Raw genomic sequence first — 60,948 nt, 5'->3', positions numbered from 1 at the left:
GTGTTGTCACCACTGATCATTGGTGTTCTAGTAGTTGCTTCTCCTAATTCAGAAGAACCCAGCCCAAGTAAGGCTGTCAAATTAGTATTCATCATATCCTTAGAGCCTCCTGAATTATTTTCAAAATCTTGGGAGAGATAGTGAGATGCGATATCATATGTGATACGAGAAGACATACTAAACCCAACTGCTCTTTCTCTTATATTCTCCACACAAGCAGTTGCAGCTAATTGATGGCTATTTTCACAAAATTAGCTGTCACTTGAAGATTGACGTTGTTGCATGGATACTCGTATCTATCGATGCCAACTAAACTCTCCATGTCTTTGATCTTAATCTCTTCACTCTCCAGTTTTATAAATGCTTCACGAATTCAGCATCTTGTTTTTATAACTTTTTCGCCTCCCACCAAAATGTTCCAAGTTGTTCAATAGGCAATTTTTCTAGAACCACTGTAGCATCAACATATGATAGCTTTTGAATCTTTTGTGAACGTAGTTATTGTAGTAAATCTTCACGAGTATCTACTACACGTCGAAAGCCCGTCTCGACTTGCGTTTCAAAATGAGTTCTTCTTCTTGGAGGACGAGAACCAGACTTTGTTTGAGTTGATGTTGTTTCAGGTACTTGACTAGTAGTAGCACCCAAATTAGTGACATCTAAAGATGGTTCTATACTTTGATCCTCTTGTATTTCTGATATTACTTCGACATTCGTGTTTAGTAAAGCAGATTGTGCCTTTTGGAGATGTACGCTAAAAATTAAATGGAGAGTAACGTTCATCTTGATCAACACCATAAATCTGATCCAACAAATCTTTGAATGACAAAGGCTTTTTCTTCAAAACCCGTACAAATTTTCCTTTATTACTTCCAAATCCCCTATATAGTAAAAGAGAAGCACACTCTTACATGGATTGATGGGTCGGGTCAAAATTAAAAATTAACCTGAAATAAAACAATTGGATACTTCAAAAATCGGATATTTTTTATGATGATTATATTATTTCCATATCTAGATTTTCGATTTCCTATTATTTCTATAACTTATTTAAATTAATAAATTTAAAAAATCATTATTCTCCTTTCACATTTATTTGATCTTATTTTAATTTATTATATTAAAATATAGAATAAAAATATAGAATAAAAATTCATATATTTTTTAATATGTTGTAATTTGAATTTTTCAAAGCAGATATATATTACTCAATTGATAAATAAAATATTATTATAAACTTAAAATCTTATTAAAATAAAGTTTGGATATCTAAATCAGGTTAGTTAAATATATTGGTTAAATCTAAGCGGGTTGGTTAAATATTTTCATGAAATTTTATATTATACTCAACTGATAGAAAAATGAGTAAGACATACCACTTCGGTTAAATATTTTAGAAAATGGTTTTAAATCATTATAAACATGACCAATATGTATCTAACTATGAATGAGCATGACATTTAACTTATCAAGCTTTCAATTTTAAAAGTTTTGTTTGGATTAGTAACGTTATTTATTTGAGCATATAAATTTCTTTAAAGTTTTAAAAAATTATAATTTTGAAATGTATTAAAAGTTTAAAATATTTTAATATTGAAACCTTTAAAATATACAAATATAAAAAATCATAGAATACTTAAAATATTAGAAGCGGGTCAGAATACTTTTGCAACGGGTCAGAACATGATACACACCACTTAAGTTCTACAGTTAAATACTTTATAATACCAAAAATAAATTATATGCAAAATTGTATATTTTTACGGGTCTTAATGAAAATAACTAAGCCAATCTTAACAATGGTACATACAAAATCTTACTAAAAAAATATCTATACTATTAATATATATAATTTCTCCATTTGTTTGCTATTTACCAGTAATATATATTACAAATTTTGACACATGGACCCCCACGCTATTCTTATTCTGGTAAGAGCATCCGCAATGGCTTAACCAAGAAGATGCATCTGAGTGTAATTTTAATATATTAATAATATAATAGTGTATTTTAAGAACCAAATAAAATTAGGTAGTTATTGGTTGAACCCTTAGGTTCTTACATTTATAATAATATAATAATGTAAAACTTATTAATAATTTTATTAATTAATTTTAAAATTTTAAAAATGAAAAATTATATAAACTTATAAATTAGAATAATAAAGATAGAAACATATAATTATAAACAAAACAAAAACAAACTTTATAAACCTTTTTAAACAAAACACAAACAAACTTTATAAAACAAAATATTAACAAATAATAAAAAAATAAAAAACAATAAAGATAAAAATTAGAAACATAAAAGATAGAAACATATAAATTAAAAACATAAACTTAAAAAGATACAAACATAAAAATGAAAGCACAAAACATATTATTAAATGAATAAAAAGTTTATAAACCTTTTTAATCATTTGGAAGATGTCCAAATTTAGTCCATATATTCTCAATCAAATCCTCTTTCAATTGGTGATGTGCTTGTTTATCACGTATTCTTCTTCGACGATCACCTATACCGTCGAGATTTGTAGCCATATTGTTCGAAAATGTAAGATCCGGGGCACCTTCTTGGAATTCTTGTTCGTCAAAGAGAGTGTATGAATGTCGTTCATCTTCAACAATCATATTATGAAGTATGAGACATGCTCTCATAATATAAGCGATTTTTCCTTTTTCCCATAGAAGACATGGATGCTTAACCATGGCGAATCTTGCTTGAACCAAATGCACGCTCAACATCTTTCCGTGCAGATTCTTGACGTTTTGCAAACAAAGAATGTTTTGGGCTTTTTGGTAGTCGGATGGATTGATTAAATGTCGCCTAGTCGGGGTAAGTACCATCCGAAAGATAGTAAGTCATGTTATATTCCCTTATGTTGACATAGTAGTTCGTTTGGGGGGGAGGGCTTGACCTTGTATAATGTCATTAAAAACCGGTGATTGATCAAGAACATTTAAATCGTTGCAAGTACCTGGTGCTCCAAAAAACGCGTGCCATATCCGGAGATCTTGTGAAGCAACCACCTCCAAAATAATAGTTGGCTTTCTGGTACTTCGAGAATACATACCTTTCCATGCGGTTGGACAATTTTTCCACCCCCTATGCATTCAATCGATGCTCCCAACCATCCTTGGAAAACCCCGTTGTTCTCCAATATAAAGTAGCCTTTGGAGATCCTCTTCTGTAGGCCACCTTAGGTATTCATCGCCAAACAAGTCAACAATTCCAACGACAAATTGTTCCAAACACTTACGAGCCGTAGTTTCACCAAGACGTATATATTCGTCAACCGTGTCTGTCCTACCCCCGTATGCTAAAAGTCAAATTGCTGCAGTACACTTTTGAAGCGGTGATATACCATTTCGAAATGTTGCATCTTTTTTTGGTTGAAAATATCTAACTTCTGCTTAGAGACGACTGACAATACGGAGGAACAATGGTTTATTCATTCAAAAGCGTCTTCGAAATAGCCTCTCCGGATAAGTAGGATTATCACTAAAATAATCATTCCACAAACGGTCGTGGCCTTCTTCCCGATTTCTTTCGATATATGCACGCTTTTTTCTTTCCGGCAGTATATCTTCTAATGTCGCATCTACTTGATTATCAAATAGGTCTTGATAATATTTGTCAAAATCATCATCATTATTAGAGTTATAATGATAATGAAAATTGTTTGACGAGGAAGCCATAATAAAAATGATAGAAGAAGTTTATAAAAAAGGATAAAAATAAAGAAGTTTATAAAGAGGATAAAAATGAAATACGAAGTTTATAAAGAGGATAAAAATGAACTTGTGTATAGGTTATGTTTGTGAGTGATTTTATTTCAAGGAAATGAGAGTGTGTAGAAAGAAAATGAAAGTGAGTGATTTTCTTGCAAAGAAAGAGGTTGTGAGTGGAAAGAAATTGAGAGAGAGTAGAGATTTAGATATTCGAATGAAAAGCACTAGGACATATTATATACAAAGTGCTAAAACAAACACGTGATTGATAAGCACTAGTAAATCATGTGAACAAGAAAACAACAGTAGAAACAGTCACATGAAGAGGCAATACTATTAAACTCACATAAGATTACAAAGTTACTTGTCATTCTTCAAAGAAAATTACAAACTCATGTGACACCTAACCAAAAGTACAATTATAGAAAAAACAACCAGATTCTACTTACCATCTATATTACAAGGGAGCATCAAACAAGTCTCACTAGTACTCAAATGTCATACTGCGAATACAATTCACATCCTACTTAACACAACTATTGACATCAACAGGGCCAAAACACTAAAGCTAAAACCAACAACCATTCGTCATGTTACTCTACTCCTCTGCAACTCATCACCAAACTTCTCAACTAGCTTCTCAAGCTTAACAACCTTTTCTTCACTTGTACTCTCTTCTTCTCTGATCTCTTTAAGGTCCACTGCTACAATTCTAGCCCTTTCTCTCATCTCTCTCATCTCTCTCATCTCTTCCATCACAGCCACATCCCACCACTAGTGGAGATGCATTTGTCCATCATTCACATTCTCGCAAGTGAAGTACCTGGGAAACATAAACCAGAAACTTATTGGAATGCCTCAGAAGTAAGAGGTAATTACATACATAATTTAGAAAGATGGACTTACTTTCTCCCCGGATCATTTCGGGTGTAAGATGTCTGAAGAAGAGGCTGCCCCCCACAATAACATATGTTGGAGAAGCCAACCTCAATCTCATGTTCAGTCCTGCGAGCACTCTGAGCTTCATCCATCAAGATGTATGCATTTGTCTCCCTTTCTATATTGTCCTTTGTGTAGTGATCACTGGATGTATCCTGTGAGTAGCTATAGTCATGCCCAATTATGGCCTGCCCTGAAAACAAACAAACATAAATAGACAAGAATCAGAAACATTCAAGAATCACAAACATTCAACCAGATTAAACAAAATTGACACAAATACCACACACATTAATCAATAACAGAACAGACAAGAATCACCATACACATAGACAAGAATCACTATACATCATTAACAGACATAGAGAAGAATCACTTTCATCAATAGCAGACTAGACAAGAATCACCATACACATAGACAAGAATCACCATACATCATTAACAGACATAGAGAAGAATCACTTTCATCAATAACAGACTAGACAAGAATCACCATACACATAGACAAGAATCACCATACACATAGACAAGAATCACCATACATCATTAACAGACATAGAGAAGAATCATTTTCATCAATAACAGACTAGACAAGAATCACCATACAAAAAAAAACACAAGTAGCACAGACATTCATCAATTACATAAGAATGAGACACGGACCACATACTATCATTATTAAAGGAAAAATGACACAAGTATTAGAAACTAGCACCATTCATCATTAAACCGGATTCATGCATTGGGACAAACTTTGAACATTGTCACAAACTTTGCGCATAAAACAGAAATGACAACTTCATAGTTAATAGAACACACAGAAATGACACCACTTAGTCCTGTTAAACAGACATGATTCATTACAAGTTAATAAGCTACTTAGAAAAGTTGAGCCATGAGCTTCTTCTTAAGGGCTTGTTCATCTTCATCAAGAGGAACTGTCTTGGCAATGAGGGTGTCTAGAAGGCTCATCATTTGGAGTTATTTCTTGGCAACATTGTCCTTCTGTTTGTTTTCCCAAAGCTTCGGATACTGTCCAGTGGGTGGCCCCTTATCTTTTCTTTTCAACCTTCTGGCTTTCATAGCCTTCACACCTGGTGGCCTGGGCTCTTGTTCATTACCAACTGAGGGTGGAGAAGGTGCAGCTACATCAGCCTTTCTTTTCTTGCTTGATGAGTTGCTTGTAGGATTCATTAACCCTAAAGAGCACCATTTCTGTTCATTCCTGAGCTCAACCCAAGCATGCTCAAGTGTAAATTTCTTCCCATAAAGAGTCTTATAAATTTGATGTGCATTCTTTAGAATGTCAACATCATTCTGTCCAGAAGCTTTCTCACCCTCTGCAGAAGCATATGCTCCACAGAAATGGTTCACCTCTTTACTGATTCTTACCCACCTTTGCTTGCAATGGTCAGGCAGCCTAGCTTCTCCTCCATTAACCACATGATCACTAGTACCATAGTACTCTGAAATTCTTTTCCAGAAGGTTCCTGACCTTTGGTCGTTGCCAACTATCACATCCTTACTTGTGTTTAACCACCCACTTATCAACACAAGATCATCAATGCTGTTCCATTGCCTTCTCTCCCTAGTACAAGTTGGTGTGCCTTGAGATTGACTTGAAGGTTCACTCTTATGCTGGCTAAAAGAAGGGTTATGGTTGCCTTGAGATGGTCCTCCATGACTCTGTTGCTGGCTCATACAAGGGATGTGGCTGCCTTGAGAGGGTGGAGCTTGATGTTGCTGGTTAGGGTTTTTGCTGCTTTGTGGAGACCAAAAGTTAAGATTTTGAGAAAAGCTATCATAAGGAAAGTTATTAAGGCTAAAGTAACCGAGAGAACTACCATATGGATTATTATTTGAATCCATATGATGCTAGAAGAGAGATGCTAAGACAGAGATGGTAGAAGAGATATGCTACAAGAGCCAGAACATAAGGGAAAAAGATACTAGAAGAGAAAGAGAAAGAACAGAAGGGAAAAATATGCTACAAGAGAGATGATAGAAGGGAAAGAAGAGAGATGATCAAATCGCAAAGGGAAAAAGGGAGTTGAAAGATGATAAGTGAAAACAGCACATAAAGAGACTTTGGGATGAAGTTAAAAGAGTTATTACAAAGCTAACACTTACCTACCTCAATCAAATCACAATCAAGAATCACAAACAGAATAGTAATCTTATTAAGTATACTTTGTTTCTAGTTCTCAAAATAAGCTAAACATGTTATTACATTTACAAGAAAATGTAAATACTAATCTTGTTGTAACAAGATCAGAGATTAAAAGCATTAAGAAAGGACTAACACAATAAAGGCAAACGGATTCATTTATAGCCATGTATGTACAATTCAGATTGTAGAATAACATTATTATAAGCTACTTGATAGTGCATGAACTTAATGTTTTTTACATACAACAATTCAATTTCAAACACAAGGTAATTAACAGACACTACAAGACTTTTATACACAATGACAGGTTCAATACACAATGACAGGTTCAATACACAAAGACAAGTTCAATACACAATGAATGGTTCAATACACAATGACTAACTAATACACAATAACTAAAACAATACACAATGACTAACCAATTTGACATGACTAACCAATACACCAACAAACTCGCATTCAATAACATTATAAGCTACTAGACAGAGCATGAACTTAATGTTTTTTTACATACAGCAATTCAATTTCAAGCACAAGGTAATTAACAGACAGTACAAGACCTTTATGAACAATGACTGGTTCAATACACAATTACAGGTTCAATACACAATTACAGGTTCAATACACAATGACAGGTTCAACAAACTCGCATGATATAACATATATTGCATAAAGTATTAAGACATGTACTAACCTCTAAATTTGGAGATCCTTTTGCTGTAGATTACCCGAATGCGATTACCAACCTCACTCAGCTTCAATCCTCAAGAAAAAGATGAAAAACAGGAGTTAAGTTCATCATCTTTACAGTATAATGAAAACACACTAAGGTCCAACCCTACTTATAAATCAAATGCAGCAGATCGGACTCCCAAACAAAAATTCAAACCGATAACACATAGAAATTCTCTTTCAAAACACTAAAACCATCAGACCTGAAGCCTAGAACAGATCAGTTGTAATTCCATCCCTAAAAATTTAACAGTCCTACACAATATCGCCTCAGAAGAACACATATGAACTAATGACTCCACTTTAGACAAATAACGAAAGGAAAAAACCCAATTCATTACACGAACTCGAGAAACCTAATTATCCTTCGCCATCAAACCAAACAGATAACCAACTTCACAAATAATAAGAAGGAAAAGAAGAGACTTCCATGTACCTTATCTTTGACTCGATTTGGGGAAGGAGATCTTCCAGGGACGACACGCTGAAGGAGGGTTTGATTCCGATCCAGAATCTGGTGAGCAGTAGACGGAGGGGACGGAGAAGACGCTCACACCATAGGGAGAACCCACTAAGACGAGAAGGAGAACAAGACGAGATCGATTTCTCCCAACTCGAAATCGCAGCGGAACTAGGGTTCCAAGATATCAGAATTAGATTTTGACTTTTCGCTGCGACTTCGACAACACCGTGACCACGAGACAGAGGGGAAGAAGAAGACGCTCAGACTTGACGGCGATCACGGTTACAGTCTCTTCGGGGAAGAAGAAGAGATGAAAGGGTGAAGGTGTGAAATCGCTTTCTAGGGTTCGTCTTCGAGAGAGAGAGGTTGCGATTTGGGGATTTTTGGGAATTTTCTTTTTTTGACAAAATTTAAAAGGTTTTCTTTACAAAAAATTAAACCAATCTAGTGTTCCCACATGGCGTAAGACACGGCTTCGAAAGGGTCTTGCCCAGCATTCGAATGCCCCTTATAATCGGACTGTTTCCATTATTAGGCCATATTCTAATGCCCAAAGGCCCGTTGGGTTGCACCGTTAAAGTTGGCCTAAGTCCATCTTTATCGGCAAAAGCTGTTGGCTCTTAGAGCATTAAACAAAACTCAAAATAATAAAACAGTGAAAAGGTAAAAGGTATTCGGGTTTAAGCAAAGATGTTTTTGAAGGAGTGGCTTATGCCACGTGTTTCATGGGAATTGGTTAGAAAATTTTAAAAAAGAAAACATTTTCATTTATTATTTTCTCCCCCAAATCGATTTGTCTTCTCCTCCTCTCTCACACCGTCGTTTTTGTCAAAATAGAAAAATCCAACTTCACAGATCTTCCATTCTTGTGGTCATTTTTTCATCCTAATCATGTAAGAAAATTATTTATTCTTACCCATGTATGTGGTGTTATAGTTAATTGGTCTCTTATTTGAGATTGTTATATTTTGATAAAATTTTGGTAACCAATAAAATTGGTTATTAAGGAGTTAATTCCTAAATAAATTTAAAGAACAATAAGAGGACACGTGTTTAAAGGAAAGACAAGTGTTAAGTATCATGTCATGTTTTGGTTCATAAATGAACAAGTGTTAAAACACATGTCACTCTTATGTTAAGAGAACCATGCAAAAGAACATTTGTCCTCACACTTGTCACCATTGCCTTAATCTCTACTTTGATGGATAGTTGAGATTAAATTGGAAGGCAAAACCCTAATGAGGAATGAGGTCCTCGCCCCACCTATAAATAGATGACTTGCTCCATCAAAAATCATCATGAACAAAAATAACACTTAAAGGAAAGGGTTTATAGGAGAGGGGAGAGAAACTTTATTTTCCATTTAAAAGATTTAAGAGTTTCTTTTCAAGACTACAAGCCATTAATCAAGAAAGCTTCAAATGAAAACTAAAGAAGGCTTCAAGGAACCATTAAAGAAAGCATCATTTCTACAATGAGTGGAGGTATTACTTTAACCCTCTTTATGTTTCTATTATGTGATTAATATAGATGTTTATGATCTTAGGGTTCATGTTAAAGTATATTTAACATGTGGTATCAGAGCTTATAGTTATGAACATCTAATTAATCCATTAAGAATAATAGATCTATTGTTTACAGAACTGAAAATTAGAACCGCAAGTTATGATGTTTGTAGACTTGCATTAGTTTAACTTTCTTTTTTTCAAAAGAAATTTTTTAAAGTGATAAGAAATTGGTTTCTTTTAATGTGCATAATTAAGAAATTGATATCACCATAATAGGTTTTATCATATGATGATTTGCACATAAAAACCAAATATTTTAAAAGAAATTTTTATATGTTTATGTATTAATTAGCTACCCACAAGTAGGCTATTTTTCATAAAACATGATCAAAAATTTATTAGAATGTTTGTATGTGAGTTATCCACATATAGCTTAATTAATTTGATTTATCATTTAAGAAAAGTTTTCGAAAGCTATGACTTTATGAAATATTATAGTGACTACCCACATGAGCATTATAATTTATAGTCATATGTTTTCCATAATTTTCGTTAATGTGTTGTTTAACTTTGAACCTCAATTAAAGCTTGTTATATCTCTATATCGCAGCATCATTTTCTGCTAATTTGTCATCTATGGTCTCCACTGTTCCAATCCTCACTGGAACCAGCTTCTCAGAATGGAAAGAGAAAGTTGAGTTCACATTAGGAGTACTAGATATGGATCTGGCACTTCGTGAAGAAGAGCCAGATCCCTTAACTATAATTAGTACTGAGGAAGAAAAGGCACTCCATAAAGCTTGGGAGAAAGCGAACAGAATGAGCATGATGTTTTTAAGAATGACAATAGCTAGCAATGTTAAAACTTCCCTTTCTGATGTAGAAAAAGCTAAAGCTTATCTAGTAGCTATAGAAGAACGGTTTAAGACTGCAGACAAATCCCTTGCAGGGAAAATTATGGCAGATCTTACAACCATAAAGTATGATGGGACAAGGTCTATGTATGAACATTGCATTGAAATTACCAACCTTGCGGCCAAATTAAAAAATTTAGGAATGAGTGTGGACGATTCATTTCTTGTCCAATTTATCCTAAATTCACTACCTCCTCGGTATGGACCATTTCAGATCAATTATAATGCAATTGATGAAAAATGGACATCTAATGAATTGACTAATAAATTAGTCCAAGAGGAGGCTCGACTTGGTCGTGAAGGCATTAAAGTTGCCCATTATGTCCAAGGAGCTGGACTTAAAGTTGGGAAAAGGCATAAAAAGAGCCATCAAAGAGCATCACCCACAATGAACGATTACGATCAAGCTAATTCGAAGAAAAAGGCAAAGAAATATTATAGATGCAACTTTTGTAAAAAGGTTGGATACTTTCAGAAAGATTGCACTTAAAGAAGAGAATGGTTCGAAAAGAAAGGTAATCCTATGGGTTCCGTAAGCTTTTTCGAATCTAATCTTACTCATGTTTCGTCTAAAGCTTGGTGGATTGATAGCGGTGCTAATGTACATGTAACGAATTCTGTACAGGGATTCCTAACGATTCGGACCATAAATTCAAGTGAAAACTACTTACTGATGGGAAATCGAGACAAGGCACCAGTTGAAGCTATTGGCACCTATCGTCTCATTTTAGATGGTGGATTTTGTCTAGATTTATATCAGACTCTTTATGTTCCATCTATTTCCCGTAATTTAGTTTCTGTAAGCAAACTTGATTTGGCTGGTTTTAAATCTACTCAAGGAGATGGTTGTTATAATATATTCTTGAACTCTAATCGAATTGGTTCTAGAATATTAGTTGATGGTCTCTATATGTTAAAATGGCTGATCAACCTTATGAGACACATCTCTCCTTGCATACTGAAAGTAGACTTAAAAATAAAACATGTACTAATAACTCATATTTCTTGTGGCATAAAAGATTAGGACATATTTCCTATGAAAGAATTAAAAGATTGGTAAGAGATGGAGTCATTCCGAATCTTGACTTTACCAACATAAAAGAGTGTATAGATTGCATTAAGGGCAAGCAAACTAATCACACTAAGAAAGGAGCCACAAGAAGTACACAGCTTCTTGAAATCATACATACAGATATATGCGGACCATTTAATGTTCTAAATTTTGGAGGTGAAAAATATTTTATTACCTTTATCGATGATTATTCATGTTATTGTTATCTATATTTATTGCATGAAAAATCTCAATATGTGGATGTTGTACAAGCATTCATTACTGAAGTTGAGAGGCAATTAGATAGAAAAGTTAAAATTATAAGGTCGGATAGAGGTGGTGAATTTTATGGCAAATATAATGAAACAAGACAACATCCTGGACCATATGCCATACTTCTCCAAAAATTAGGAATCGTTGCGCAGTACACAACGCCTGGTTCTCCATGGCAGAATAGTGTAGCTGAAAGGCGTAATCGTACTTATATGAAAATGGTTAGATCCATGATGAGTCATGCTAACCTACCTATATCCTTGTGGATGAACGCATTATGTACCGATGTCTATATCTTAAACAGAGTTCCCAGCAAAGCAGTTCCTAAGACCCCTTTTGAATTGTGGAAAGGCTGGAAACCTAGTTTGTCACATCTCCAAGTTTGGGGATGTCCAGCTGAAGTAAGAATATACAATCCACATGAAAAGAATTTATATTTCAGAATGATCAGTGGTTTCTTTATAGGTTACCCTGAGAAGTCTAAAGGATATAGATTTTATTGTCCATCCCATAGTACGAGAATAGTAGAAACCAATAATGCCAGATTTTTTGAGAATGGTGATATTAGTGGGAGTGATAAAGTTCGTGATATAACCATTCAGGAAATTAGGGTTGATATTCCTTTACCCTTAGTTCCGAATGTTGGGGATCCGAACATTGTTGAACCGTTAAAAAATGAGGAAACCCCATTAAATGATCACACACTCCATGATGAAAATTTTGCTAATAATGATCATGAAGCACATGAACAATCATCATTACGAAGATCAACTCGTACGAGAAGATCTACAATTTCTGATGACTTTGTGCTTTATCAAGTAGAATCTGATAAAGGAAATATTAAAGATCCGGTTTCTTATTCACAAGCCATGAAAGATGTTAATTCTGATAAATGGATTGATGCTAGTAGAGATGAAATAGACTCGATGGTTAAGAATGAAGTTTGGGACATCGTTCCATTGCCTGATGGACACAAAGCAAGTCGGACATAAAGCCAGACTTGTAGCCAAAGGGTTTAATCAAAAAGAAGGCATCAATTATAGTGAGACTTTTTCACCTGTGTCAAGAAAATACTCTCTCAGAATTATCATGGCATTAGTAGCTCAGTATGATCTCGAGTTACATCAAATGGATGTGAAAACTGCCTTTCATAATGGAAACTTACAAGAAGAAGTCTATATGCGTCAACCTAAAGGCTTCATAATCGAAAGGTCAAGAAAAAATGGTTTGCAAATTGAAGAAATCAATATATGGACTGAAACAAGCTTCGAGGCAATGGTATCTAAAGTTTGATGAAACCATTACGAAATTCGGTTTCAAAGAAAACATTGTGGATCCATGTATATATCTCATGATCAGTGGGAGTAAGTTCATATTTTTGGTACTGTATGTTGATGACATCTTGTTAGCCACTAATGATCTTGGTCTATTACATGAGACTAAGAGTTATCTCTCTAAGAACTTTGATATGAAAAATATGGGTGAGGCATCCTATGTGATAGGAATTGAAATATTCCGTGATATCACTAGGAATTTTAGGACTGTCTCAGAAAGCATATATTGACAAAGTTCTTGAGAGATTTGGCATGATGATGTGTTCTTCTAATAATGTTCCTATGCAAAAGGGTGACAAGCTGAACCTTAAGCAATGTCCGCAGAATGAAATGGAACATAATGAAATGAAAAAGTACCCTTATGCATCTATTGTGGGAAGTTTAATGTATGCACAGGTCTACACTCGACCTGATATTACCCATGCAGTCGGAATGTTGGGTAGATTTCAAAGTAACCCAGGACTTGCTCATTGGAAAGCTGCAAAGAAAGTATTAAGATATCTTAATGGAACAAGAAACTACATGCTCACATATCGAAAATCAACACATCCACAGATGGTTGGATTTTCAGACTCAGATTTTGGTGGATGTCAAGATTCTAGGCGCTGTACTATCGGCTATGTGTATCTCCTTTCCGGAGGTACCATTTTATGGAAAAGCCAGAAGTCAGAACTAATTTATACATCCACTATGGAAGCTGAGTATGTAGCATGTTATGAGGATTAGCAGAGTCTGCACAGATGCAAATGTTGCAGATCCTTTAACCAAGGCTTTTCCACGACCTAAGCATGAAAGTCATACTACTGCAGTAGGCATTAGATATCTTAAGATGTGATCTTGATTCTAGTGGGAGAATTTTATTTTTCGGATATGATGTTTATGTTTACTTATATTTGATTTATTTTCAAATTAATGAAATTTGTTTCAGTATTATTTGGTTATTGAGTAATTAAATAATTGTCCCAAAATAATTTATTTCATTTTATAGGTCATCAAGTACGTGACTTGATCATGAAACCCTATAAGTGAATGATGATATAAATTATTAAGGTCCAGTCAAGGTTATTAAATGAGACATTAATAGCCATAAGTGACTAGTATGTGAGGTGACTTGATGACTAAGTTTCGTGGAGTCATTGATATGTAGTATCTAAGTCAATCACATTAATATGTGTTGGAGAACACAATATTGGACTGACCCGCAATGAGAACTCTACAGGAATATTATAGAGAGAATTACGTCTACACCTACTTCTGTGAACTTATCTTGCAAGCAGACACACTTTTCACTACTGCTATACTTTCCTGGTTTGTATAGTAAGGAGGTTGGATGTGTTAAGACCAAATTGTCCTCGGCTGAGTTATAAAGTTGTGTAATGTTTTTCTGTTTTTAATAAAGTATGAACCATTAGATCGTAACTACTAGTTATTATCGGACGGCTGATATTTTAGAGATGAACAAAAGTTACTATCTCGTTTCCACGATGAATTTAGTTAAAAAAACTAGGTTTTCTTTGGTCGAGTTACCCCATATAAAAAGATTTTAGCGTTTTCCATTGTAGTTTACTGTGGTCGAGCGATGAATATGGAGGTAAGCTTTTTGTGGATAAGGTTTTCCCAAAGATTTGGATAGACATTTATTGTGGATGGCCGGGTTATTAATTGGTGTTGTTTTCTTCACTGTTTTACAGGATGGACTACCTGGATTTTGTATCGTAGTGTCTGGAAAATGGGGATTCTCAGCCGACAACGTGGCAGAGTTCACGGTAGACAAGATTTTGTTGTCTAGGGCTGTCCCGCTGTCGGCGACGACAAGCCTATGTGAGCTTGAAGCAGCTGTTTTGAAAGAGTTTTGTTTGGTTAACAAGAAGGCAAGTCTGAGCTATTGTCTCCCAGTAAGCTTGCAAATGGAGAATGCGGTGAGGCCACCTCTTGTGATGGTAACCACCGACGTCGGCTCGAATATTATGTATAGATGCTTCGTCAAAATAGAGGTTTGAGTATGTTTGTGTCGTTTGAGGAAATTCGGAAGAGAGGACAGACGGAAGTCGAATTAGAGAGAGAAAAGCTAGAGAATTCCGGGGAAGGTGGGAGAAAGAGGAGTTGTGGCACATCTTGCGGATTGAGCATGAGTGATGGGGTAGAGGAAATTTTAGGCGAGGTGTCGACAGCTGGATCAAAGGCATTTGTAATTGATGTCACCCAGGAGGATGATGTTTTCCTAGCCCAAGTTGAAGAAACCGAGGTAAGATTGAAAGAAGAATGGAGCACTGAAAAACCAGAGAGTAGTTCCAAAGAGGCCGCAGATGTGTACGAAGATTATGCAGAGGATGAACCAATTGACGAGAGGGAGGTGTTTGTGACACCTACATCGTATGATAAAGAGTTCTGGGGCAATTTCATAGGTGATCAGTTTGGCCGGGTTAACGTTGTGGAGGTGATGTGTAGCACGAAACCTACATTGGACCAGACTGTTCCGTTGAAAGAAGAGAGTAAACCAAGTGGATTGATGAATGATTCTGTTCCTGTTGTGGATGGTTTGAGAATGGGTGGTCAGGAAAGGGTATCCAGCTGGTCGAGTCAATATGGATACGTCCCCAGTTCTAGTGTGTGTAATCGAAAGCTCGAGAATTTTGAGGACGAAGACTTCGACATACCTCCTTTGTTTGATGACACTGAATTCGAGGGTGAAGACATTCCAGATTTGGATTATGACGATGATGGACAAGGGATATACAAAGGGAAGGTTTTTGGCAGCAAAGAGGAATGCCAGATTGGAATAGCAATTTATGCTATAACGAATATGTTCCATTTCAAGCAAACTACAACAAAGAAACATTCGTTTGTGCTGGAATGTACTGGGGAAAGGTATGACTGGAGGATTCTAGCTTCTGAGTTGAAGGGCTGTGGATACTATGAGATTAGGAAAGCGAGTTTGGAGCACACATGTCCAATTGAAACAAGGCGAGATTATTTAAAAAAGGCAACGTCTAAGGTGATTGCAGCGGTATACAAATCCAAGTAGAGTGATCCTACCAAAGGGCCTGCGCGGATCTGCAGCAGATGCTACTTGAGGATGTGAGTGTATCTGCATCCTACAGTAAGTGCTGGAGAGCTAAGGGGAAGGCTGTGGATGATCTATTTGGCCCTGAAGATTGTTCTTATGATCAGCTGGCTGCGTACTTGTTTTCTTTGAAGCAAGCCAATCCCGGGACAATAACAGATATAAAAACTGAAGTTGAAGAAGATGGTAGTGAAAGGTTCTTGTATATGTTTCTGGCTTTCGGGGCATCCATCCAAGGTTTTAGAAATCTGCGGCGGTTGTTGTGGTTGATGGGACTCACTTGAATGGAAAGTACAAAGGGGTGTTGTTAACCGCAAGTGGGCAAGATGCAAATTTCCAGGTATTTCCACTTGCGTTTGCGGTTGTAGATAGTGAGAACGACGACGCATGGACATGGTTCTTTGAGAAGTTGGAGCGTATTATTGCTGACAGTAAAAGCCTGACTATAATCTCTGATCGTAATAATTCCATCTACACTGCTAAGAAGAGGGTCTTCCCATTGGCGCATCATGGAGCCTGCATTGTTCACGTAGCCCGAAATGTTAATGCTAGATTCCATAATAAGGGGCTTGCTAAACTAGTGACCAAAGCTGCATTTGCATATAAAGTTACTGCTTACAAGGAGATTTATGGGCAGATCAAAGCTCGGAATAGTAATTGTGCTGAGTATTTGGACAAAATTGGAGCAGCTCATTGGACTAGGGCATACTTCCAGGGAGATAGGTACAATTTAATGACTTCAAACGTTGCTGAATCGTTGAATAAGGTGTTGGGAAAAGGAAGAGGATCACCCATAATCGAGTTGTTGAAGTTCATCCGTGCTTTGTTAAGTCGTTGGTTTAGTGCTAGGAGGAAGAAGGCTGCCAATCATAATCGCCTGACGACTCCTGATGTTGATAAACAAATGACTAAGAATTTGTTGGATGTCAAAGGTAGCCAAATTGGTGTTATCTCAAGCTGGAGTTACGAAGTTAAAGGGGTTCTTAACGGAAAGCATCATGTTTTGCTAGATATGAAGCAGTGTTCATGTAAGGTGTATGATAGAGTTAAAATCCCTTGCGGTCATGCTTTGTTAGCAGCAAACAGTCAAGGGATACCATTTGGGACGTTGGTTGGCGATTACTACAAGACAGAAATGTGGAAAGCAACTTATGAACGATTTTTGAACCCAGAGTTGAGTGATATTGAAATTCCTTCAGAACTGACTGAACGGATTATGCACCCGCCAAAAGCACGCAGACCATCGGGCCGTCCTAAGGAGTTGAGGATTCCATCAATTGGAGAAATTGGAGTAAGTTAGTGGTTATGCAGTATGTTATGAGAATTTAATCTTAAATGTTGTTTGTCTTTTTATAATGCTTTTTGATATGTGCAGAAAACATCAAGTGGAAAAGTGAAAGTAAACAGGTGTGGACGATGCAAACAAACTGGGCGCAACAGAGTTAGCTGCTCTAACCCACTCCCGTGATTTGGCTAAACAATAGGAGAGTGGTGGCTGACGGGAGGTTTTTTGAAGAATCCACTTAGCACCTAGCGGTAGGATAGCATCCAAGAGACTATATATATGTGGATGCGGTTTAGTTTTTATGTTCCATCAATTTTTGTATCCATGTGGAGGAGAATTTTTTTGTGTATCCATGGATATGTTGTTTTTCGGATATGGAAACATTGTCGGGTATGTGGTTAACCTGTTAAGTAACTATGAGTTGAACAAAATACAATTTTTTCTAATATTTTTTGGATTATAAATGAATGTTTCGTTAAATATGGACAACAAGTATATTGCTCATTTCATAACATTGTTATCAACGTGAACATTGTACATCCACGTGGATTCCTTTTATACAATCTGGAGCTGTGGTTACTCGTTTATGGTTGTGGTTAGTCATTGTATGGACAATTGTGAGGGTAAGTATGAACTATATATCCAGGAACCATCAAATGGTCATACAACGACTAATCACAAACATGTGGATATGTTCTTGTTTCTTAAAATGTTCTAATCCATGTGGATATGTTGTTTTTTCTAGTAATGACTGTAGTATTCAATAGCGAGTAAACCTGTCCACGGTCTTGTATTAGGGTATAGGTTACAATCCACGTGGATGATGTTTTTTTTTATTCAAGCATCTTTTTTTAGGGTATGGGTCTTAAACTCGTTTCCCGTTCTTAATGTAATTTTTGGTATATTCTAGTTTCTTAAAGTAGAATTGTTTAGTTATTTCGACGTTCTTGATTCAGGGCATAGGCTTCCAATCCACGGTTTTGTGCAAACTTCATGTGTTTATGGACTGTGGCCAGGCAATCGTCCATACGAATGAAACCATTCATCACTCCACCAAAGGAACTCTCACACCCTAAAAGGAACTCTCCCATTCAATATCACAATACAATCAAAGCATGAATTGGTGATATTGAACTCTTCCATTCAATATCCTCTAACATTAAGCATCTGTTAACACGAAGCATATTATAACCTATTCACGTGTTCCAGACAACGTGGATACGACATTTTCATCAAAACGTATTTGCTTAGGGGTGTAGGTCTTTTTTATATCTAAACTGTGGAATCGCCCTAACTAACCATATACTATCCATCAATTGTTGGTTGAAGTAGTCTTTTCACCAACCCACTATTATGAGCTGTCGCACATCACGTAGAGTAGCTGCAAAGTATCAAATATATATGACGAACAACAAAAAAACTGTTGGATTTTTCTGCTCAGTGCACAAACGTACATCAACTTGATTTGGGACATTGTACTAGTATCCAACAGATATCCATGCTTTAGGCGCCATTTTTCCCACCTCATGATGTCCTGGATTACATGTGTAGTGTCAAAACATGTACACATGGATTCCAATTATCTAGGAGAATGTGTTCGGAATATATTTTAGGGTAAATCAAGACACCGTTCACGTGGATGCGAATATTAGCCGCGCCTATATATATGGTTAAGCTAACCAAAGTAAGAGACAGAGGAAGATGGTATTAATCACGGCTGCCGGGAGTGACACAAAATCTGTTAAGGTAAGGAAACTCATAATACAGTTTTACGCTACGTTTCGGTGCCAAAACTCATAATACAGTGTTAATCTCCTTTACTCACACATAATTTCTTCTTAGTTTCTTCCATTGCGTACTGAATTTCACATGCCGTCGTAGATGCTTGCAATGGTTGCTATGTATCTTGGACAAGATGGTGTCGATGCTTTGAAGAGTTTGCTGAAAGCTGGAAGAGAGGGCAGAGATGCTGTTTATTCTAAGGAATGTCTCTCTATTGTTCGCTTGGACAAATCAAAACATTACATATGGTGGTCCATACCACATTCGAATTATTACTCATTTTTTTGCAAATGCCTTCGACGACGTAATCCTCATGCTTTGTGGGCAAGGACCAATAGGGGACTAGCTTTTGCAAATTTGGTCGGTAAATGTTTTAGTCTAGGAAGCTGGTCCAACGCATACTTAGACGATGCTGCATATGAGGAAGACGAGAACGAGTATCAACGAAGGAGGAGTCTGGAGAGGCCACCACGTTGTCCACGTTGTGCCCGTTCGACTACATGGCACGATCCGCGTACCAATTTACCCCACTGTCCAGATGTTTTCCACAACTAAAATTGCTGTGGGATGTCAGTACGAACTACGAAGGCATTGATGTTTTATTTTTCTGTACCTTTAATATGTTTCTTTCAAATGAATTTTTCTGTACCTTTAATATGTACCTTAAATATTTTTCAAACGAATTTCACTATCCACATGGTCTTCGTTACCTCCCAACTACTACGTCTATCCATAAAATGTATAAGGGACTTGTCCCCTTTCCATCATTTTTAACATAGAAAGTTTGTGAGGCCTATCCACATGGCCTGTGGTTGTACACGCCTATCCACATGGACGGAGGTTATCCCACATTACTATATTACATAACAAAACTAGTCCAACAACTGTAATAGACACTAACATTTATCAAACACAAGATTCTAGGCAAATCAGGAATTGGTAGTAGCAAAACACAAGATTACAAGCTAACTGTTATCGATTAACCAAATACAATATAAACAAACGCTAACACAATCAATAAGCACAACCCAGCCAAGATCAGTTTTTGTCTCTGAATTACTTTTCCTGCATCTTCAACTTCCTTCACCAAATCATACTGTAGTTCCATAATTGTCATTCTCAATTCGCGAATCAATTTTTCCTTTTCTTCACTCTCAGCCACAACTTTTTCCAATTGGTATCGCGGACACCCATTTCCATCTTCGACATCTAGCCACCTAAAAAACTTGCAATAATATGTTCCCCCTTCCTACAAACGTTCACAAGGATTAGTTTTTGGCAAAGGTTTGAATACTCTTAACACATTAATCATACCTTGTATAATTGACACCCTAGGAACTTTCTGCCAGGATTCTTCTCGTTTTTCGAAGTGAAAACCCTTGCCGCCATACCACAATTACAGTTCTGCAAGCTTATCGAAGGCGAAGATGGGTATGATTCCATCTTTTAGATCTAACCACTTCTCAGCTGTATCCGTTCTCGCTTTCTGTGTATTTATCCCCACTTGCCTTTAAATAACCATTTTTCAGGTTTTATTATTTTAACATTTCAGTGTTTGACCATCTGATGCCGATCAAGTATCCAAGTATTCTCGTACTGATGGATAGTACACAGAGGTAGTGGGGGAATATAACTTAATCCATTTTTGGGCAAGTTACCACATTACATACATTTGATGGATATGTTGTCCCTGATCTCGATTTTTTTTGTGTTACTACAACTAAGATGGATATTCAATTGATATCTTACGTATACTTCGTGAGGCAATTCCAGCTAACATTAACCACATGTGTCGATATCTGGAAACATTTAAAAATTGATACTACCAACTTAAGCATCGACACATTTGCATACACAGAGGTAAAACGAATAACAGACAATAACTTCTGGATACATTTACAATTATTAGGAAAGCAGTAAAATATCTCTGGATAGATGGTAGTAAATGCAATAAAAACATCTTTCTCCGTTATTTTCACCCAGCGCATCGTGGTGCTCCCAACACACCGGGAAATCGGGAATATGCCAAGTATCCGAGTAGGTACCCCAACGTCGAGGACCAACATTGTAGATGTGGAACATCAGAGTGTTTGCGATGGTTGATATGGTTTGGTAACTATATTTACCCTTAAGATTCCAGTACTCTGACTTTTTTAGGCAACCTGCGCAGCTTTTTATCATGTAGTACGCCACATCGGCGACTTGGTAGACATTTTTGATGGTTCCGAGCACTTCGATGGCCTCCTTGATGTTACACACTTTAAATGCTAGACACAAGGCCCTAACATACACCGCATAAGGATTCCTTGCATGCAGACACATTCCGAAAAAGTTGAAATACACACTAGTAGGTCGGCACCACCGAACGAAATCCCAACTCTTGTCTAGCCTAACAGCGCACAAAGTCTCGGGTGACAGAACCGCTAATCTCCCTTCCTTCCCCGTCCTAAGCCAATTCCTCAAATCATCAACACCGTCTTGAGCGACATAGCTCACAATTTTTGCCAAGATAGGGCTAGGTATGTGGAGATTTAGGACGGGTGGACCCTGTTTAATTTATATAATTGTAAGCATAGTCGTAAGTGGAATCAAGATTTGACACATATATTTTTAGTTTGAGATATTACCAACGCTGGGGGTCTCGTATCTAGTCTACTAGGGCGGTAAAACCTGGTTTCAGCCGTTATCCGCCTTGGCTGTGACGAGCAATCCGGTTCTTCACTCGAGTATCCATCACTCTCGTATCCATCTACTGGATCCATTTGTTGCCTAACCGAGGAATTACTCACCCCTAATAAATATAGAGAAAAGAAAACAAAAGAACATTATTTTCTGGGAGGGAGAAAAATATCCCGCCATTGAGCAAAATATTCCGCCATTTGGACGCCCACTCATGTCCGCTGTGTAATATGAACATCCGTTAAAGGTCGCATTTTCTCGCTATTGAATACTACGGTCATTACAAGAAAGAAGAACATATCCACATGGATTAGAACATTACACGGAACAAGAACATATCCACTACAATCATTACAAGAAACAAGAACATCTCCACATGGTTGTGGTTAGTCATTGATTACCATTTGATGGTTCCTGGATATATAGTTCAGACTTACCCTCATAATGGTCCATACAACGACTAACCACAAGCAAAAACGAGTAACCACAGCTCCAAATTGTATAAAAGGAATCCACGTGGATGTAAAATGTGCACGTTGATAACAATGTAATGTAATGAGCAATATACTTGTTGTCCATATTTAACGAAATATTCATTTCTAATCCCAAAACTTTAGATTTATAGAATACCCTAAGCTTAATGAAATAAGAGATAACTAAACAAATCTACTTTTTGTATATTCTAAAAAACGTCATCCACCTGGATTTAAAAGCCTATACCTTGAATCAAAAAGGTGGACAGGTTTTTATTTGTGACATGGATAACTTTAGATCTATAGAATACCATAAGATTAATGAAATAACTAAACAAATCTACTTTAAGAACCTAGAATATACAAAAAAATTTATTAACAACGGGGAACAAGTTCGTATACCCATACCCTAAAAAAAGAAGCTTGAACAAAAAGCGACGTCAACGTGGATTGAAAACCTTTACCCTGAAACAATATCGTGGACGGGTTTTTATTTGTGACATGGATAGCTTTAGATGTATAGAACACCCTAAGCTTAATGAAATAACTAAACAAATCTACTTTAAGAACCTAGAATATAAAAATAATTACATTAAGAATGGGAAACAAGTTCCAAGACCCATACCCTAAAAAAGGATTTGTAACAACAAAAAAAAACATCATCCACGTGGATTGGAACCTATACCCTGAAACAAGACCGTGGACAGGTTTTTATTTGTGACATGGATAACTTTAGGGTTTAGGGTTTATAGAATACCCTAAGCTTCTTGTGTTTAGGGTATACCCTAACGCGAATTTGTATGATCCATGTGAATTGTTATTTAACCAATAACTTAAGAAATAGGGGAGATAGAAATACTTCTAATGATTAAGTCAAAATTAAACTTCAAAGTAGTGAAAATGTTTTAGTGAGAATGTTACAAACAATTACAGAAAAAAACATCCAGAGAAGTTTAAGATTAGGATAGGTTCGAAGGGACAGTAATATACAAACATGAAATCTTGAAAAAATACATGTAGATGGGGGCAATTAGATCTTTGTAGATATCCAACGCATATTGGGCTCAGAATTTATCAACTAGATCGTCAGTGATCATCGACATCGTCTCAGGGCCACCGGTGGCATAAAGTTCAAGGAACTTAATAGCAACAGGACCACAGTCGCCAGACCTACGGTTAACATAACAGTCATCTAACCTTCTCCATCTGAAGGGTTCCAAACCATGTGTCTGAGTAGCTGGGGGATCACATAATTTTTGAATGATGTAGGGCAGCATCTCTACGATGGGAGCTATGTATTTAGCAACTTCTACATCGTCATGCAAAGGTGTATTGGGGTCAAGGATCTCCAAACTCCAGTTGGGAAGAGAAATGGCTAATCCGACCCAATGAGTGCCACCCCAATTCATTGGGACATAAAGCAGGTCCCATAGTTCAAACCACTTTGATGGACTTCCGTTTATGGAACGCTTAAGTTGGTCATCCCAGCGAACTCTAGACTTCATTTTGGCAAGAGAGAAGGAATGGTACTTCCCTTGTAGGTAGTTTGCAAGCCATGGAGAGAGGAAAAGTGAACACTCAATGGTGAGGACGTGATTGTGCTTACGTTTCAAATAAGAAACTAAAACTTCCATGTGCTGACAGTAAAGAACCTTATTAGAATGCTAGTAAATAAGGATGTTGCCGAAAATAAGGAAAAATTGTATCGGGGAACATTACCAAAGTGCTGACCCAGTTCGTTGGCTTGATGAGCTGTAATAGAAATTTGTTGTCCAGTAGGAAATCACATTTGGTTAGGTGTTCCCTGAGAGCACAAGAAACAACAGTTAATTGGTAAGTATGAAACCAAAAGGAATATGATCAATTAAAGAACAAATGGGAACTTACGTGTTTGGGGATGATTTCAATGTTTTCTTGAATTGGGATAATAAATTTTTATCAACACGCGGCAAGAGGTCAGTTTTCTGACTTGGGGACCGTTGAGGCATGTTCAAAATCACAGTTAGAAGGTTGGCTTCTGGCTCAGTTAAGACACCTCTTTCTCTTGGTCTGGCAGGAGAAGAATCACTAACATCAACAGGGTTAGGGGAGGTTGACCCCTCCTCCTAGAAGTTCAGAAGTAGAAATGTTAATTAGCGAATTCGGGGAGTACTGCAAACAAAATGAAACCATAAAACGACCAGAACCAGGTCAGAATTTGATGATGATCCTCCATCTGACCCATTGCTATCATGAGAACCCCCCCCCCTAGGTCCTTCAAAAACAATCTTGGGTGCAGGCCTTAAGTCATCATTGTTGTCACCCTGCGTAGAAAAACGTATCCACGTGTACATGGTTACTGAAATCATCAACAAAAATGTATCCACACGTACGTGGTGACCTTGTACATCCAGCTGTTTAATGTGAAAAATACCTCACTGTCCTTGTCAGATTGACCCACATCGCTGGGGTCAGGAGTGTTAGGACTGTCTCGCTGCCACCAAGAGTTAAAAGTTGAGATTTAGTACTTGGCAATCTATCCATGTAGGTAGCTTTAAAAAGTACACGTGGACTTTTGTGTAATTCTGTAACTGAAATACCTCACTGTCGTCGCCAGAAATGGCAATACACAAGGGTTTAGGATTGGGAGGGTTGTTGAGTGCATGACTATTGTGCTTCTGAAAAAAACGAGATGTATCCGTGTGTACATGGGTTGTTGTAAGTAGGGGTAGCATACTATACAAATATTGAATCCATGTGGTTAATGAACATCAGGGCTGTCCAAAAAATATTCCATTACTTAAGGAATAAAGTTGCAATATTATTGGGAAACATACCTGACCTCCATCGGGTGCAACCGAGTCCTTCGCAGCAGAAGGGGAAATCTCTTGGTGGAGCTAAAATTATTGTGGCCAAGTTTGTGAGTTTAGAAGTTTAGAAGACAAAGAAACTCAGGGCTGTCCAAAAATGAAAAACAAAAACAATATACCTTTGTGCCATCCAATTCATTTCGAGGTTCATGATTGGTAAAAGTATTCAAGCTGTCAGCATTGTCTCCCTGTGTTATAGAAGAAAATAAAAATTAGATATTCGTTATAAGGAACAAAAAAAAATTTAAAATTGTTATTATTGGACAGGGGGTTGTAAGAAACAATTACATCTTTTAAATCATGGTTGTGAGTAGGGGTGACTATGGAGGTGGACATAAGTTCATGTAACAATGTGGTGAATGGGAGCATAGGACGTGTAGGTGATTGGCCTGTGGAGTTGTTCTTATCGGAGGAAATGGTTTCCTACAAAGAAGAAACCATATGTGTATGGTCAGTGTCAAGACCAAACATATACTATGTTGAAACATATGTTTTGGGGAGGATGTGAAATAATACTGGTCCATCCAACATATGACAAGGTTTTTGGACTGTGTCAAATAGAGGAGATTTTAAGGGTAACCCTGAATGCTGTGTATTTTAACATTAAGTAAACAAATGTTAGCATGTAGTGACCTATTTAAAAGAGTGACTACCGCAAAAAATGGAAGGGTGCATTACCTTGGTGTCGGTGTCGTATATTGGTTTGACAGAAGAACAATCGTGAGGACTGATGACTTGTTAAATAGAAGTCTCCTGCAAAAGGTAGATGGATGTAATATGAGTCATCAATTAAGTTGCTTGTCAGCATTCTAAGTGAGAGTCGAAGAACAAACCTTGTTCCTAACTTCAATGGGAGAATTATGCATGTATTGTTCCCAGTTGTGATCCCCTTTTAATAATAAATCACCAGGTGACCGGAGAGGGTTTGAAGGGGATTTGGTCTGAGCGGGTGATGGTGTGCGTACATTAACTTCAGCAGGCAATGAAGATGATGTAACAATCCCTTCATCTAATTTTACTTTATGATCAGAGGAGGATGCAGAGACAATACTAGGTTTCTTACGTAACCGAGAAGTGTGTCGAATATGATTACTCCGGAGTCTAAGGAATCTGTGAAATTTGAGCTGCTTTTCAAGTTTCTTGTTTTGATCTTCCAACTTCTTAAACTTGATATCATGCTCTCTTCTAATGGACTGGAACTCACCCTCAACATAAACTTTGAAAAAACTTCAAAAGCCTTCTCATTAGAATCAGAGGATAAACAAGGAGATTCTGCATTTGGGTTGGCGGGGTTTTGATTTACTCGAAGTTTGCCGGATACTTGTTTACGCATAGGCACAACATGTTTCATGTGAGTGACATTGTCCTTCTTCTCAGAAACAGACATGAGAGGAAGAGAAGTATCACCACCAGGCCATTCCGTTTTCGTGAAAATATGGCTCTGCTCAATCTGTGAGACCATATAACAAATTCTTTTATCTTTCACTTCATCATCCCATTCTCCCCAACCCTCTTCTTGACTTTCAATGTGGATGAAAGGGGAAACAGTTAACTGCAGAAAACCAGAAATGCTGCAAAAGTTAGTATCCACATGGTTAAGGACCAGAGTTAGTAGAGATACATGTAAGGGCGATTGCAAAAAACTTACCATAGGAGAGTTTTCTAGAACCAAAACGTCTGAAAGGGCCAAATTATTCTTTGGAATCCCAACAGAATGCCAATCCAAAAAAGTCCGGGGATCAGCTGACCCTGGTATCTTGTCGAGTAAGCCAGAAATGTTCCGGTATGCTAAAAGCTGAAGCGAAAGCGGGAAGCCTTGCAAACGAAAGGACTTCTGCTGCAATTGTAAAAGTCTGTAAAGGGGTAGTTACCTTACTTTGAAGTCTAGGTTTCTTAGCCAGAGGTTGGCTAAGGGTTTTGAGATCAGGCCTCATAGTTGATATAGTCTTCAAGAAGGATTCCCTGCCCCAAGGGAATGCTAGGAACGAATCGATGTCACGAAGCATCTCCACGTACTAGGACTTGAGGCAATGAGAACACCATCGACTATGAAGAGAAGAGCAAGCCGAAGCTTTTTGGTCGGATCGTTAGTCGAAGGATCCTCAAACATTCGGCTAACATCAGCCAAAGTCGTCTTGCGATCTGGACCAATTAATTCGTCCCAGAAACATTCGTCGCCGGAGTCGGGGGAAGGTTCATACTCAGGGTCGTAATCCTCTGGAAATTTGGCGCAGGACAAACCGGTGACGGCGCCAAACTCTACCAAAGAGAAGCGTAAGGGGTATCCACCAAACACCGTCCAAATCTCGTACTTCTTCTTGGACTGTAATTGTCTGTAGAGGAGAGCATGAACTAACTTACTAGACATATGACACTCGCTAATTCGAAACCTAAACAACGAACCTAAACTCGATTCCAAAATCTTCTTAAATTCTGGGTAGCGGTCCGTGGCAAAAATCCGAGGAGGTAGGCAACTGTCCCATTCTCCGGCGCCATCAGGAGGAGCGGAGGACGATGTTGCGTTGGTGGCTGCTTTGAAAAAGCGGGTTATGCGGGAGCGTGACATATGGAATCGTCTAGGTTTACGGGGGAGGATGAACTGGAAATAGCGGTATGAAGGAATAGTGAAATCACGGCCGGCAGTGATATCGAATGGATAGTTTGCCGGCGACGGATTTATGGATTGGAGTTTTTTTTTACTTATTTTTATTTTTATTTTTAAACTGAAAATGATGATACGAGAATAACGAGAGTAACGAGAGTAAAGGTAAGGAGAAGTTAGAAAGACTGGAGGATACTATAGTCTTTCTCTTAAGAAAAAGTATACACATAGTATAAAGTGGGTCTGTAGGTGAATACTTAAGTTTAAAGTAGGTCTGGGTGCTAAAATCTCAATATTATATGAGTGTCATAAGAGTTTCTCATTACAACTATAGAGTATAGTCCTTTGACCTGAGTTTGTCATGTTTTCTTATACATGGATTAGTCCGTTTTGACTCTGTCAAACGTCAGCCGTAACAGGTGATTATAAAGACAGTGATTGGGCGTATTATGAATTGTGTAAGGAACAGGGATGGAACAAGATGGGATTTGTCCCTCCTATATAACAGCAGATAAATGTCTTTGGGCCTATCGAAGATTTGATACTGAAAATGCATGGCCGTGCTCAAACGAGTTGAAAGTCAATCGTTTGTTTTAGCAGTATAAATCGGAGTTCGATAAATATGATCTAGCTAAATAAGGATGACACCGTTTCTCGCCTAATGCTAAAGATCGAGATATAGAGACGAAAAGATTACCGGAATAGATGATTCCAGTACAAGTGGGAGATTGTTGGGAATGTCCTAAAATCATTTGTACTTACACTAGTTCAAGTTGTATCGACGAGGTTCGAACGTCGAATAATATTAGATGGTTAAAATGTTTTGCTAGAAGCCTCTTATGATCAATGACTTTAGAAGTTCATTACTAATATTATTCGATCCTACATGGTCACACACCTTAGCAAACTAGATTAAGGATTGGGTTATATAATATATAACATATGTTATATGAGATATACATATGTTTATATTAGTGTGTTTATAATAAAGTGTTTATTATATATAAGATATATATATATATGTCATATAAGACACACATATATATATAATGGATGTGAGATTTATTGGGCTTAATGGCCCATTAATAAACTAGGTCAACGTTAATGACTATATATGTTATCAAGTGTAGTCACGTCCTAAGACACACGTTCTTGTAGCCGACCCTAATATAGACAAAAAGGTTTGTCACGTTCTTGAGCTGATCTCTTGAAGGCACTAGCATCCCGTGTGATCTAGTCTGTGTGCGTGTGGATACCAGTAGAGACACGACATTAGGAGTGCTTTACAATCTCGGTCTGTTCTAGTTCATCGTTTCCGTTACAAACTACCGAGGTAAACTCATAAACTGATGACATAGATTTAGTTTAAAAATTTACATGAATCCTGACAATTGAATTTGTAATTTGTTTTATAAATCGTTATAAACCGGTGAAAATTCCTTCGGTGGTATCAGAGCCTACATGTATAATTTTGAATTAAATCTAATTTACTGTTGATATTTGATATGCATGCAAAGTAAATATGTTTTGTTCGTTAATCCGATTAGCATATTTGTACAATTTTGAATTATCATATTTGTGTTAATCCGATATATGCATGTTTAATTTTGTTTACGCTTGCATGTATAATTCATAATAGTTATGAATTGATAATGAATGAAAAACAGCACACATTGTTTGACCTTTGAATAATAATATAATATATAGTAGATATATATTTTGGCAGAAGCGAACACATTTTCTGATGATGCATGTGTGTTTGATGTTTAAATTGTTTAAATATAATGGTTACACATGGCTTAGTGCATACATATTATATTTGATTAGTGAATGAATATAATATATGTAATATTTCATGTTCGTTGATAAAAATCCTTTTGGCTGAGTTTTAGCGTCACGGGGTTTAGTCAAATCATTTTATTTCATGTTCTAATATGATTAGATCTTATGAAATTTAATTAAATTTTTCTTGAATAATTAATGATTTTAATTGGATTATAATTATTTATAATTCAATTATTTAACATATATGATATGTATTAGTTATATATTATTTAAATAGTTTATATAAGATATAAATTTTAAATAAAATATATAAATTCAATTCCTCTATTAATATCAAGGATTTTGATGTCTTCCCAATTTTACCAACTGTCAAAACTTATTTCATTGTGTAACGGGTCTACCAAGTAGAGTATTCACAATTACATGAGTAAGGCAGATGGTAATGGTTACCATTTGAATTAACAAGATTGGTTTACTTGACTAAGCTATCAAAATGGTTTTGGGCTTAGAGACATATGTTAGATAAGATATAAGATGTCATCTAACAACCAAAAATTATATTGGATATAATTAGCAAAAATGTTGCTTACCTAAATAACTAATTATTCGGGCGATGAGCCAAAGCTCACTTGAATTTTAGTGAATAAGGATCTTGGATTACTATGCTCATTCTGAGGAAAATATTATTTTAGAGAAAATATTATTTTTGAGTATAGTATGAGTTTTCTTAATTGTTGAGATTTCTCGTATTTTATGAACTTCATATTAACATCTGCTATTCTTTTGATACAAAGATTTCAAACCCTCACAGTTCATTTTCACTTTGATCCGTCCTTGAGAAGGACAAGCTGAATGGATCGAATTTCCTCGAGTGGTATCGAAACTTGAGAATTGTTCTCAAGCAGGAGAAAAAGGAATATGTCCTTGAAAAGAATTTGCCGCTTGAGAAGCCTAAGGCAAATCTTCCACATGCAGAGAGAAATGCTTATGATAAGCATGTCAATGATAGGGTCGATGTGTGTTGTCTCATGTTGGCTACCATGAACTCAGACTTGCAAAAGCAATATGAGAACATGGAGTCTCCAGTTGAGATAATCACTAGCCTGAAAGGGATGTTTCAGGAGCAAGCAAGAACAGAGAGGTATAACACTGTTAAGGCTCTCTTTATTTGCAAGCTACCAAAAGACAGTCCAGTTAGCCCACATGTCATTAATATGATGGGTTATCTTGATAACCTGGCTAAACTGGATTCCCCTATCAGCCAAGAGTTGGCAACTGATATCATCTTGCAGTCTTTGCCGTCAAGCTATGATCAGTTCATTTTGAATTACAATATGAACGGCTTGACAAAGACTTTGACTGAGCTGCATGGAATGCTCAAAACTGCTGAACCAAACATCAGGAAGGACACTTCAAATGTCCTAATGGTGCAAGGGACCAAAAAGTTTAAGAAACATTTTAAGAACAAAGGAAAGGGTAAGATAACCGGGATTGAGAATCCTGGTAAATCTGATCCGTCTCCTAAGTTTAAGGCTGGTCCTTCTGGTGGTGACAAATGCCATTATTGTAATGGCTCTAGGCATTGGAAGAGAAACTGCGCGAAATAATTGGAAGATCTGAAGAAGAAGAAGACTTTTAAGACTTCTTCTCCAGGTATCTATGTTATAGAAGTAAATGTTGCTACTTCTAGTTCTACTTCTTGGGTATTGGATACCGGCTGTGGCGCTCATATATGTGTTAATATGCAGGGCCTAAGCAACAGTAGAGCTTTGGAGAAAGGACAAGTGGACCTACGAGTGGGGAATGGAGCAAGAGTTGCTGCATTGGCTGTAGGAACATTTAATTTGTCTTTACCTTCTGGCATGGTTTTAGAACTTAAGAATTGCTACTATGTAACTGCTATAAGCAGGAATATCATTTCTATTTCTTGTTTGGATTTGGAAGGATTTCATTTTTCGATTAAAGACAAGTGTTGTTCATTTGATCGTGGTGATATTTTTTATGGTAGCGGTCCATTAGAGAATGGGCTTTATGTTCTGAACCAAAGTGTGCCTATCTATAACATTGATACTAAAAGGTTCAAGTCTAACGACTCGAATCCTACTTTTCTTTGGCATTGTCGTTTGGGCCATATAAATGAGAAACGCATTCAAAAGCTTCATAGTGATGGACTTTTGAAATCATTTGATTATGAATCATATGAAAAATGTGAATCTTGTTTATTAGGTAAAATGACTAAGGCTCCTTTTACTGGACATAGTGAAAGAGCTAGTGACTTATTGGGCCTTGTACATACAGATGTATGTGGAGCAATGAGCTTAGGTGCTAGAGGAAACTATCAGTACTTCATTACATTTACTGATGACTTCAGTAGATATGGTTATGTTTATCTAATGAAACATAAATCTGAGTCCTTTGAAAAGTTCAAAGAATTTCAGAATAAAGTACAAAATCAACTTGGCAAAACAATTAAAGCTCTTCAATCAGATCGTGGAGGAGAATATTTGAGCCAAGTTTTTAGTGATCATCTTAGAGAATGTGGAATTTTATCACAACTCACTCCTCCAGGAACACCTCAATGGAATGGTGTGTCTGACGGACTTTATTAGATATGGTTCGGTCAATGATGAGTCACACAGATCTTTATTACAAGAAGACTAGTGGGAGCGCAGTTGCATTTCTGATATTGTATGTAGATGACATACTACTTATTGGAAATGACATCCCTTTGCTTAAGTCTGTTAAAACTTGGCTAGGGAGTTGCTTTTCAATGAAAGACATGGGAGAAGCCGCCTATATTCTTGGAATAAGGATCTATGGAGATAGACCAAACAGGATAATTGGACTAAGTCAAGATACTTATATAGATAAGGTCTTGCACAGATTCAATATGCACAATTCTAAGAAAGGCTTTATACCAATGTCTCATGGCATAACTCTTTGCAAGACTCAGTGTCCTTCAACACATGATGAGCGAGAGCGCATGAGTAGAATCCCATATGCTTCCGCTATAGGTTCTATCATGTATGCCATGCTCTGTACTCGTCCAGATGTGGCATGTGCCTTAAGCATGATGAGTAGATACCAATCTGATCCAGGTGAAAGTCACTGGACAGCAGTCAAGAATATCCTCAAGTATTTGAGAAAAACTAAGGATAAGTTCTTGGTCTATGGAGGAAGTGATGAGCTTGTTGTGAGTGGTTACTTTGATGCCAGCTTTCAGACAGACAAAGATGATTTTCGATCTCAATCTGGATTTATCTTTTGTCTGAATGGAGGAGCGGTGAGTTAGAAAAGCTCCAAACAGAGCACCGTGGCAGACTCTACAACTGAAGCTGAATATATTGCTGCTTTTGAAGCAGCAAAAGCAGGTGTTTGGATTAGGAAGTTCATTATTTAACTTGGTGCGGTTCCTAGCATTTCTGGCCCGGTGGATCTTTATTGTGATAACAATGGAGCTATCGCTCAGGCAAAGGAACCTAGATCTCACCAGAAGTCCAAACACAATCTAAGACGATATCATCTAATCTGTGATATAGTTGATAGAGGAGATGTGAAGATTAGCAGAGTCTGCACAGATGCAAATGTTGCAGATCCTTTACCCAAGGCTCTTCCACGACCTAAGCATGAAAGTCATACTACTGCAGTAGGCATTATATATCTTAAGATGTGATCTTGATTCTAGTGGGAGAATTTTATTTTTCTGATATGATGTTTATGTTTACTTATATTTGATTTATTTTCAAATTAATGAAATTTGTTTCAGTATTATTTGGTTATTGAGTAATTAAATAATTGTCCCAAAATAATTTATTTCATTTTATAGGTCATCAAGTACGTAACTTGATCATGAAACCCTATAAGTGAATGATGATATAAATTATTAAGGTCCCAAGTCAGGGTTATTAAATGGGACATTAATAGCCGTAAGTGACTAGTATGTGAGGTGACTTGATGACTAAGTTTCGTGGAGTCATTGATATGTAGTATCAAAGTCAATCACATTAATATGTGTTGGAGAACACAATATTAGACTGACCCGCAATGAGAACTCTACAGGAATGTTATATGAGTGTCATAAGAGTTTCTCATTACAACTATAGAGTATAGTCCTTTGACCTGACCCTAATATATACAAAAAGGTTTGTCACGTTCTTGAGCTGATCTCTTGACGGCACTAGCATCCCGTCTGATCTAGTATGTGTGCGTGTGGATACAAGTAGAGGCACGACATTAGGAGTGCTTTACAATCTCGGTCTGTTCTAGTTCATCGTTTCCGTTGCAAACTACCGAGGTAAACTCATAAACTGATGACATAGATTTAGTTTAATATTTACATGAATCCTGGCAATTGAATTTTTAATTTGTTTTATAAATCGTTATAAACCGGTACAAATTCCTTCAGAAAGTATGGGTTTGGAGGATAACACTTGATTATGTAGTTTGTTAATGTTTTAAATCTATGTTTGACATTTATAAGAGCTCTCTTATGGTTTTTACATCTTCTATATATTTTGTTTCCAACGTGGCATTATTGTTTGTTGGATTTATTAATAACAGAATACGTCTTTATATATAGACATAAAAGTGACCATTAAAGATAACTCCTACTTATGGAATAATGTTTATGGTTTAGCTATGAAAGTAGTCAATGCAGTAGTACATAGAAGGAATCATGTTGCAAAATGATGTGTGAGCGCCATGACTCTTATTGATTACTAGATTAGCCAAGACACTTATGAAAGACCAAACGAATAAATATAACATATTATGCCGGCCTTATGATTCCCAAATAAAACCATTAAGTCTAACGACCAAGTGGGAGAATGTAAGAAAATTATTTATTCTTACCCATGTATGTGGTCATATAGTTAATTGGTCTCTTATTTGGGATTGTTATATTTTGATAAAATTTTGGTAACCAATAAAATTGGTTATTAAGGAGTGAATTCCTAAATAAATTTAAAAAACAATAAGAGGACAAGTGTTTATAGGAGAGACAAGTGTTAAGTTGCATGTCATGTTTTGGTTCATAAATTGACAAGTGTTAAAACACATGTCACTCTTATGTTAAGAGAACCATGCAACAGAACACTTGTCCTCACACTTGTCACCATTGCCTTAATCTCTACTTTGATGGATGGTTGAGATTAAATTGGAAGGCAAAACCCTAATGAGGAATGAGGTCCTCTCCCCACCTATAAATAGATGACTTGCTCCATCAAAAATCATCGTGAACAAAAACAACACTTAAAGGAAAGGGTTTATAGGAGAGGGGAGAGAAACTTTATTTTCCACTTAAAAGATTTAAGAGTTTCTTTTCAAGACTACAAGCCATTAATCAAGAAAGCTTCAAATGAAAACTAAAGAAGGCTTCAAGGAACCATTAAAGAAAGCATCATTTCTACAATGAGTGGAGGTATTACTTTAACCCTCTTTATGTTTCTATTATCTGATTAATATAGATGTTTAAGATCTTAGGGTTCATGTTAAAGTATATTTAACAAATCAATCTAGGTCATTCGAGTTCTTTGTTATCTGAGTCGGTAAATTTTTAAAAATCTTTGCTTTGGTTTTTCAATTGAATATCCTAAAGGAGAATAGATTTGGGGGACAACAAGATCCTCGGCTAGTATAAATTGACTCTTACGTGTTTTTCAATCTTTCTTATTGGTATCTGCGAAACAGTTTTTTGTCGGAATCAGCAGCGGAAGAAGAGTGAATTGCTCATCCTTGTCTTGCCATGGTATGTATACACTATTTACATCTATATGTTTCTACTTTGTTGGTTCAGTTTGATGGGTTTGATCGTTCTTTGTACATTCGATCATTCTTTGCTTATATCGTACCTGGAAAGTGAAGATGTTTTTGCACTGCGAACATGTTATCCACTTTTTAATTCCAGCATCGTGATGACAAAACTAGATTTGGCCATGTTTGTTGTAGTATTGATTACTGTGTAAACTTGTTTGAAGGCCATGTATATTCGTGTGAAGCGCATGTAAACCACTTACTTTATCCAGTGTAATCCAACAGAGACTGCTTTGGATGTTAAGCAAAAATTGTTTGCCCTCATTGAGCAACCAGTTAGCAATCAGCTTCTGGTTTTAATGCCTACTGAACCAAAGTAGGCATTGGTGTTGTTGGTCGGCTAGAGAAAGGTGTGGTTGATTCTGAGGTTCTTCCATGTTTGATCTGTTTCTTTGCTGTGTGATGCCAACTCTTTAATGTTGTTGCTACTCTCTCGTTGAACACTGTTGGTTTCATCTTTGAACCCACCTTCACCAAAGATTTAGAAATTGCAAAGTTAGGATTTTTATGTGTCATCTTTGGAAAAAAATCAGATTTTGAAATTGAAAGTTGGAATCTTTATGTATGTTGTGAGTGTGTTTTACCTGATTGACTAGAGCGTAAAGAGGAAGAGTAACATAGCTGCAAAGTATCTGGACAATAAGTCTGCAATATCAAGAAAAAGCTTGGGACTTTGTTAGTTTGGGACAATAAGGTATGATTACTCAGTTTCTTTCTATGATTTGGTTTTGAAAGCTTATGTTTTTACTTACCTGATTGAGATTCTGATGATTACATCTACACTGCTTTCATAGAAACAGTTCTTTAGACCGAATTCATACTGAAGAGATAGCAAATAGTTTTTTCGATGAAATGATGAATGAGTTGGTATATTACTTGTTAAGTTGGTGGAGAATGCAGCCTTGCTTGCTTACCGTACTCCAGACAAAGAAAGCGAGTTGAAACGCGTTCTGAAAATGGCAGAAATGTATGGTTATGTTGAGTCATTTTTTCGCGTTGTGTTGTAGGGGGAAAATCAGAAAGTAAGATTGGTGCTTACCGTGAAGAGAACCAAGTGAATGAGGAAGAGAATGAAACGTGAGCGACCGAACCAGAAGAAATGATCACTGGGCTGAACAAGCGTTGTGCCTTTTACTACGTCGCCTTTCTCTTGGATTCGTAGTCCTAGTTTTGTTATTATCACTTGAAGTTTTGTCCCAACGATAAGAATCACCTGCAAGTTTGTTTATACATTCATTTTTGTTACTACTTTGTGGAAACCAAAACAAAACAAATAAGTTTCTTTTAAAGGTTTTGTATGTTCCTTACGACAAAAGGAATGAAAGGTAACCAGAGGTAAGAATTCAATCCTGTTGATAAGAGAAGCAGAGCAAAATATATTAGTTTTGGGTTGATGAACACATAAACAAGATTTCAATGCAGCAACGTTTTGAAAATGTATTTACAAATCAATTTTATGTTTATTTTTAATCTTTTCAATTTAAATATTTTTTTATAATTAATTTTTTTTAATATATTTTACATTATTAAATTATTAAAATTTTAAGATTTTAAAGGTTCAACCAATAATCAACTCTATAACTTTGATTCTTAATTTAACCTCTTACATTATTATAATAATTAAAATTTTCTAAACTACATCCTCCCACTGATCCCTTTAAAGATGCTCTAAGAATAGTGTCGGGTCCTTGTGTCAAAATTTGTAATATATATTACTGGTAAATGGTAAACAAATTGAAGAACAAGTTGGACCCTTAAACTTTAAATAAAAAAATTAGTATCTAGATATAACTGTATTTATATCCACCACTTAGTTATAACAAAAATAAAATTACATCTAAATATTACATTTTATTTGAAGTTTTAAATGTTCTTTTATTCGAGAGAGTTGAGAGAAACGTTAGAGAGATGTGAGAGAAAATGCTCCCAGGCTCAGAGTTCGATACTTTTTCAAAATCAGATCTAGATCTAAAATTTCAGAATTTTGTTTGAAGATCCAGCAAATGTTTTTTTCTAGTGTTTTCACCATTTTCATGGAAGAAAGGTTTTCTTAAAGATTGCTTGAAGAAACATGAGATTCTTTTTGGCGAGGATTTCAACTTCTTGTTCCGATTTTCAATCTACTCGTTTTCCACTATTTTTAATGGTGAGTTCTTTCTCTCCTTATTTTGTCCAGTCATGGAGATGGTGGAGCCGCATCCGACATCGTCAAGTTACGTCACCACCATCCAAAATGGACGTTTGTCAGACCTTTGTTGCTGTAGCTGTTTCGTGGGATTCAGCAGAAAACTTTTCTTGGTGGACCTCTGTTACAACGTCGGCTTCGTATAATCTTGCTAGCCAACCACACCTCATGGCCTCACAACCTAACCACATATTATATGGCTGCACTAGTTTCCTCTTTTAAAGAGAGTTTCTTTAAACATTCTTCCTTTAGGGAAAGGGGAATCATGTACGTGTTCTGCTTAGTTTTGTTGGTGTTATGTTGTTCACTAATATTCTCTTTTTACGTGAGAAAGTGGACACTGAAATGCCAAATCAACAACTCGTTTTTTATGTTACCAAGAATAATTAAAATTTCAGTATTTTCCCTTGTAAAAAGGAGTATCTTTTCTTACATATTAGTGTTGTTTCACGAGAGATTCAATTTGTTAGGGGTGGTTCTCCCCTCACTCTTCTCTCGAGCAAATCTCGAGTCTCAAAAGCTAAGGGATCGAGAAAATTTGGTTTTGTCCCCCGTAATGGGGTAGTTCCGGTGATCAGTCACCAAATTTTAAGGCATGATATCGATTTGGTGGGGCCTTCTAACCCCCACGGAATCAACCCATGAGGATTTTAGCTTGGAACTGTCAAGGGGCGAGAGCAAAACTTACTAAACACCGACTAGAGGAGATGTGCCGTATGTTTTCTCTAGGTTTTCTTTTTCTGTCAGAGACAAAAAAATGATCTTTTGTATCTTCAAGAACTTCAAACTACTTTACGGTTTGATTGCCTAAAAACGATTGATCCGTCGGGTACAAGTGGAGGTCTTGCACTTATGTATTCTAGTGACTATCCGGTGCAATTTTTGTATCTTAGTGATCGTTTAATAGATATTAAAACTATTATTGATGGAAACCGTGTTTTTGTTACTTTTGTTTATGGTGATCCGGTTGTTCAAAACCGAGAAGAAGTTTGGGAATGCCTTACCCGGATAGGGATTAATCGCTCCGAACATTGGTTCATGATTGGAGATTTTAACGAGATTACTGGAAATCATGAAAAGAAAGGGGGGGGGAAAAGAGATCGGAATCCTCTTTTCTTCCCTTTCGAGCTATGATAGAAAATTGTGGTATGCTTGAATTCCCATTTACAGGGAACTCCCTTTACTGGGCAGGACGTCGCAAGTGTGGCTTAATTCGTTCTCGTCTTGACAGGGCCCTGGGAAATGAGGAATGGCACCATATCTTTTCCACACAACTGTGGAGTATCTTTAAATGTGGGAATCAGACCACAGACACATGTTAGCTTCTGTTCGAAATAAACCCCAGAGACTGGTCAAACGTTTTATGTTCGACAAGAGGTGGATCGGTAAACCTGGTCTAAGAGAAGCAATTAAAGCCGGATGGCTGGCCCCCAGACGGGGCCGAGGTGGTTTTATTCCCGAAAGATTAAGAACTGTCGGGTGTCTATGTCGAATTGGAGAAATCTAACATTACCAATTCCGAAAAGCTTATTCTAAGTCTCCAATCTCAGATTGATGCAGCTCAAGACAATCCAGAGATATCCTCTGAAGATTTGTTAGAACTAAAATGGAAACTTTGTGATGCCTACAGAGAGGAAGAGCTGTATTGGCAGACAAGAAGTCGCGAAACCTGGCTAAAGCATGGTGATAAGAATACCAAATTCTTCCATGCTACCACTAAACAACGACGGGCTAAGAATAGGATTATTGGCCTCCTAGACCAGGATAACAAATGGATAGATAATGAAGATGAGATTGAGGCCTTAGTGGTCTCATATTTTAGCAACTTATTTACAGTATCCAACCCTCAGGATTTGGAATCGGTTCTCCGGAACGTTCCATTGAAGATCACTGAGGAAATAAACCAGCAACTTACCAAAGACATCTCTCCTGACGAGGTTAAACGTGCCATTTTTCTCTCAATCCAGAAAAGACTCCCCCAATGGATTGACGGTGTTGTTTCATCAACGATTCTGGGATATAGTTGGCAATGACCTTGTCAAACTAGCCCAAGCTTTCCATTCCACGGGTACTTTTGATGAATCCCTGAATGAGACAAATATTTGCCTTATCCCAAAAACTGATAGACCTTGCTCGATGACGGAATTCAGGCCAATAAGCTTATGTAACGTTAGTTATAAGGTACTATCGAAGATCCTCAGTCTTCGTCTGAAAAGATTTCTTGCGAATCTGATTTCTGAGACTCAGTCCGCATTCGTGTCCGGACGCCTTATTACGGATAATATCTTGATTGCTCAGGAAAACTTCCATGCTCTCCGCACAAATTCAAATTGTCGGAAGAATTTTATGGCCATTAAAACAGATATGAGTAAGGCATATGATAGAGTGGAATGGCCTTTCCTCCGTGCTCTGATGCTGAAAATGGGTTTCGCCCCCAAATTTGTTGAGATGATAATGTTTTGCATTTCCTCTGTGTCGTACCAAGTCTTAATTAATGGTACTCCGAGAGGACATATAAAACCGTCCCGGGGTATCCGGCAGGGGGACCCAATTTCCCCTTTTCTTTTTATCCTTTGCACTGAAGCCCTTGTGGCTCAACTTAATGAGGCGGAATGGCAAGGAAAAATCCAAGGTCTGCAAATAGCTAGGGCTAGCCCTGCAACTTCTCACCTAGTATTTGCGGATGATAGCCTTTTCTTTTGTAGAGCGACCCCTGAGCAAGGGGAGGAAGTTCTCAATGTTATTCGTCGCTATGGCGAGGCTTCAGGACAACAACTTATTGAAGTAAAATCCTCGGTGATGTTTGGACACGAGGTGGCAACAGAAGTCCGTAGCAATATCAAGACTATCCTAAAAATCCAACTGAAGGTGGTATGGGCACTTATCTAGGCTTACCAGAGAAGATTCACGGATCAAAAACCCAAGTTTTTTCCTTTGTTCGCGATCGAATCCAAAGACGTATTAGTACATGGTCCGTAAAATTCCTTTCCAAAGGGGGGAAAGAAGATCTTATTAAGGCGGTAGCTGAAGCTCTTCCGACATATGTTATGTCGTGTTTCCTACTTCCCAAGGCTATCCTTACTAAGTTAAGTAGTGCCATTGCTAACTTCTGGTGGAAAACCAGGACGGAGAGTAATGGTATTCATTGGAAAGCCTGGGATAAATTATGTACCCAACTTTTTAAAGGAGGGCTTGGGTTTCGAACTTTGGGTGAATTTAATCAGGCGCTCCTTGCCAAACAATTTTGGAGACTCCTTCGCTTCCCAAATTCACTGTTAAGTAGAGTTTTGAGGGGTAGATACTATAGATATAGCGACCCTCTACAAATAGTTAAGGCCAACCGTCCCTCCTATGGATGGAGGAGTATTTTTTCTGCCAAGCCTCTAATTGTTTCAGGTCTTCGCAGAACTATTGGTTCGGGAATGCTTACTCGGGTATGCATTGACACGTGGCTTCCCACTATCCCACCTCGACCTGCTAAAAGTGTTCTCGCTTTTCAGGATCCACATCTGTAATTAATGATTTACTGGATAGGGATACTCAGGAATGGAAACTTGACCAATTGAATGCTTTAGTGGACCTACCGGATATCCCTCTTATTCTGGGTATTCGCCCTAGTCGGACATACCTGAGTGATGGGTATAGCTACGTTCATACAAAATCTGGAAATTATACTGTGAAGTCAGGGTATTGAGCCGCGAGAATTCTTTCCCGCCTTCCTTGTGACCTCCCTTTTCAGGGACCGGATGTTTCGGCACTCCAGGCACAAGTATGGAAAAACTAAAACCCAAGAAAGCTGAAGCATTTCATGTGGCAATGTCTCTCGGGTTGCTTACCAACCTGTCAAAGACTTTTTCTCGACATATTGGTAGGGAGAAAGATTGTCTCCGTTGTGGTCATGAAGAGGAAACGATTAATCATCTCCTCTTTGAGTGTCCTCCGGCTAGACAAGTCTGGGTTCTATCCTCTATACCTTCTTTAGGGACGGTGTTCCCTCGTCAATCTCTATGTTACAATTTTGACTTTCTCTTTTGGAGAGGTAAAGAATTGAAGATAGATGAAACCAATATCCATAACTTTCCTTGGATTTTGTGGTATATCTGTAAAGCCCGTAATAGGTTTATGTTTGAGAATATTAGGGAGTCACCTGAAGAGACCCTTTTGCTAGCTACACATGAAGCAGAAGTGTGGCGGCGAGCTATGGAAATAAATGTTATGCCAGACCTTCCGACACTTCTTTTGGTCGTCCAGATGCCCCTATCCTCTCCACTTTTGGAATGTCAATGTGATGCCTCCTGGCTTGATTCTGATCCCTTTAGTGGCCTTGGGTGGATCCTATTGGATGATCGAGGAAATTCCTCGTGAGGCCACTCTTGGATTGGTCTCAAGAGTGTTAGGAGATCCCATTCACCCCTTCATGCCGAATGGGACTCCCTTCTTTGGGCTATGGAGTGTATGCTAGAGCTTCGTCAGAACAATGCTTGCTTTGCCACAGATTGTTCGGATATCCTTACTATGCTAATCGTGCCATCGGATTGGCCCACATTTGCAGCCGAGTATGCTTCTTTTAGTGATCTAAAGATCTCATTCTCGAACTTCAAGATCCGTCGTATTTCTAGGAAGGAAAACGGGCACTCAGACTACCTTGCGAAGAAAGCAAAAAACCGTATTATACAATTCTCCTATACAAGCACATCGATACCATTGTGGCTCTCCCTAGAAGAGAGTTTGTTCACGATAAACTTGTAGTTTAGTTATTGAAATGACAAAAAAAAATTTAATAATAATAATAAAATAAAATGTTCTTTTATTCTTTTCCGCAAACAGCCCTACGAATAATCTAAAAGGCTCTCGAAGTAGTAATCGTGGACACAGCTTAAACCCTAAGAACCCTTTCGTTGAATAAACAAACCAAAACAAAACGCCTTGAGAGAAACCACACAAAGCTGAAACAATCAAAGATCTCAAGATCCAGATCTCAATCACAACAGATCCACACAAAGCTATGAGGAGAGTCACCGGACTTGCTGCGCGAACGATCTCATCCTCCGTTGGAATCCATCCACGACTCGCTCAATCCATGGCGATTACAACGATTTCGTCTTCCTCCGAACCAATCACTCGAAGATTCGGCGGTCTTCCGGAAATTTCAACTCCTTCTTTCGCCGGCGGAGTCGCTGGGATTGTCTTCTTCTCTGCCGCCGCTGCTTCGTCTCTTGGTCAGGAAGTTCACGCTAAGGAAATGGCTCAGAAATTTAATCCTAAAGAAGTTGTTCTGTATCAGTACGAAGCTTGCCCTTTCTGTAACAAGGTTAAAGGTATATATTTCAACTTTTATGGATCTGATCAGATTTTGAAACATTGATATGATTCAATCATTGATTCTTGCTTTTCCATGCTTAGAGGCTGAACTTACGGAGAGAAATGCTTAGCTTTAGTGGAGAGTGGTGGTTTTGAATTCAAATTGGTTCTTGTTGTTTGTGATTTATAGTGGAGAGTGGTTGTTTTGAATTCAAATTGGTTCTTGTTGTTTGTGATTTAGTAAGATAGAGATGATGATTAACATAATGTTTATCTTGTGTAGCTTTCTTGGATTTTAACAAGATTCCATACAAGATTGTTGAAGTGAATCCAATCAGTAAGAAAGAAATCAAATGGTCTGAGTATAAGAAGGTGCCTATTCTTACTGTAGATGGTGAACAAATGGTTGATTCTTCAGGTTTGTGTCACTAACTTCTATTCTTCTTTCCTAATTCGTTGTTTCATTAGTTTAATTGAGTAATCTTTTGGTTGTTTGGTGCAGCAATAATCGATAGCTTGTTCCAGAAGATGCACCCGGAGATTTCGAAGTCTGAAGATGATGAAGAGACTAAGTGGCGCAAGTAATGATCTTTTTTATAGTTTAGTGACTGATACTGATTCTAGTTGGGGATATGTGACATTACTGACATGAGGCTGATTATGTAACTTATGTGTTATAGGTGGGTGGACAATCACCTTGTGCATCTTTTGTCACCAAACATATACAGGAATACTTCAGAGGCTCTTGAATCCTTTGATTACATCACCACACATGGTATGTGATCTTCTTTATTTTCCTTTTTTGTATGTTCATTTGGTATTTATATCCTTTCGAAAGATATGTATGGGTTAGTAGTTTACCAGATGAGTTATTGGGATACGAGTTTTGGGAATACGTATTCGTCACTATACATCTACAGCAAACTGTACTTCTTGTCCAAGTTGTAATGTTGTACCCTGTGCAGGAAATTTCAGTTTCACCGAAAGATTAGTGGCAAAGTATGCAGGAGCAACCGCGATGTACTTTGTGTCAAAGAAACTGAAGAAGAAATATAACATTACTGATGAACGTGCGGCTCTGTATGATGCTGCTGAGACATGGGTCGATGCCTTGAAAGAGCGTCCATACCTCGGTATGTAAAACCTCCAATATAATACTGAATCTAGTCTCCACTTTCTTGATTGGTCCATGATTGTAGTTTATAATAAGCAGGTGGGTCAAAACCGAACTTGGCTGATCTTGCAGTATTTGGTGTTCTGAGGCCAATAAGATACCTTCGATCTGGTAAGGATATGGTGGACAACACACGCATTGGCGAATGGTATTCTCGAATGGAGAACACGGTCGGTGAGCCTTCTAGGATCGAAGAATGAAGGATCGTTACTCTTTATCTCTAGTGAAAATATGAATTGCATAACGTACCGCTGAATTTCACAGCGTTACAATATTTTAGGACTAGAGAAGGAAGAAAAAGAAACTAAAGGAAATAATCTCTTCTCGTTAATGGGGGATTTTGAATATACTGTGACATGCTTTGTTTGGTCACTGTTGCTATGGTAAAACAAAAGTGGTTTCTTTGATTTTTTTTTTTTTCATATTTCATTGATTGCTTGTTTCTTTTTCGTTTTACTATTGATTGCATTTTTTATACAAGAACAATAAACTCATCTGTTCTGACTGGTAATATATCAATATGGTCGAACAATAATGTAGTGTTGGAATGAGTTTAGTTTTCCAACACTTTTCCAATATGTACATTGTGATTCTTACATACAAGTATGACCCAGTTATGGCATTAATCTTCTTTTTAAACTTTTACATATTTGTTTTTTGGAATTAAATTTCATGTGGAGAGGGATGTTTAACCTTCATTTTGATTTGGTTTTTTTTCTGTTCTTTTATTTGGAGTAATTTATAGGGTTTTGTGCAAATTATCCATTCAAATCGTCCATTTTTGCGGTTTTGGTTAGGAATTATGTTTTTTTCTTTTTTTTTTTTCAAATATATCGTAGTTTGTAAAGAAACATAGGTAAAACAAAAGTTTTTAAGTTCTTTTTTTTAAAAAAAATTAAAGTTCTTACGAGTATCTAGTTTTAGTTTTGAGTATTTTAGTTTGGACTGAATCATTTTTATCTGGATTATATTACTCCGTAGCTAAAAAAAAGTATGATTACATATACATAGTCCATATGTATGATATACAAAAATAACAATCGAGCAATGAGTTTGACGTCTCTAAACTTACACCATCGTTTTGACTTTTGAAATTGAATGACAAACACTAGCATTAAGCAAAATAATCGGTACAATTAGACGGACTAGCATGCATTTAGTAAATTTTTGCTATTTATCAAAGAGCATAAAACAAAACTCATCACTATATAAATTGTTGTTTCAACATTCAATTTCTTACGGTGTCTACTCATTTTTCTTCCATTTTCAAAAATACAAAAAAATATAAAAAATAAAAAATAGAAATAAAAAAATCTATTCATGTAGTTAATCATTCTTTTCTTTACTCTAATTCCGTCGTTAGTTTCAAATATATTCACATTAATTCTGTAATGTCACGTTTGGTGTACATATTCTACTTGTTAGTACTGGTTGAAGGTAGCAGAAAGACATTTACATTAGATCAAAATACTGAAACTAACGCAACAGAAGCCAAAGTAGAAGGTGCATAATACTACTAATATTGTGAATAACTTTTTATCGTTTCATTCATGTTCTCTGTTAAGAATTAAATTGAATTTTTATTTTCAAAAATAACATAAACAAACTCATTTGATTTTATACAAGCATATAGAACTTTTTTGTTTAGGTGAAATATGAAAACTATCGGCATGTATTTAAAAATTTTCAATTTTTTTTTGTGAATTTGGTTTTTGTTATATTGGTCATTCCATATTAGAAATTATTGGTAAAACAAACATGGTTTCATATTATTTATTTATTTTACTTTATAAACCTAAGTTTATATAACGCTAGTAATAAGTTAAATTATTATTACTATTTTAAATTTTGTTGTCATTTAAATTGTAAAATATATCATAATTATTTATGAAAGGTACAATAAAACTACCGCCGGGTATTACTTTTTCTGGTGTCATAACATTTGGAGACTCAATAGTGGATAGTGGAAACAACAACAATCTCCGTACAAGATTAAAATGTAACTTTCCTCCTTACGGTAAAGATTTTCCAGGCAAAATTGCTACTGGATGATTTTCTGATGGAAGAGTTCCATCTGATATTGTGGGTTAGTATCATCTTATTTTTATTTTAGAATTAACAAAGTGAATGAAAAGAAACAAATATATCTTTAAATTTATGGCGATTTATGTTTTTATTTAAAAAATAATGTATTGCAGCAGAAAGACTAGGAATAGCAAAGACAATACCAGCATACTTAAATCCAAAGCTGAAAAATGAAGATCTTCTTAAAGGTGTAAATTTTGCTTCAGGTGGTTCTGGTTACGACCCGTTAACAGCTAAACTAGTGGTAATATAGTTTAACTCGTCCTAAATAATTTGCGTAATCTTCTAATATTATTATATTAATTAACTTATTTTTCTTACAAACATTTCAGAGAGTGATATCTTTATCAGATCAACTAAAATATTTTCAAGAGTATAAAGAAAAAATCAAAGTAACAGTTGGCGAAGAGAAAGCTAATTTTATGGTGAAAAACAGTCTTTACCTTGTGGTAGCTAGCAGTAATGATATTGCTCATACATATATGGCACGCTCCCTCAAATATAATAGAACTTCATATGCTGACTATTTGGCTGATTTATCTTCTAAATTTGTCAGGGTAAGCAATTCTCTTGGTATCAATGCTTTTTCTTTTTTGTTCTCAATCAAATTAGAAACTTTTTTAATGTTTGTTTTAAGTAGGATATATATAAACATGGAGCTCGAAGAATCGGAGTGTTTAGTGCAGTACCAGTTGGATGTGTACCAGCAGCTAGAACAATTCATGGAAGATTGAAGCGAAAATGTTCAAAAAAACTAAACGAAGTAGCTCTTCACTTTAACACAAAGATATCTCCGAAGTTGGATGCTTTAGGAAAAGAGTTACCCGATAGTAAAATTGTGTTTATTGACGTATATGATACTCTTAATGACATGATAGAAAACCCTAAAAACTATGGTACGTATGAATACATATCATTTTTCTCACAAATTATTGTTAACTATATATATTTGTTATGTTGCTTGTGTAAGATTTAAAATGTGAATTAATTATAAAAACCTAAAAGACAATAGGCTATAATTTTAGGAATTTTAAGTTTTTAGATGCTTAAATGGTCCAAAACCTATGCTATTTGTAAATGAATCTATAACATTAACTGAAATCAGTAAGTAATACTTACATAGTATTCAAATATAGTATTTTTAGAAGAAATTTTTAAATATTTAAGTATTGAGACTAATATAATAACCATGATACTAATATCACACATGCATATAGTAAAAGATATTTTATGCTTATAATCTATTCAATTATGGATTTTTATATGGATCCAATTTTGATGGATCCGTGTTTTTACTATTTGGATCCGGATTCACAAACCTCTTTTATTTTAGAGCATACTAGATTGAATCAAAATATTTTGGCCATTGAGAAATAGTAACAAAACTCTACTAGTTACTAAAATTATTTCTTCTTTTTTATAGGATTTGAAGTATCAACTAGAGGATGTTGTGGAACAGGACTACTAGAAGTATTATTTTTGTGCAACAAAATCAATCCTTTTACATGCAAAAATTCATCTTCTTATATATTTTGGGATAGTTACCATCCAACAGAAAAAGCTTACCAAATTATCGTTGATAAGTTGTTAGGAAAATACATTATGCAACTAGTATGATTCTAGGTATGTTTATATTATAGTAATTGCTTTAATTTTCACTATGTAAAAACAGAAGAAAACAAAATAAATAATTTCATGTTATAAGTTGTTATTTTTATATTTGTAGTTCAAATAAACTATGGTCTGAGCCAATCGCCATAACTAAAAACTCTTTGACATCAGCTGCAGCTGAACCAATTCCTCGTAATGTTCTGGTCTATGAGTTTTGCAAGTCGAGCTGAAGATACGAGGGTTTCTCCATGGCGTATTTTGTTTCGCTCACACTATATGTATGTGATGAATGGTGCCTTGAAAAGTATACCTAAAATTGATTAGTTGTGTTCGATTGTAGTTGGGGCTATTGGGCAAGTTGATCAGCTTATCCCAATTTGGAAAGAATCCATTTACAAGAAGCCTACAAACAAGTAAAAGCAGAAATTTTACTGAATAACCTAAAAATAATTGCGAGATTCATCTTCATCCGTACCTCCAAAAAATATGCAATATGTACTTTGACATAAGTTCCAATTTTAAGTTATTCATAAAATTTCTTTACAATTTTGTTTAACTAAATAAATTATTCAAAAAATCCAAATAGTTGTTTCAAAACTACAAAATAATACTTATTTGTAAAATCCAAAAAACAAATAGTTTATGATCGAATAAAAAAGAAACACCAGAAAAAGTTATGGTCTCATAGTAATTTTTGAAAGGTCTCACCTATGAAGAGGAATTGGCACCTAAACCGTTGAGGAAACATATTACAATTTAATGATTTATATACATACGTCCACGAAAAAAAGAAAACGAACGAGAACAAGAAAAATAAGAAAAAGGAATCCACAAAAGATTGAACTTGTGGACAACAAAGTCAATGACATATCGTTTGAGACACCTTGGCTTTTGCTTTTCTTCAATCAAGAAAGAAAGAACCCAATCATGTATTTTTTGTTTTTTTGCTTCCACAGTATTTGGTTAGGTTGTTTCTATATTATTAAAAACATACTTATTAGTTGTTTGAAAAGCAAATTTGGTTGTTTAGAGTTGTAATATCAAATGTCAAAATCCATAAACTTTCATATACAAAATCGTTAATCTTCATGTTGACAGAAAAATCTCAAGTCCCACACATTTATTGAAAAAAACGTACTTATTAGTTGTTTGAATATGTTTAAAAGCAAAACTTGGTTGTTTAGAGTTGTAATATCATTTGTCAAGATCCATCAACTTTTACAAAAATTTGTTAATTTTCACGTAGATGCAACTATCTTATGTACCATACATAAATAGATTATTGCTCTAGTCAAGTTAACTTTCATTTTCTCTCGACCAAAAAAAAGTTAACTTTTATTTTCTAAGATTTAATAATTTAGATTATTTTTTTTTATTTTTCTGAATAAAATATAAAATTAATTCGAAAAAACTTTTTTACAACTAGTGAAACATTTTTTTACACGATTTCATAATTAAAAAAAAAAAAAATTTACAACTAGTGAAGCATTTCCTTAAACAATTTCATTATTATTATTTTTTTAAAACAGAAAATTATAAGCTTTTTTATTTTTTAAAAAAAGAAAATGATAAGCTTATTTGTTCGATTTGTGCATGTCATCTTTGCATAGGACTTAGGAGTCATGCTAATTTTTTCTTTGTATCGTTCAATTTTATCTTATGTCCCCGAAAGGGACTAGTCAATTTATTTTCTTATGTTTTGGTATGTCATTTTCATGAATTTATTAGCTTCAACTCTACTCCACCGCAACCAAATCGTGTCTACTTATGTTGTTGTTTAGAGCTTCAATATCAAACTCGTTAAAAATTCGTTAATATCTTTACTTAAACCAATAAAATTCTCTTACGACACATATTATTGTCCTACTGAACTTTTTTTCCTTTGTTTTGTTCTGTCATTTTCAGGAATCTAAATTATTAAATCTTAGAATCTACTCCACCACAACCAAAACGAGTCTTGTCTACATGACCTAATTTGCTTAACAACCTTATCATCTCACTAACAACTCCATCTCCCAAAAATTTAAATTCCTTAAACTATGCCTATAAAATCCTGTCCATGTTTCATCACATAAGCCACCCAACAAATTCTCTAAATACATTCCTTTTCACTCAAGAAAGATTTTGATAATTCCGAGTTCGAAAATTCCAAAATGAATGCACATTTTTTCAATGTCCTTCTCATTGTCATCTTAGTGGTTTCTTTTGACGTCCAAGCACTTAGTCCTCACTACTACGACCATTCATGTCCACAAGCTGACCACATTGTCACCAATGCAGTCAAGAAGGCCATGTCAAACGACAAAACAGTCCCAGCCGCGCTCTTAAGGATGCATTTCCACGACTGCTTCGTCAGAGTACTAACTACTTTACACACAACATTCTCTTGCCATCTTTCAATGTCATATGTGTTTATACTCTTAATAACTTGAATATATATGTTTGATCTTTAAAGGGATGTGATGGGTCAGTTCTATTAGACTCAAAGGGTAAGAACAAAGCAGAGAAAGATGGACCTCCTAACATCTCACTCCATGCGTTTTATGTGATTGACAATGCAAAAAAGGCATTAGAAGAGCAATGCCCCGGTATTGTCTCTTGCGCCGACATTCTTTCACTCGCTGCAAGAGATGCGGTCGCTCTCGTGAGTGATCTCTCTATCTCATATTCCAAATACTACCTCTTCTTTGATGATTTGATGATTGATCCACTCAAAACATTCATTGTGGGTGTTGTTATAGTCAGGAGGGCCGACATGGGCTGTGCCTAAAGGGAGAAAAGATGGAAGAATATCAAAGGCAATAGAAACAAGACAACTACCAGCTCCTACTTTCAACATCTCTCAACTACGTCAAAACTTTGGCCAAAGAGGCCTCTCTATGCATGATCTTGTTGTTCTCTCTGGTATTCTACATTTCTCCCCTTAACCTAAAATACATATACAAAGCTATATTGAAAAATCTTGTTAGTATCCTTAGAGATGTGACATAAATATATGAAACAAAAATTTCTTAAACTAAGTGGATATGTACACAATCTAGAAACTAGGTGGATTTTTACAGTTTCGATGATCTTACTTATTTATGTGAAGTAATATAAATTGTGAATGTTGAATGAAATGACAGGGGGACATACACTAGGATTTGCCCACTGCTCATCGTTCCAGAATAGGCTCCACAACTTCAACACCCAAAAGGAGGTTGACCCAACACTAAACCCGTCGTTTGCAGCCAGCTTGGAGGGAGTGTGCCCAGCCCATAACACGGTGAAGAACGCTGGATCGACCTTGGATGGAACCGTGTCATCATTCGACAATATCTACTACAGGATGCTTATGCAAGGCAAGTCACTGTTCTCATCTGACGAAGCGCTTCTCGCAGTGCCCTCTACTAAGAAACTTGTGGCCAAGTACGCAAGTTCCAACGAAGAGTTCGAGAGGGCTTTTGTAAAATCCATGATCAAGATGAGTAGTATCAGTGGGAATGGTAATGAGGTCAGACTTAACTGCAGAAGGGTTCGCTAGAATCTCAATCTACGCTTCCATCAGCAAGTTACTACATTCATGTCTCTCTTTCTCTTGTCACATTGATTACTTGTAATGAGCCTTTCTAAAGATTAAGGCAGAGGTTCTTGTATCCTAATTATCTATCATTCTCTCGTGTGTGCTTGTATAGGCATTTATTTACAATAATCTTATCTTGTTCCTGTTTTCCCAATTTGTTCTTATTACTCTCAAGTCGCTACCTAATTAAATGATTGAAAAATTAACATAAGCCAATACTCTCTTGTGGGAACAAACTTCCATATGTTTGGTAGTTAAGTATTGAATTTAAACATTCATAGCATAACATTCAACCCAATGTCTTAGCTGAACCAACACAGAGAAGATAATGGATATATAGTCAAAGACAGAAGATACGACAGGGAGGGAGACACAATGAGTCGAGGACGATACAGCACCCGGTTCTTCATTTCTATTCATTCAAATGCCCACTGATTCTCACGACGAACCTCTTCTTCTTCCTCTGGCGTGAAGTCGTTCTTAATGTTGAAAGTCTTGCGGATTTCTTCTGGGGTTTTACCTTTAATCATATCAGCTACTGTCTGGCAGGTCAAGTCCAACAGTCCCTTGATATTCAGGTAGTTAGCAGCCTAAATTGAGTTAGAAAGAAACCATTAGATTCAAGCTTTCTCTTTAGATGCTTCAAGAATTCAGAATAAAAATGGAACTTAATGGTTCAAGTAAATCAAACATATTGGGTGCCCACAAAGAAAACAATGACAACGATCCCTATGAAACTCAACATCATTCATCGTTTATAAGACTAAACAGAACATGCCATGTTAGCAGGTGTCTGAAATTTTTCAGAACAACGATGGAACTTTATGGTTCAAGCCAAATTCAATATCATCCAATGTTTAAGACAGAACAAAACACGCGAGCTTGAATCACTCATATCTTAAGAGTTGTTGGTCACTAACTCATATATACTAAACTGTGTGCACACAAACAGAACACAGAGTTGCCATATTTGACATTAAGCTCATATTAGTCATTGAGTGGTCTTCTAGCAAAACCCTTTGAAACTTTCTCTCTCACAGACCATAGAGATAACCAGACAAGATACTGAAAACAGAACTAAGATCTCAAAAACGTTACAGATCTGAAAACTTGAAAATCTCGGACAAAACCTATTTTTGTGTCTTGTTCGAACCATGAAACAAAACCTCAAATCCAAAAAACAGAGATTCCAAAACCCTAACAAAACCATAACTTAAGAAATCGAAAACCCAAACAACTTCGTCTCCCACGAAACCCTAAAATCAGAAACTGAAATTTCAAAACCTAAACGTTATCTCTCCCAAAAAATACTAAAATTAGATCTACCCCAGATCTCGAAACCCTAGAAATGATAAAACCAAATCAAGTAAAAACAAAATTATCATATATTAATCCAAGACAAACCAGGATGAGATCGAAGAGAGTGCCCTGGTCAACTTTGATAAACTCAGAATCCCAAGTCTTGAGATCCTCATCACTAGAACCAGACGCAGCAGCCGTAGTAGTAGTAGACGCAGCAGAAACAGCGGTTTCGGATTTAGCAGCAGCTTCGACATGTTTTTTACAGTACTCAATCACCTTAGAAAGGATCTTGCTGGTTACATTAGGAAGAGGGATACCATTATCAGCGCAGTCATCTTCAATCATATGCTTTATGGTCTGTGACTCTAGAGCAACAGCTTCGTCAATTTCGAAGTTTTCTCCATCGGAGCTCTTCAGAGTGATCTTTCTCACCGTCGACATTGGTTTTTGGATTTTAGAGATGCGACGTTTGAGAGTGAGAGAGAAGGAGGAGATTTGCGGAGACGAGAGAGGGATATTACTGTGAAGATGGGAAAAATATTACGGAAATAAATGTTTGTAAAGCGGTTCACTGATTTAAGCGGTTTGATTGGTAAGACAAATTGAACTAAACCGTAATAAACCGGTGAGAAAACGGCTTTTTCATAGCTGCACAATTACAATAATTTAAAGAAAATATTTGAATTTACTCTTGTTCATTCCGTCTTAATTAGTTAATCAAAATACAATAATATGCCATATTACTTTTTATTAAAAAACTAAATCAGAATTAAAATTAAAAATAAAAAAAATTATGGAAACAAATTTTGTAGAATTTTTATTAAGTAAATATATCTCGGTTTGAGTTTATAAAATAGTGGTTAAGGTTTATATTTTGTAATTAAGAAAAATTATATTTTGTTTTGGGTTAACAAATTAGTGGTTAGGGTTTAATTTTTGTAATTAAACGAAATTATATTTCGGTTTGGGTTGACAAAATAGTGATTAGATTTTAGATTTTTTAATTAGAAAAAATTATATTTCGTTGGACTGATAAAATAATGGTTAGGGTTAAGATTCGTAATTAAACAAAATTATATTTTGGATTGCGTTTATAAAAGAGTAGTTAATATTTGTTTTATTTTCGATTTATTTTTAAAATATAAATGACATGGCATATTGTTTTATTTTGATTGGCTAATGAATAGGGGAGGGTGAACAAAAGTGGTTCACGCTTAGACCATCTCCAATGGCTTTTGCTATTTTTGCCTCTATAATACAGGAACTCTATAATATATGTGACTTTTGCTCCAATGGTTTCCTCTACTTTTTCCTCTATAATAGAATATTCCAAATAAATTCTTTTAAAATTTTAATATTAACACTATATATTTATAAAAGTTGAAAATTAACCCATTTACTTTAACTTTTATAAAATTTTAATAAAATAGTTACTTTTATTTAAATTAAACATTTATTATTAAAACATCATATTATATATTTTTTATTTAAAAGTACATCGCATTATATAAAAAAACAATAAGATACTAAATTCTATTATATTATTATATATAATAAGGTAAAATAAAATCTCTTTTTTCCTTCAATAAAAATAAAATCTATTATTATATATATTTATAAGATAACTTTTGCAAATGGTAGTCTCAAATTTTAGAATATATATTTATATTAAAACTTCTAAAATATTTTTTATTATTAGTTATTAAATATATTTATTTTATTTATTTTGTTTATAAAAAAAATAAGTTTAGGATTAAAAGGACTACTTTGCAATAAAATAGTTCACCTCTATTTATAGAGGAAAAAATAGAGTTCCCCTATATATAGAGATAAAAATAGTAATCTCTATAATAGAGGTGGATATAGAGGTGGGTTGGAGCAAAATTTGCTATAAGATAGAATTAGAGGAAGAAATAGAGGTGGGTTGGAGATACTCTTAGGGGTGAACCTAAGTATTGCTCGAATTTAAAATATTAAACTATCCACAGTGCTATAACATACATGCACTTTCTAGTTATTTAAATTTTGAGTTTAATGATTTGTACGTGTTAAATGCTTGACAATATTAATCCTACTGTCAAATAATTGATATATCATAGTTTTTACGGGTTTTTGACCATGATATAAGTTTTATTTATAGAGTTTTTATAATGTTTTCGAGTCTTTTCAGGTTTATGTACGTTTGGACTTATTTGGAGACTTTGGAGCACATTGGAGCATTTGGAGAAGATGGACTGAAGAAACGCACTCGAAAAGCATACTTGGTGTGAGTGTCGAGCGACACTACCTCTGGTGTCGATTGACACCAATATCTGACGGCAATTGAATTTTGCATCTTTTGGCAGTTATGAAGATGAGAGATTTACTTAGATAAAGCACATTTTAGGTGAAATGACCTGAACTTACTAAATCGTTTTTTATAACTTAGTTGTTTTGGATATTTTTAATTACTAATGTGACATTTTTACACGTTAAAGGAAAAAAATAATTACAAAAAATATCATCGCCACGTAAGATAAAATAGCGCGCATCTCCAATAACTCAGCCATAACTTACGTTACGACTGAGTTATGTTACGTTACGGCTGAGTTCTGGAAAACGGCTGAGTTTCGGGTCAACGGCTGACTTACGCTCTTAACTCAGCCAACAATTACGGCTGACTTATAAAAATCTGGTTAAGTTATGAGAAAACGGCTAACTTACGCGCATAACTCAGCCGCAGTTACGGCTGGGTTATATTCCGATGGTTGAGTTTATCAGAAATTTGGCTGAGTTATGTCTTCGACACGGCTGACTTAACTTTTTCCGGTTGGCTGAGTTATCGACAACGGTTGAGTTATCAAATGTCGTTACGGCTGACTTATGTTTCGGAGACATAACTCAGTCGTTATTGGCTGACTTAACGGAAAACTCAACCATGTTACGGCTGACTTATTGACGAATTATTAATTACTAATATAGTATGCGGTTATGGTTGACTTATTTAACGTTACGACTGACTTATTGACGTCACGACTGCATTTGGCAGCTTAAAAAATATTTTAATAATTACTTAAATATTATTCATGTTGTTGCTGATTTAAGTTGTGTTTGATGACTGATTTATTTTAGCTGAGTTACATATTCGTTTGGTGGCTGACTTGCGACTTCAAATGCATAATTCCACGTCATCATTCCATGTCATTATAAACGAGGGAAATACGAAAGGTCGCCCTCTTCAAACCCTGGTTTTTCTTTCTTTCTTTTCTTACATTGTTGTTTTTCACCTGAGTTCTTCTTCATTTTCGTTGATGAATCATCCTGTTCCAATAATTGTTGTGGTTGGTACAGTAAAACCTCTATAAATTAATACTCTATAAATTAATAAACACTATAAATTAATAAATTTTGCTAGTCACAAGTTGGGCCAGTGTAAAAATTGACAAATTTCGATAAAATAATAAGATAATAATTATTTTGACATCCCATGTAAAATATAGTCCCAATAATATCATAAATTAATAATCACTCTATATATACATTGTAAAACATGGCTTAAAGATCTGAATGATTCGTCTTATTCACACGTCCAAACCAATACAATATATAGAGAAGAAGCGTATCTACAAGATCTCCCAATCAACGTGATAGTTACGCTAAGAATATACGATCGTATCTTTAAAATACAGAAAGAAAGATATACGATACTATACAAGATATGGAAACAAATATGTAAGAGGAATATCCTCTTAACACCCCCTCAAGTTGGAGCATATGGATTGTAGATGCCCAGTGCTTTAGTAAAGATATCGGCTAACTGTTCCGACATGTCAACCTTTCGTGTAACAATAAGCTTGTCTTGGAGAGCGTCACGAACAATATGACAATCTTTCTCAATATGTTTGGTCCGCTCAAGAAAAACTGGATTGGCAGCGATGTATAACGCAGCTTGATTGTCATAGTGTAACTCCATGGGACGAGGGTGAGAGACACCCAAATCAATAAGAACATCACGTAACCATTGCAATTCACCAACCGTAAGCGAAATTGCACGATACTCAGACTCCGCTGAGGACCGAGAGACGACATCTTGCTTCTTACTCTTCCATGAGATGGGCGAAGATCCAAGCGTAACAAACCAAGAACCCAACGAGCGACGGCTTAAACGACAGCCCGCATAGTCAGCATCGCACCATCCTCTGAGCTGTAAATCAGAATCAGACTTCAATAAAATTCATTGCCCTGGCGTGCCTTTTAAGTAACGAACAACACGCAAGGCACTCTCCCATTGTTCTTGCCGTGGTTCTTTCATGAACTGAGAGAGTATGTGGACCGAGTACGTTAAATCAGGGCGAGTGGCAAGTAAGTAAACTAAACGGCCAACCAAACGCCGATAGCACTCCAGATAATCGAGAACACGACCAGTCACCAAAGCAAGCGTATGTTGTTGTTCAATAGGAGTCATAGCAGGCTTTGAACCAAGAAGTCCTACTTCTGTTATAATATCAAGCGTGTACTTCCTATGACATAAGAAAATACCATCACCATTCCTTGCAAATTCAATACCCAGGAAATACTTCAAATGGCCTAAGTCTTTCATATGAAAGCAATCACTAAGATGGATCTTAAAATCAGAAATCAACTTAGGATTATTACCTCCAATGATGAGGTCGTCAACGTACACAAGTCTGTGTAATTCGGTGTCGTTGTGTCGCTTGCAAAACAAGGAGTAATCAGAATACAATTGCTTAAATCCGTACTCAAGTGAAAAAGTACGCAACTTAGCGAACCAACATCACGGAGCCTGTTTTAACCCGTACAACGACTTCTTCAAACGACACACCAAATTCTTGTTCGGACCACCGAATCCATGGGGACGATGCATATAGACCTCTTCCTCTAAATCACCATGTAGGAAAACATTATGAACGTACATTTGATGCAATTCCCAGTTCTTAGCCGCTGCAACTTCTAGGAACAACCGAACCGTAGACATCTTAATAAGCAAATGTCTCTTTGTAATCTACACCTTCTTTCTATCGATTCCCAAACACAACTAATCGAGCCTTGTATCGTTCCACTGTCCCATCAGCTCGGTATTTGATTTTATGAGCAGGCGAGAACCGTGAGCTATTAACGTAGTGAGTGATGGGATAGAAGCACCCATCATATATATATTCATCAAAAAAGATCTTAACTTCTTCTCCGGGATCAGTAGTAGTGTTGAGGACTGCTCGGAGAACACTACCCCGCAATTTATCTTCTAGTTTTTAAGAGTTCATATCAACACTGTCATCTCGTGTATGTAGACACATCCTTTCTTTTGGTTTGTGAATACCCGATTTACTCTATGTAACTATTGGATGGGTAGACGAGACTTCTATGGCGATCGGCAGCGCCACGGCAACGGTGCGTTCTGGTAACGACGGCGCCGCATCAGAAGCTCCTTGTTGGTCCACAACAAGAGGAATTGTCTCGGTGACGACAGGCGTATCCGTAGGCACAACACTGTTCTCCTCAGGAACCGGTGTTGTAATTTCTGACATTGTCGTGTCAGGTTGTAACCCAAAATCCAAAGGGCTGTCATCAACAAGAGGAGAAGAACCAGAGAGCGATTCATGAAGAAATGGAAATGTGTTCTCAACAAATATCACATCAAGAGAAACAAAAACTTCATGTGTTTCTAAATCAAACATGCTCCAGCCCTTCTTATCATAAGGATATCCAACAAATAAACAACGTCTACTTCGTGCCTCAAACTTGTCACCTCCCCTACGTTGATTATGAGCAAACGCCAAACATCCAAAAACACGTAGATTATCATAAGTAGGGGCTGTTTCATAAATCAATTCATAAGGAGTTTTACCATTCAGCAACCACGACGTTGTTCGATTGATTAAGTATGCAGCGGTAAGAATGCTTTCCCCCCAAAAGAGAACTGGCAAAGACGACTGAAACAACAACGAGGATGTGACGATGTTTCCTCTCCACCCTGCCATTCTATTGTGGTGTTCTAACGCAAGAAAACTGATGTTGTATTCCTTGTACAGTGAATTCCAAGGTAAGACAAGTGAATTCAGTTCCATTATCACTACGAACGATTTTCGCAAACTGTCTCTCAACCATAGCCATAAAATTTTGCTAGAGCGGTTTTACTTGTGTTTTGTGACGAAGAAGAAACACCCACACTCCTCGAGAGTGATCATCAACAATTGTGAGAAAGTAATAAGAGTAGCACAAGCTTGGTTTTCGATAAGCCCCCCACAAGTCACAATGAATCATATCAAAATTTGCGTCGCTTTTATTATTATTCTATTGAAAAGAATCATGACAATGCTTGGCTTTCACACTTGTGTCACAAACTGAGAAATCACTACTCCTACGACCAACAAAGGGAAGCAAATCAAAAACACCATTTGACAGATGTCGTAGCCGTTGATGCCACACCTCTTCGACTTCGGCTTTATTCAAATTCAAAGCTGTAAAACGTGGTAAGCGACGAAAGAAATACAGGCTATCTCTAAGTTCTCCCATCCCAGTTGCATAACAACATCTAAATCCGCAACAAGCTGAGATACGGAGATTAAGTTGCATTTCAAATCCGGTGCAAACAGAACATTTGTAAGAGAAAAATCATTATCAAAGACCACTGTGCCTTTTTCTTGTGACAAGCTCTGTTTCCCATTAGGTAAACCAATAGCACAAGGTAACATATACTTGCGACTGGTTAAGATATCAGCATAACCAGTCATGTGACCTGATGCTCCGGTGTCAAGTACCCAATCTAGAGAGAGAGACACACACCATTCAAGCGAGTCAATGTTCCCTGCTTCTCATCCAAATACTTGATCAAAGTGCTCTGTTGCTCATTAGTCAGACCCGTGTACCCGCTTCTCTCACACTCTACACTCACATCATGCAAAGGTTGAGTAACAACAGCATTAGCACGAGAAATGCTGCCACGACCTCGACCGGCTTCACGACCACCGCGGCCTCCACGTCTCGATCTGTCACCCCACAATTCTGGATAACCGATGACTTGGAAGCATGTCTCCGCCATATGACCGGTCCGTTTGCAAGAAGAACACACCAGTGTGGACTTATCATTATTCCCAGCTGAGACATGACTTCTCTGTGCCAAGAATGCCACTTGCGAGGCTTGTTGCTCCCGTCCTTACATAACCGTGTTCACGCGTTCCACCGATTTCACCTTTGAGTAAACTTGGTTCATCCCAGGAAGTGGATTTTGACCGATGATTGTCGTTCTCAAGCCACCATAGATCGCATCATCAAGACTGATAGACTCCACGACGTGGATCTATGCTCTAAGGACCACTTTGCTAGTTTTGAATTGGAAGTGGCGAGATTGATGGATAGATCTTGCACAAAACAACGGAATGACGATGATGACGAGATCGGATGGATGCAGTGGAAAAAAGGGGAAATGAGGTGTACTTCCAAGAGCGATGAGAAACTCTTAGACTACAAGCTTGGATCCAACTTAGATATTACACACTAAGAAGAAAACAAGTTGAAAAGATATTGCACACTTTTCGGATCAAACAAGTAAAGAGAGAGTTTTTGATTAAAATGTTTGATGCCTTGCAAATGAGAGATACATGGAGTTTATATAGAGAAGGGAGGGTGACATGATGAGTAGAGTGGAGTTTTAGCTTCCTCTAACTTCTCCCTAAACTCATAATCTTCTGGAGTCTGACACTCCTCATATTGATTTTTGTTATTAACTTCAGACTCAAAGAAGCTGTTCTCAGCAACTCATAAGCCTCTTCCTCTGAAGTAGGAAAAACAACAGCTGTTTTGTCCCTCTTCTCCCCATGCTTACTCCAAAATGGATTCCTCTTGTATTTCTCATCCATACCCCTGATCACTAGATGATCCAATACGGTCTGTATCAGCCAGTGGCAAACATTTCTACAGTCGACGCAAGGACAGAACATCTCTGTAGGATTACCCATACTACTTGCAACTCCAAATACAAATTTTCTTGCTCCCATCTCATACTCAAGACTATTCCTAAGTTATTGAGAAAATACAAACTATGAAAATAACAGAGTTCAGATGCATATACCTTGAAAGCCAAGCCCATGCCTTGTCCATATTACACCAATACGACCCAAGCTCCAACAACAATTATACATACAATTGTGATAAACACTTTAATGATCAGACACTCGCATAAAACCACAGCAAAAACTAAATCAAGAATAAAAAGATAGAAATGATATCTTACACAAATAAAAACAAAGTGGGAACGAACTACAAGCTTCGAGACTAGGAATC

At 36.4% G+C, this 60,948-nt stretch overlaps 6 protein-coding genes, 1 long non-coding RNA gene and 1 pseudogene across 7 annotated transcripts; 5 read left to right on the top strand and 3 right to left on the bottom strand.

Annotated features, from left to right (window-relative positions):
- Positions 1-4,762: 4,762 nt before the first annotated feature.
- LOC111829050 lies at positions 4,763-8,240 on the bottom strand. Its single transcript, XR_002832621.1, has 3 exons — positions 8,012-8,240; positions 7,538-7,598; positions 4,763-4,863 (listed from the first exon to the last, which is right to left on the bottom strand). It is a non-coding gene; the product is annotated as an uncharacterized LOC111829050 (long non-coding RNA).
- A 1,942-nt stretch (positions 8,241-10,182) lies between these two features.
- LOC111828966 lies at positions 10,183-10,950 on the top strand. Its single transcript, XM_023777565.1, has one exon. The coding sequence runs from the start codon at positions 10,183-10,185 to the stop codon at positions 10,948-10,950; it is 768 nt and encodes a 255-aa protein (XP_023633333.1).
- A 24,801-nt stretch (positions 10,951-35,751) lies between these two features.
- Positions 35,752-36,852, bottom strand: LOC111828965 (MLO-like protein 6; the record flags this gene model as incomplete). Its single annotated transcript, XM_023777564.1, has 6 exons — positions 35,752-35,916; positions 36,033-36,093; positions 36,201-36,268; positions 36,363-36,398; positions 36,488-36,661; positions 36,757-36,852. Coding segments are annotated over 6 exons (600 nt in total), but the record flags the coding sequence as incomplete, so codon positions are not given.
- Positions 36,853-38,274: 1,422 nt separating this feature from the next.
- Positions 38,275-44,688, top strand: LOC111830536 (annotated as a pseudogene).
- LOC17876025 (prostaglandin E synthase 2) lies at positions 42,554-44,530 on the top strand. Its single transcript, XM_006280769.2, has 6 exons — positions 42,554-42,951; positions 43,218-43,352; positions 43,437-43,515; positions 43,615-43,709; positions 43,900-44,067; positions 44,148-44,530. Exons 1-6 carry the CDS (start codon positions 42,639-42,641, stop codon positions 44,306-44,308), a joined length of 951 nt encoding a protein of 316 aa, XP_006280831.1. The 5' UTR covers positions 42,554-42,638; the 3' UTR covers positions 44,309-44,530.
- An 811-nt stretch (positions 44,689-45,499) lies between the features above and the next one.
- On the top strand, positions 45,500-47,810 carry LOC17876695 (GDSL esterase/lipase At5g42170). The gene is given in 6 exon segments (XM_023777709.1): positions 45,500-45,612; positions 45,998-46,194; positions 46,307-46,437; positions 46,526-46,750; positions 46,834-47,089; positions 47,617-47,810. Coding segments are annotated over 6 exon segments (1,116 nt in total).
- Positions 47,811-49,867: 2,057 nt separating this feature from the next.
- Positions 49,868-51,520, top strand: LOC17876691 (peroxidase 64). Its single transcript, XM_006282169.2, has 4 exons — positions 49,868-50,161; positions 50,260-50,448; positions 50,546-50,708; positions 50,930-51,520. Exons 1-4 carry the CDS (start codon positions 49,958-49,960, stop codon positions 51,325-51,327), a joined length of 954 nt encoding a protein of 317 aa, XP_006282231.1. The 5' UTR covers positions 49,868-49,957; the 3' UTR covers positions 51,328-51,520.
- A 72-nt stretch (positions 51,521-51,592) lies between these two features.
- LOC17875014 (SKP1-like protein 1B) lies at positions 51,593-53,187 on the bottom strand. Its single transcript, XM_023782023.1, has 2 exons — positions 52,771-53,187; positions 51,593-51,956 (listed from the first exon to the last, which is right to left on the bottom strand). The coding sequence occupies exons 1-2, from the start codon at positions 53,107-53,109 to the stop codon at positions 51,783-51,785; spliced, it is 513 nt and encodes a 170-aa protein (XP_023637791.1). The 5' UTR covers positions 53,110-53,187; the 3' UTR covers positions 51,593-51,782.
- Between the last annotated feature and the right edge of the window lie 7,761 nt (positions 53,188-60,948).

This window comes from Capsella rubella, unplaced genomic scaffold (genome assembly GCF_000375325.1).
Source record: "Capsella rubella cultivar Monte Gargano unplaced genomic scaffold, Caprub1_0 scaffold_8, whole genome shotgun sequence".
Taxonomy (NCBI): Eukaryota; Viridiplantae; Streptophyta; class Magnoliopsida; order Brassicales; family Brassicaceae; genus Capsella; species Capsella rubella.
Note: the sequence above shows the minus strand (reverse complement) of the source record. Positions and strands in the feature narration are given on the sequence as shown.

What these genes read in the sequence shown, in the direction of transcription:
- LOC111828966 (XM_023777565.1), top strand. Translation starts at nt 10,183, where the DNA reads ATGGTCTCCACTGTTCCAATCCTCACTGGAACCAGCTTCTCAGAATGG.
- LOC17876025 (XM_006280769.2), top strand. Translation starts at nt 42,639, where the DNA reads ATGAGGAGAGTCACCGGACTTGCTGCGCGAACGATCTCATCCTCCGTT. An exon ending in ACAAATGGTTGATTCTTCAG is followed by an intron (nt 43,353 to 43,436) that starts GTTTGTGTCACT and finishes TGTTTGGTGCAG; the next exon opens with CAATAATCGATAGCTTGTTC. An exon ending in TGATTACATCACCACACATG is followed by an intron (nt 43,710 to 43,899) that starts GTATGTGATCTT and finishes TACCCTGTGCAG; the next exon opens with GAAATTTCAGTTTCACCGAA.
- LOC17876691 (XM_006282169.2), top strand. Translation starts at nt 49,958, where the DNA reads ATGAATGCACATTTTTTCAATGTCCTTCTCATTGTCATCTTAGTGGTT. An exon ending in TCCACGACTGCTTCGTCAGA is followed by an intron (nt 50,162 to 50,259) that starts GTACTAACTACT and finishes TGATCTTTAAAG; the next exon opens with GGATGTGATGGGTCAGTTCT. An exon ending in CAAGAGATGCGGTCGCTCTC is followed by an intron (nt 50,449 to 50,545) that starts GTGAGTGATCTC and finishes GTGTTGTTATAG; the next exon opens with TCAGGAGGGCCGACATGGGC.
- LOC17875014 (XM_023782023.1), bottom strand. Translation starts at nt 53,109, where the DNA reads ATGTCGACGGTGAGAAAGATCACTCTGAAGAGCTCCGATGGAGAAAAC. An exon ending in CTCTCTTCGATCTCATCCTG is followed by an intron (nt 51,957 to 52,770) that starts GTTTGTCTTGGA and finishes AACTCAATTTAG; the next exon opens with GCTGCTAACTACCTGAATAT.